Below are 60948 nucleotides of genomic sequence, written 5' to 3' on the forward strand. Positions count from 1 at the left end.
TTCCAATATCGGGAAATATCGGATCGGATTGGATCGGACCAATACCCAAAAAATATCAGATATCGCCGATTCCGATACCGGAAACCAATGCACGTCAATGGGACACAAGTATCGGAATGAAAATAAACCCTTTATTTCCTTGTAGGTTAATTCAACTAAGGAAAACAACTAAGAAAAATGTAGAATGTATTGGGGGAGGTGGAGGAAACATTAAAGGCATAGAGGTTTAGCCCAATCAAATGGAATAGCAGGAATTAATTTTGTTTTTAAGACGTACGGAGTTACAAAGATATTGACTATGTTAAGCTTTTATATATTTTGTCAATTATTTATGTTTCACTACTTCCATGCTCTTCACCTTCTTTTTTACTTCTCCCACACTTTCTCCTTCATCATCCTCAGCAGCAGCATCTTTTTCATGAACTTCTTCTTCACCTTATTCATCTTCTTCTTCTTCTTCTTCACCTTCTTCCTATTATTCTTTTTTTTTACATTCTTCATATTCCTCTTATTCAACTATTATTCTTCTTCATATTCTACTTCTTCATCTTCTTCATATTCTTCTTCTTCACCATATTCTTATTTGTGACAGGCATTCCTATAGTTGTTATCTATAAAAGCTTGAAGATTACACCTTCCGTTCTGCCTGTCACAAAAGATTTACAACAGGATTTGTCTGCGTTCAGTTTGACCTGCAGCAGCAGGCATTTTCCAGGGGCACCACGAGGAGGAACGGACTCAACCCCATACACTGCTTAGGCTTCTTCTGCTTATAGTTTAGATAATATATTTTGCTCTGATTTTTAGTTTTATGCTTAATGTTCTTCTGCTTTTTGTTCTGCAGCTTCTTGTTCTTCTGCTTCTTGGTCTTCTGTCTCTTGTTCTTCTGTATCTTGGTGGTTGTCTTCTTGTTCTTTGTCCTCTTGGTCATCTTCTTCAGGGTCATCTTCTTGGTCGTCATTGGGGTGGTCTTCAGGGTCGTCGTCTTCAGGATCATCTTCTTTTTTGGGTGGTCTTCAAGGTCGTCATCTTCAGGGTCGTCGTCTTCGGGGTCATCATCTTCTTCTGGGTCGTCGTCTTTGGGGGTCATCATCTTCGGGGTGGTCTTCAGGGTCGTCATCTTCAGGGTCGTCGTCAGGGAGATCCAGAGTGATTACCAAAAACTATTTCAAAAAGCTTGAACTTAGAAATGTGGCAGAAGGTACAAGAAGGCTGAGGAACTACCGGGAACCAGCGAACGGTACTGGAACCTGGATGGGTAGCCGAAGGTACAAGAGCCAATGGAACTACCGAGGACCAGCTGATGGTACTGGAACCCAGTTACTAAGCAGGAGGTACCTGTGCCAGAAAGCACTACCAAGGACAAGCAGACGTTGGTGGAACTCGTGCTGGAACCAGGCTGGGCAGGAGGGAGTACCCGTGCCAAAGACACTGCTGAGAAACAGCTGGCGGTGTTGGAGCCCAGGGTAAATACTAGAAACAGGGTGTAGCCAGAGGCCTAATTGGAGAAAGTTTAAAATCAGTAGTAGTGTGAATGTGGACAGAGCAGGAGAAATTGCCGGACACACAGCAGGGGATCAGCTGACGTTACTGAACCCCAATAATACTGGAGCATGTGTTGACTGTGCAGACGGCACTTCTGAGCAGCAACTGGCGATGTTGGAGCCCAGGGATTACAGTTCAGGTGGTAGAAACATGAACACAACAGGAGACCTGGATACTGTTGCCAACAAATTAATTAATCTGGAAGAGGACTGGCAAATTCCTGCGAGATCCAGGCCTTGTTTATTTTCAGAAAAGTAAGCCGGTCAATGTTATCGGAGGATAGTCAAATGCGATGGTCTGTTAGTACACCACCTGCGGCACTAAAGACGTGTTCCGATAATACACTAGCAGCAGGGCAAGCCAGCACCTCCAATGCATACTGGCTAAGCTCTGGCCATGTATCCAGCTTAGAGACCCAAAACTTGAAGGGGGAAGAGCCATCTGGGAGAACACTGAGAGGGCAAGACATGTAGTCTATCACCATCTGACGGAAACATTGTCTCCTGCTGACTGGAGCAGTCTGTGATGGTGCAGACATTTGTGGCGGGGACACGAAACTTTGCCACATTTGGGCCATACTGGTCTTGCCTTGTGCTGTGGCGCTGCTTCTGCTTGCTCTTCGTGCAGAGCTTCCTCCACTGCCTTGATGCACTGAGCTGCTTTGTAAAGCACTAGCAGCACTGCTCTCGGGTGGAATGGAGAACATGATGGAATTCACCAGTGTGTCTTGGTACTCCCACATTTTATGCTCCCAGTTCAACAGTGTTATGAGGCTTTGTTAACTGTCCTGGTAGCATGGATCTAGGAGGGTGGACACCCAATAATCAGCCGTGTTGAGAATTTGGGTGATGCGGCGGTCGTTTCTCAGGCACTGCAGCATGAAATCAACCATCTGCTGCAGACAGCCAACTGGCCAAGAAATGCTGTCCCCTGCTTGAGGCGTCATCTCTGCCTGCTCTGCATCACCCCACCCTCGCTCTACATACTGACTACTAGAGCATTGTGTATCTCCCTCCTCTGGACAGATGTCTTCCTCCTCCATTGACTCCTCCTCATCCTCCTCACAAAGTGTACCATGCCTAGGCCTTTGTGAGGAACCATGTTGCACAGACTGTCCAGAAGCAGATGGCAATTGTGACTCCTCATCCTCCACCTCTTCCAAAACCTCCTCCCTTAGTGCTTACAGTGTTTTTTCAAGCAGGCAGATAAGGGGGATAGTCATGCTGACTAGTGCATCATCTGCACTCGCCATCCGCATGGAATCATCGAAGGCACGCAAAACGTGGCAGATGTCCTTCATAGAGGCCCACTCAGTGGTGGTGAATTGTGAACGGCGTGCAGTGCGACTTGTTTGCGCCTGATGCAGCTGGTACTCCATTACTGCTGCCTGCTGCTCACACAACCTCTCCAACATATGTAACATTGAGTTCCACCTGGTGGGTAGGTCACATATGATGCAATGTTCCAGGAGGCGAAATCGGCGCTGCAGAGCTGCAATGCACGATCTTGCCATGCTGGAAGACTGCAAGTGATCGCACTCTATGCGGACCTTGTGCAGCAGTGCATCAACATCTGGATAGTCCCTCAAAAAACTGCACGACCAAGTTGAGCACATGTGCCAGACATGGGATGTGAGTGAGGTTGCCTAGGCCCAGAGCTGCCACCAGATTTCGGTCATTGTAACACACTACCATGCCTGGCTGGAGATTCGCTGGCACAAACCACACGTCGCTCTGCTGCTTGATGGCATTCCAGAGCTCCTGCGCTGTGTGGCTTCTATTTCCCAAAGAAATTAATTTCAATACGGCCTGTTGACGTTTGGCCACGGCTGTGCTCATATCGGTCATAACAGGTAAACGTTCACGGGTCCATGTGGAGGTAGACTGTGACGGCTCCTGCAGCACTGATTCAGAGGAGCTGGAGTATGAGGAGGAGTCAATGTGTACAGACTGGATTCTTGCAATCCTTGCAGTTGGCAGAACACATACAGCGCCACTCTCAAGATCTGTACCCGGCTCCACAACATTTACCCAATGGGCAGTGAGGGAAAGATATTGTCCCTGTCCATGGTTACTGGTCCACGCATTGGTGGTCAGGTGGAACTTGCTACTGATGGCGTTTAGTAGTGCATGTTTAATATTTCGTTCCACATGCTTTTGCAGGGCAGGGACGGCTTACCTGCTGAAATAAAAGTGGCTGGGAACGTTGTATTGTGGTACTGCTAATGCCATCAAGTTACGGAAGGTGTCAATCTCCACTAGCCTGAATGAGAGCATTTCAAGGGACAGTAGATTTGCAATGCCAGCATTAAGAGCCTGTGCTTGGGGGTGGTTTGCCGAGTATGGGTGCCTTTTCTCCCATGCCTGTGCTACCGATGGCTGTAGACTGGCCTGGGAGTGTGAGGATTACAGGGAATGTGGTGCTGTGGGTGGAATGACACTGTGTCTCTGTACAACAGTGCCAGAGGTTCCTCCATGCCGATCCTTTGAGGAAGCCGAACTAGCTGTGTGTGAGCTGGACGAAGAGGCTACAACACGAGCTGAAGAGGTGGTAGGTGGCGCTGTAGGTTGGCCTAGGTCTTCAGTGTGTCTTTGTGACTCCACCACGTGATTGGTCCACACATGTTTCCACATATTTGTGGTATTGAGGTTGCTGACACTTTTCCCTCTTTTCACTTTCTGTTTACACAGCTTGCATTTGACAAAGCAAATGTCATCTGCAACTGTGTCAAAAAAGGACCAGGCACTGCAAGTCTTGGGAGCGCCCGTTTTGGGTTTTGGAAGATGCATGCTCCTAATGGGTGCCAAAGTGGAGGTTGCAGGCAACCAAGTCTGCCCCTTCACTCTCCCTCCTTTTTGGGCCGTTCGGGGAATCTTTTCCTCAGAGCTGCTCCCACCACCTTCTTGTACCTCACGCCATGATGGATCAAGGACCTCATCATCTACACTACCCTCTTTAAACAACTGCTTCTCCTGTGTAATCTCGACAGCACAGTACGCACCAGAAAGTGGCACCTGAGTCTCATCATCTGATGCGTACTGAGGTGTGCTGACCATAGGCACTGGCCCACCCGCCTCTTCAGATTCAGAGAGACAAAGTGGTTGCGCATCACTGCATACTACCGTTTCTTCAAATTCTAGAATGCTGCTTGGCTGGCCCCCTCTCTCCAAGCCAAGAGATTCAGAGAACAGAAGTAGAGATGGCTCCTGTCCAGGGCTCTCTGACTGCCTGGGCAATTTGGCAGGTGATGAAGAGACAGATGTGTTCTCTTCAATGCTCTGGACCCGAGAGGATCTGGAACTAATTGAAGTTGATGCGTTAGCTGCCATCCATCCGACAACAGCTTCAATTTGTTCCTCCCGCAGCAGTGGGGTACGGCGAGCTCCTACAAAGCTGCGCATAAAGGACTGTTCCCTGGTAAAACTGGGGGATGCTGAGTCACTGGTGCCCGCAGCAGGCACAGAATCCCCACATCCTCTCCCTGCAGAAACTCCACGCCCACGACCACGTGCCTTACTCCCTGCCTTCTTCATCTTGGTAGACTGATAAAGATAGGCAGAAAAGTACTAAGGGCTTAGTATGCTTATTCCTGAAAAGCTGATAACAGGTATAAGAAACACTAATTTTATAAAGTGTGGACTAGACTTTAATATGAGCTAATATGGCCTACACAACTGTAAAGTGGAGTGTTTGGTGAACTTTATTAACTTTTTTTTTTCACAAAAAGACACTGGATGTGCCCAAAGATGTAAAACCGATAGTATCACAAACTTTTTGTAGCTATTACAATGCAGGAAGGTAACCTACAATGCAATAGATGAGGCTCCAAAAAATAGGCTAATACTAATCTGGCGGGGGCTGCAGGGCGCAAGGCTGCAGAAAGGCTCCTCTATCTACTCCTATATAGTTTTTTGCAAGCAATCTAGCTGGATACGGATGGAACCACACTGATAGGAGAAATTCAGGACAAATGAGCAGCACTAATGCAAAAAAGGACAATGTATGAGGAAGTGATGCACGCTGAGCAGACTACAACTAGAGGTGGCTGCAGAACACACTACAACATGAGCTGCACTCATACACAGAGACCTCGCAGACAGCAGTGAACAACAGTGCAGAGAACTGTGCACTAGCGCTGCAAGGCTGCAGAAAGGCTCCTCTATCTACTCCTATATAGTTTTTTGCAAGCAATCTAGCTGGATACGGATGGAACCACACTAATAGGAGAAATCAGGAAAAATGAGCGGCACTAATGCAAAAAAGGACAATGTATGAGGCAGTGACGCACGCTGAGCAGACTTCAACCGGAGGTGGCTGCAGAACACACTACAGCGTGAGCTGCACTCACACACGGAGACCTCACAGACAGCCGTGAATAGTTCAGAGAACTGTGCACTAGCGCTGCAAGGCTGCAGAAAGGCTCCTCTATCTACTCCTATATAGTGTTTGCATGCAATCTAGCTGGATACGGATGGAACCACACTAATAGGAGAAATCAGGACAAATGAGCAGCAATAATGCAAAAATGGACAATGTATGAGGCAGTGACGCACGCTGAGCGGACTATAACCGGAGGTGGCTGCAGAACACACTACAGCGTGAGCTGCACTCACATGCAGAGACCTCGCAGACAGCCGTGAACAGTGCAGAGAACTGTGCACTAGCGCTGTAAGGCTACAGAAAGGCTCCTCTATCTACTCCTATATAGTGTTTGCACGCAATCTAGCTGGATACGGATGAAACCACACTAATAGGAGAAATCAGGATAAATGAGCAGCACTAATGCAAAAATGGACAATGTATGAGGCAGTGACGCACGCTGAGCAGACTACAACCAGAGGTGGCTGCAGGACACACTACAGCATAAGCTGCACTCATACACAGAGACCTCGCAGACAGCCGTGAACAGCGCTGCAAGGCAAAAGAAAGCTTCTCGCACAGGTGTTGATAAAGTAGCCTGGGTAAAGCACAATAAAGCAAATCGCTAGCTCAAACTGTCCCTCAGAACAGCAGCGTCCTGTCCCTAACTGAATTCACAGCAGAGTGAACCCAAAATGGCGGCTTGCAGCTTTCATAGTGCATCATGACATCATTTCAGCAGCCAATCACAGCCATGCCATTAGTTAACATGCCTAACATGCCTCACAGGATGTGCCCACACTTCTTAAGATCCTCATTGGCTGAAAAAATCAAACTGGCTCATTGCATTATGGGAACTTCCGATTCCGGTATTCGATATTCTAAAAGTATCGGAACTCAGTATCGGATCTCTGATATCGCGAATATCGGTCGATACCCGATATTTCAGTATCGGAATGCTCAACACTACTTATCACCAAATAACTAAAAAAAATAGAAGAGATCTTTTTTACAGTCATATTGGCCCCTTGTTCCTGCTAACAAATAATGTTTGGAAGAGAGGTTGTAAGAAAAATGAAAATGAAATAAATGTTCAAGGACAAAGCTCCTTTTCTACCCCACTCCTCTTTTATACTCTTCTCTGTTCACTAGAAGCAGTAACTTAGGAACATGAAAACTGTGTTTATAGTATGCACTCAAATTCTGTAAAAGCTGGTGCACATTTGCAATAGCTGTGTGCCTGTTTCTTTAATGAACCCTGTACTCACTTCTCATATCTGGCATTAGTGTAAATGGTAGTAAGAAATGCAATTTTCACCAGGAAGTGGACACTAGTAGAATATATATTTGTACTTGTCTGTACAGCGTGAGCATTAACACTAAGAGCAGAACAGTACTAAGAACACCATTCATGAAAACGTGAGAAACAAAAATGAATATATATGTTTTGTAAATGTGTATCACTTGATTTGCTCTTTATACCCTTTTTAATATTTTAATTAGGTTTCATATTCTTTGAAAAAATACTAAGTTTCACGTGTCCTCTTTATTGTTTCTTCTGGTTATTGCTATATTGTCTAGTTAGCTGGTAGAGTGATACACATTTAGAAATTGACACAGTGGCTATATACTATATATTTCAACACACTCAACCCAAATTTTAAGTCAAATACGCAGTTTCCATAATTATAAACTTATTCACATGATAGCAGTACAAGGTCTCCTGTATAAGATGGTATATTCCTCATGCTGTGTCGTGATACTATTTTTCTGTGCTTTAAAATTAGGGCTTATGCACATTACCAATTTTCTCGTATGAGTGCTAGCCATGGTTTTGATGGATAGCAATCTTAGTTATGACATTCTATGGTGCTGTGCACATGTCCAATTTTTTTCCTCAGACAGAATGATCCACAGAAAAAATTGGAAACATGTCCGATTTGGATCCAAGTGTCAGATCAAAATCGGCATGTCTATGGGTTGTGAAAAATATTGGACTGCACTCCGAATGAGGTATGATTTTCGCTGATTTACAGAATGGACAAGATTAAGAAACTTTTTTTCTCTCCACGTGCAAGAATCAATGTCATTCTGATCAAACTGTTCAAAGTGTGATCAGAATAATCGGACTTTTTTTTTGATGTGCAGAAATCAGTCATGTGTACCTAGCCTTAAACTGTCACCAATATAAGTCTGCAGAACAATTTAGTATTCAGTGTCAGTTAACTGGCAGTTTATAATTATGAATCTGTGATAAGCTGGCACCTGTGCAAAAAAAAATGTAGTGGGTTTCCCTCTGTTTTTGATAACGAGTGCAGGTAAAGCTGAGAACTGTAAACTTTATGTTGCTGGTTATCAGAAATAGAGGGGTCCTCATGCCATTTTTTTAAATGCCGTTTAAACAAAACAGTGGGGTTCTCCCCATTTTTGAAAACCAGCCAAGCTAGAGCAAACAGCTGGGGGCTGGTATTCTGAGACTGGGAAGGGGCCATAGATATTGGCTCTGCCCAGCCTAAAAATAGCAGCCAGCGGTAGCCTTTAATAGGTGCATCTATCAATTCTGGTGCTTTGCACGGCTCTTCCCACGTGCCCTTGAGTGGTGGCAAGTGGGGTAATAGCTGTGGGGTGGATGCCAGCTGTTTTATGGCCACTGACACCAAGTCCAGAGGTTAGTAATGGAGAGGTGGCTATAAGATGCCCCCATTACTAACCCCATAGTAAGATTATTAAAAAGACTTTAATTTCACTTTTAATACATTTTTTTAGCCTAATTACCAGCAAATCATAACTGCTTTCTAAATGCTGATTTCTACATTCTAGATTATTGGCTATATTTTTTCATCCTTTACCCTGTCCACACAAAGGACCCAATAGATCAAGGAGATAAGGAGATGAGTTTGATAAGGAGATATGCTGGAGTTAAAATCTCTGGATTCATGAACAGGTGTACACTAATCCATGAATCAGAAGCGAAGGAGGAGTGGTGTTCACCTCTGTGTGCAACTCTCCAATAATCGTACCCCAGACATTGCTGGAGTAAGAATTAAGGCTTAGCAAATGCCAGAGATCGTCATGAATTGAGGAGCGGCGGTTGCCATGCCCGCATTCTGACCAAGTTTTGTCCACTTTGTTTGAGCTGGGTAAAAATAGCGTGAGAAAACCAAAAGTCGCATAATTTTAGCACAGCCTCCAGTTGCACCAGAATTATGCATTAGCATACCAAGACAAAAGCTTTAATAAATCAGCCCAAAAAATTTGAGATATCAACATTTGTATCCTTGCTTTGTAACTGACCGTGACAAGACTTTATTTTTTTCCTTTCATTTTTAGCAGCGCACTATTTATGATTTACGTGATATATCATATTCTGAATGTACTGTACTAATACCTAATAAATATATAATTTACAAAATACATGGTAAAATAGCATATAACATCCAGTGCATAATTTATATAATGGTTACTATTATATAGACATATATTTTTTATATTTTAGCCTAAATGGATTTTTCCAGAAAATTGTTCTATGTGACAGGAATTATTATAGGTGAGTAAAAACCTTTAGAAAATATTTACAATTGACTTGAGAGGATCCGGCAAAATTAAAATTCCCCAAATTAGTCGGATTTTACAGGAAATTTGATTAACTGCCGACTGGCTGCCCCATATTATGCTTTGGGGTCTTAGGCGATCCCAGAGCATAATAAAATTAGAGGTATAAAAAAACCCAACCAATACTCACATCACCGGGCGGTCACCTCCACTGCTCAGTGTTCCCTATATGGTCCTTGGCTCCTCTTTTTAATGTAGATGAGTGATCAAACCCTGGGCATATTCATGCTAAACCGAGACTTCCAAGAGCAACTAGGCTTAGGATGTTCCTGTGCCTGGAGTGCTTGGCGTAAGTTTGAAAAGCATGTACTAATGTCATGACATTGCCGGACGCATATATGCAGAGTACGGATTTAGTTCCAGCCGCAAGTACTGGCCAATTTACTTATCGTAAGGTAGCAGTGCACATCCTGATGTCACATCACCACAACTTTATAACGTGCATGAGAAAAAGAGAAAAGGAAAACCGACCATAAAAGTCCCAGTACATCAAGGTAAGTGAAACATAATCATATTTTATTTAAATCAGGTGACAACAAAATGATCACAAAAGAATGACATAGACATAAAATTAAGACAATCTAAAAACAAGGAGCGCACACTAAGGGAATAGAATTTACCAATGTCCAATATAGCATCCATTTTTAAATCCAGACTGCACAGACAAGAGTTCATAGGTGTAAACATGTTTGCAATGATCCAACCAACAAGCAAAATGCTGCTCATTCATCGAGTGATTGGATTGTTCATGGTGGAAAAAAAATCATTGTTCTCAGCAGCACGTCATCGGGTGTAAACTGTAGATATGCTGCTGATAAAATGATACTGTATGGGGACAGATTGATCATTTAGTGATGATTCTGTGCCCATCATTCTTTATCAACCGTTGTAAAGAGGCCAGGAAGCAAGCACCAAATGACTTCAATATTGTCAATTGTGCTCATTTAACAGGGTGAACTCGAAATGTTTGAGTGTGATGATCAAATATGTTAATATTTAGGACATTACTTTAAACTTTTGCCCAGGGCCCCACTTTGTCTAAAACTGACCCTGTCCAAGGGTCATGTAAAGTTAGATAAGGTGGCAAAACCTGGCACAATGGAAGTTGAGTTAAGGTACCGTCACACTAAACGATATCGCTAGCGATCCGTGACGTTGCAGCGTCCTGGATAGCGATATCGTTGTGTTTGACACGCAGCAGCGATCAGGATCCCGCTGTGAGATCGCTGGTCGTTGATTAAAGTTCAGAACTTTATTTGGTCGTCAGATCGCCGTGTATCGTTGTGTTTGACAGCAAAAGCAACGATACCAGCGATGTTTTACAATGGTAACCAGGGTAAATATCGGGTTACTAAGCGCAGGGCCGCGCTTAGTAACCCGATGTTTACCCTGGTTACCAGTGTAAAATGTAAAAAAACAAACAGTACATACTCACCTTCTGATGTCTGTCACACGTCCCTCGCTGTCCGCTTCCTGCACTGACTGAGCGCCGGCCGTAAGTGAAAGAACAGCACAGCGGTGACGTCACCGCTCTGCTGTTAGGGCCGGCACTCAGTCAGTGCAGGAAGCGGACGCCGGGGGACGCGAAGGTGAGTATGTAGTGTTTGTTTTTTTACATTTTACACTGGTAACCAGGGTAAACATCGGGTTACTAAGCGCGGCCCTGCGCTTAGCAACCCGATATTTACCCTGGTTACCCAGGGACCTCGGCATCGTTGGTCGCTGGAGAGCGGTCTGTGTGACAGCTCTCCAGCGACCAAACAGCGACGCTGCAGCGATCGGCATCGTTGTCTGTATCGCTGCAGCGTCGCTTAGTGTGACGGTACCTTTAGGTCTTAGGAACAACTCTTTTGTTTGAGCCATTGTTTTTAAAATTAGCATTTTGGGAAATCTATTCACTTCACTCAAAGTTAGGTAATTTGATGTAGGATAAATGATCTACTCCAAAACCCAGCACAAAGCAGATAGCATTGTGATAGGAGAGCTTGGATCAGCCGTTTTGGAGATTTGTTGTGTTCATTATGTTTGCTGTGATGGCTGAATCTCTAAAGACTATTTCTAAACAAAGAAAGAGCCACAAACTCCTCTAACACATCTCAAGAAGAATAACTCTGTTAATATGTGAATGTCCGTCTTTATTACCTCATAGGTTTCTACAGAACAATACAGAATGATATGGTGTGACTACAATGAAAAAATGAGAAAGGGAGTTGACGTACAATGTGGTCACAGATATAAATAACATGTCTCTCTCTGGTGAGAAGACTGTTCTGATAAAGTGGAAACACTGGCAATGTTTAAAGAATAGCATGTCAAAGACACATTTGTGTATTACATCAGGGGTAATGCAAGGATCTAAAAACACAGAGAGGAGATAGCAAAGCTATGGAAGAACATCTATCTGCATCACATCTTCTGTGCAAATGGATCGTCCCCCTAAGGGTTATGGGGTACTCGGTACCGGGTCCTTCGGTTCTCGACAGTGGATGTCACGGTGGCTCACCTGGTCCGTGGCCCTAGGGATGTCCGTTATGAATGGGGGAAGGTCTTTAAAGGGAACCTGTCACCCCGTTTTTTCCGTATGAGATAAAAATACTGTTAAATAGGGCCTGAGCTGTGCATTGCAATAGTGTATTTTGTGGACCCCGATTCCCCACCTATGCTGCCGAAATACGTTACCAAAGTAGCCGTTTTCGCCTGTCAATCAGGCTGGTCTGGTCAAAAGGGCGTGGTGTCTTCCCCCAGATCTTGCTTAGTTTTCCGTGGCGTAGGGGTGTGCGCATGCCCAAGGTCCCAAATCCACGTCACAGGGGAGTGAAAAGATCGCAATGTGCTGTATTTCATTGGTGATCGGTGGGCGCGGCCATCTTCCTTTGGCCGCGCGTGCGCAGAAGCGGCGCTCTGCTGGCCGCGGCTTCAGGAAAATGGCCGCGGGATGCCGCGCGTGCGCAGATGGAGATCGCGGCGGCCATTTTCCTGAAGCCGAGAGCGCGAAGTCTGCTTCAGGAAAATGGCCGCCGCGATCTCCATCTGCGCATGCGCGGCATCCCGCGGCCATTTTCCTGAAGCCGCGGCCAGCAGAGCGCCGCTTCTGCACACGCGCGGCCAAAGGAAGATGGCCGCGCCCACCGATCACCAATGAAATACAGCACATCGCGATCTTTTCACTCCCCTGTGACGTGGATTTGGGACCTTGGGCATGCGCACACCACTACGCCACCAACGGAAAACTAAGCAAGATCTGGGGGAAGACACCACGCCCTTTTGACCAGACCAGCCTGATTGACAGGCGAAAACGGCTACTTTGGTAACGTATTTCGGCAGCATAGGTGGGGAATCGGGGTCCACAAAATACACTATTGCAATGCACAGCTCAGGCCCTATTTAACAGTATTTTTATCTCATACGGAAAAAAACGGGGTGACAGGTTCCCTTTAAAGGGATAATGTTCGTGACGCCACCTGTGGTATTCGGTCAGGGTGACCGACGCTGCTTAGGGGTCCGTCTGTGGTGATGTTATGGCAGCTAGATCGTGTACCTTCCCAGAGGTGAAGTGTATCCCCAGGGCTTCCCAGAGTGTAGATGGTGAATGATGTAAGGTGCAGTGAAGAACGAGGACACAAGATTGCTGTCTTTTTACCTTTACTGAAGGCTTCAGCATCCACAGTCCAGAGCACCAGATCACAGGGTAGGCAGAGTCCGGCCGGTCCGTAGGCAAATCCAGAGTCCCCTTATCCAGGTGGAAATCAGTAGCCTTCCTCTAGCGCCTGAGTGTTGTAGTACCTCCCTGCTGAGCTTCTCGGTAAGGTCCTCACAACAGATGTTGGTGTTATGGATGTTATGTCTCTTTCTCTCTGTCCCCCTGATGGTAAGGATAGGACAAACCCATATGACTAATGGCCTGAGGCTTTTTACAGGGACTCTATCATGCCCCAGCCCCCACAAGTTGCCACCGTGCCGCCTGGATGTAGGGTCGGGCAACTAATATGGAACTAGCTGTCCTGCCGGTCTCTGGAGCCAGGCTTGGAGACGATGACTCCCTTGGTGTTCCGGCTACCGGCTTCTGCACCTCAGAACGAGGCAGCCTTTTACAGGGCAGAACTCCTTCTGGTTTCCTCTCCTTTTGCTATGACTTCGTTTCTCACTGTCAGCAATGCAATTCCCTTTGTGTCCTTCCTTAGGATGTTGCCACACGTGGGGCAGGCGCAGCTCTGTGGCCTTCCATCTAGGCCTCTGACAGGATCCCATCCCTGTCAGGGACCCACTACCTGAGCGGAGCTCAGATAGCAGCTTACTAGGTCCAGCCAAGCCAGCGTCCGCCAGACTGGTGCTGCCTGGGTGAAACCCAACTCGCTTTTCCCAACTTCCTATCCAGACCACCAGTTTTACTTAATTGTGAAGAGTGCCCTACTAAATAGAAGCATAGCTCCCTCTGGCAGCCTGGAGTGTGAAGTGTGTTGTGTGGTTTGTGATACCTGGTAAAGAGATCTCCTTTATTGCCTTCAGACGTAATATCACTCCCCCTGGTGGAAAAATAACATTACTGCAATGACCAGGACTCTGGGGCGCTGCACATAGGCCCTGGATGTTACATTATACTGAAAATCAACATTGTGGGGTTTTAAATGTCAGACTTGATTCACATTAGTTTGCCCCATAAGCACTCTCGTATTTATAACAATTTATCTATGAATAATACAGTAATTCACATATAGAAGTGAGACCACTATATACAGAACAAATAATACCTTCACAATGACTACATATAGGCATCACTATCATTTCATCTTGAGGGCCTATGCAAGGTTTCTAGTATCTTATAGTCTGTGGCCTCTGGGTCTAAAGTGACTTTTAAGTGTGAATGGGGGTGGGTGGTTAACAAAAAAATGATAGTGGAGGTTCTCCAGGAATCCTGGGTTTGCACCCCAGATGCCAAGTTCTAGAGATGCCACCTAATGAACCTCCACCTAACTAAGCATGCTGCATGCTTGCCAGTAGTACAATTATAAGCTGCTGACAAAGTAAGATAGATCTCCTGAAAAATCTGATATCAGACTTGGAGAGATACCAGCACACTAGCATGCAAAGATATTGAGTTTTGATCCTATAAAATTGAATAGAACCTGAGGGCAGAGCCGGGCTGGGACTAAAATTCAGCCCTGGCATTTGAAGGTGCACAGGCCCACTTGTCGCATGGTGAATGTGTAATATGTTTGTACACTTGTAGGTTACAAGAAGTGAGGTCTGTGTAACACGACTATATAACATAGTAACAGCTGTGCCCAGTATTACAGCTCAACCCTATTTATTGCTCTTAAGGTACCGTCACACTCAGCAACGCTGCAGCGATATAGACAACGAGCCGATCGCTGCGGCGTCGCTGTTTAGGTCGCTATAGAGACGTCAAACACAGCAGCTCCAGAACGATGCAGGAGCGATCCTGTGACGTAACGGTGACTCACTTATCGTTCTCACAGGTCATTAGCTCCATGTAAAACATCGCTGGCATCGTTGCTTTTGCTGTCAAACACGATGATACACGCCGACCTGACGACCAAATAAAGTTTTGGACTTCTAGCTCCGACCAGCGATATCACAGCAGGATCCAGATCGCTGCTGCGTGTCAAACACAACGAGATCACTAACCAGGACGCTGCAACGTCACGGATCGTTGTCGTTCTCGTTGTAAAGTTGCTGAGTGTGAAGGTACCTTTAGGTGTAGGACTGGGCAAAGCTGCTATTTTACATGCAGAGCTGGGTCTCCTAGACAATGAAGATGATGCTGCGCTCTCCATAGTGCTGCTGCGGCGTCTTCATATAGCTGATGCAAGGCCGGACTGGGACTAAAATTCAGACCTGGCATTTGAAGTTACACAAGCCCACTTGTCACATGATGAATGCAAATATCTTTGTACACTTGTAGGCAGGGCCGGTTTTAGGCAAAGTGGGGCTCTAGGCAAAGTTTAAAATGTGACCCCAAATGCTAACATATTGCACATCACACAAAAGCATTTTGGTTTACAAGCGCTGAGTTCAGGCCGCTAAATGAGTTTCATCGACAATACTGAAGTTGTTCAACACTTGTTTCCCGGCCTCTTTCCACCAGCTGAGGAATAATTGCAGCGCCCCCACCGCCGCAGGGCCGAGGGGTACCCGGAGCCGGGCCTCTGAGTCTCTGCTCTGGGGTTGTCATGGCGGCTAGGCCCGGTCCGTGACCCTGCTGCTGAGGGGCGCCCAATAAAAGGATGACAGTTCGGTGTGTGGTGCAGGACGCAATCAATTACAAGGACACAGGGGTTGCAGTCTCTTTACCTCTTTATTGAAGGTCTCAAAGTCCTCAATCCGGAATACGGTTAACCAGGCTGCGCAAGTCCGGCCGGTCCGATGGCACCTCCAGAGTTCCCTTTGCAGGTGGAAATCTGTGCCTTCCTACTAGCGCTATGTGTTGTGGTCCTCCCCTGCTGAGCTTACGGGATAGTCCCCACAACTGTTGTGTCTGTTTCTCATGTTCCCTCACAACTCGATTACATGATCTTCTGCTAATCCTCCGTCCCTCCCTGGTGTTATGGTTGGGACGCACCCGTATGACGGGTAGGCTCGGAGCTCTTCCGGGACCCTAGAGTCGCCCCTCTCCAAAGGTTGCCCCCTATGTCTGCGTAGGTGATTTAGGTGAGAAAGCCCGCCTGTGACTGACTGTCCTGCCGTTGGTTTGAAGTATGGCTTAGAGCTCTGTACCTTTCGGCGTTCCGGCCGCCGGTTGTTTGCACCTCAGTAGGATGTTGCCTCGATCTTACAGCACGACTCCTACTGGTATTCTCCTTCTTGCTTTGATCTCGTTTCTCACTCAGCACAATAAATCTCGCTTCATGTCCTTTCTTAGGGCACCGCCGCTATCAAGTGCAGGCGCGGTCCCGTAGCTTTCTCTCTGTTTGCCAGGCCTCTGTCAGGATCCCACCCCTGACAGGGACCCTACCGAATCTGCCACAAGGTGTTGCCTGGTTCCAACCCAGTCAGCGTTCTCTCTAACTTCCTGCCTAACCCCCAGTTTTACCAGACTGTGAGGAGTGGCCTAATGAATAGTACCCTTAGCTCCCCCTGGAGGCCAGACTGTGAAATGTATTGGTGTCTGTGATACCTGGTCAGATGAACTCCTTCAGTGCCATCAGACGTACCATAGCCCCCCTTAGCGGCGGAGCCACAGTACTGCAACGACCAGGACTCTGGGGCGCTGCATTCCCCCCGGTTAAATCCAGTACTCCTGGACTGGGAAGAAAACAACAATACATGTCAGCAAAAAGACATACAATTTTGAAAATGCAAGTACAAGTCAACTTTTTAACAGAGCTTCCCTTTATGGGAGGTGAGGACACTTGAACGTTACAAACATGGTTAAATACCTTTTAAATAACTTTACTATAAATAACTTTTCTTACCCAACCGGGTATTCTACTAAGTGCAAATTTCGGAACAATAATTTAACTTTGCCTTTAAGGACGTACTCGCTGAATCCACTAAAGACCTTCTTATAACACATTATAAGGCTTAAGCAACTGTGCTACATTCTCCTACTTTACGTCTGCAGGACCGCCTGTCCTAACCGCTCCAGGCCTACTGCCTCTCCTTTCTGTTACAGGACCGCTCCTTTCCGCCCGAGCCTACTGTCCTTCCACTACTATACACAGTATAGAACCTGTTTTTCTTTCAGTTCAAGATCACTGAGCCATCTCTGTATGGCTCCTGGGAGGACTCACTAACTAACCCCATACGGGTTCACTTCTCTGTCCTCATTCTTCTATCAACATTATCAAACATTTCTTACAATTAACTAGTTAGTTACATTTAACTCTTACATATCAGCATTTTTACTTTCTCTTTTAACACATTATTACCGTCTAACTGTCTTAAGGCAATACTTTTCTTAATTGCAACATGTGAACATCCCCTTTAAGAAGGGACCAAGTCTCTATGAGGTAGCGCAACTTCTCAAGCTGCAAGTCTGTTCGCAGTAAGGACTCCAATGCTGTTTCCAGGAACAGTTTCTTCGCAGAGTCCATCTTTTATGTAAAACCAGTAGGGAGCACCTTTAAGAAGGTGCAAACTATATACAAGGAGTTTGTATCATGCATTGTTCATGATTCGGCAGTTCTGGATAACTTGTGCAAAAAAGTAGAAAACAAACAAAAACAATAGGGATCCCGGGTCAACAAAGGGATCCCTTTAAAAGTTAACCCTAGACGGGTTTTAGCAGCAAAATAGCAGAGAAACAGTTAACTATGTACATTCATTAAAGCATTTTTGCTTACTCTGATGGTGGCTGTGCAGGGGGTGGTCTTCTTCCAGGCCTCACCCGGCCAACGGGTCGCCTTGGTGTAGCAAGGGCCGGTCCTGGCTCCAGCAGCGACAGGATCCCTCGCCGGGATGCCCTCCTTGCTTGTGGGCGAGCACGACCCAGAGGCACGCGGTGGACCCGGACCTCCTGAGGTTCCGCGGGGATGGACTCCGGCACCTTCCCTGCAGAAGGCTCGTCCTCCGGCGCTCCGGCAGCAGCCTGGAGGGCGACGCACCGCTGGACGCCTCGAGCTATCCAGCCAGCTTCGCCAGCTTCCCTCCTCCACCGGGTGTAGGTCACTGCATCGCCAGGCTCCAGATCGGAATCATACCTTCCCTCGCAGGGCTCCACTTCTTCCCGATCCACACGGACCTGCAGTGGCTCTCCGATCTCCTGTATAACTCCCCTTCCTTTCCGGGAGTTAAAGGATATTACTACACCCCAGTGTGACGGTGGAACCTCCTCAACGCTCCTCAGATCGACCTGGGCTGCCGGTTGGGGCCTGTTCCGCCACGCTGTCATCAGGCGCTGCAGGTGCTCCGCCTCTGGCAGGATCCTCAGGCCCTGTGCCTGCAGCTCACACTCCGCCGTGGCCGGGATAAAAGAAGCGGGGGACACCGGAGACAGGCGGACCTCCGTGGGTTGGCCCAGCCGAGCGATTACACGGGCATCGGCTTCCAGGCGGTAGGCTACCTGCCGGGCCTCGGCTGCAGCCACACACTCCTCGGACATCGGCCATGGGGGTTGGCCTATCGGTAGCTCCGCAAGGGTCAGTTCCCGCAACGATGGCGTGTCCGGGGCTGTGTCGGGTTGTGCAACCTCGTGCCGAGCTGGGTCATTCGCACGCGGTGCTTCCGGCGTCGCCATTTTCGCTTCTTCTCTGGTGTCCTCTTCCCGCGGTCTCTTTCATGGGCGGCCCCGTCTCCATGGTCTCCATCCTCCAAAGAGAATGAGGAGGCGGACCTCGGCTGCTGACGGACACGTCCTCAGGACACAGAAATATTTAGACTGGGCGGCCATTGTCCTTCGCGCTTTCCAGCTTGTCTACGCCCACTCCACGCCCCTCTTCTTCTCCTGCGCTCTCCTCAGTGCTGTAATGGCGGCGGATTTTGGCAGCAAGTACAGTCCAAGCACAGTAAATCACAGTTCCAAGGCACACATGACCCGATTCCTCAGGCTTAAGTAGATCCTGTTCGTGATGCCAAGTTTTTGCAGCGCCCCCACCGCCGCAGGGCCGAGGGGTACCCGGAGCCGGGCCTCTGAGTCTCTGCTCTGGGGTTGTCACGGCGGCTAGGCCTGGACCGTGACCCTGCTGCTGAAGGGCGCCCAATAAAAGGATGACAGTTCGGTGTGTGGTGCAGGACGCAATCAATCACAAGAACACATGGGTTGCAGTCTCTTTACTTCTTTACTGAAGGTCTCAAAGTCCTCAATCCGGAATACGGTTGACCAGGCTGCGCAAGTCCGGCCGGTCCGATGGCACCTCCAGAGTTCCCTTTGCAGGTGGAAATCTGTGCCTTCCTACTAGCGCTATGTGTTGTGGTCCTCCCCTGCTGAGCTTACGGGATAGTCCCCACAACTGTTGTGTCTGTTTCTCGTGTTCCCTCACAACTCGATTAGATGATCTTCTGCTAATCCTCCGTCCCTCCCTGGTGTTATGGTTGGGACGCACCCATATGACGGGTAGGCTCGGAGCTCTTCCGGGACCCTAGAGTCGCCCCTCTCCAAAGTTTGCCCCCTAAGTCTGCGTAGGTGATTTAGGTGAGACAGCCCGCCTGTGACTGACTGTCCTGCCGTTGGTTTGAAGTATGGCTTAGAGCTCTGTACCTCCTCGGCGTTCCGGCCGCCGGTTGTTTGCACCTCAGTAGGATGTTGCCTCGATCTTACAGCACGACTCCTACTGGTATTCTCCTTCTTGCTTTGATCTCGTTTTTCACTCAGCACAATAAATCTCGCTTCATGTCCTTTCTTAGGGCACCGCCGCTATCAAGTGCAGGCGCGGTCCCGTAGCTTTCTCTCTGTTTGCCAGGCCTCTGTCAGGATCCCACCCCTGACAGGGACCCTACCGAATCTTCCCCTACAACACCCTCTGCCACAAGGTGTTGCCTGGTTCCAACCCAGTCAGCGTTCTCTCTAACTTCCTGCCTAACCCCCAGTTTTACCAGACTGTGAGGAGTGGCCTAATGAATAGTACCCTTAGCTCCCCCTGGAGGCCAGACTGTGAAATGTATTGGTGTCTGTGATACCTGGTCAGATGAACTCCTTCAGTGCCATCATACATACCATAGCCCCCCTTAGCTGCGGAGCCACAGTACTGCAACGACCAGGACTCTGGGGCGCTGCAGTTCTCCTCCAGGTTTCCTTGTCTGAGCTTCAACCTTCAGGCTCTCATTAAGTATTTTTAAATGTAACACTACAGTTGCCATACTACTTGGGTTGGGGCCTAGTAATGGTGTTCTCCTTCTCCTTGGTGTTCTCCTCCTCTTTGGTGTTCTCCTCCAGGTTTCTTTGTCTGAGCTTCAACCTTCTGGCTCTCATTAAGTATTTGTTGGTAAAAATTGGTGGTCGTGGCCTACTAACGGTGTGTGCCGCTCCCTGATGTTGTCCTCCACTGTATAATTCTGAGCTTCAACCTTCAGGCTCTTATTAAGTAGTTGTTTTTAAAAATTGGTGGTTGGTGCCTACTAACGGTGTGTGCCGCTCCATGGTGTTGTCCTCCACTGTATAAAGCTGAGCTTCAATCTTAAAGCTCTCGTTAAGTAGTTGTTTTTAAAATGTGTGGTTGGGCCCTTAAAACAGTGTCTGACGCTACTGGGTTTTCTCCTGTTTTGTTGTCCCGACCTTCAATGTTCAGGCTTTCGGCTTACATTTTAAATAATTAAACTGCAGTTGGCCTACTACTTTGGTTGGGCCTAGTAACAGTGTGTGCCGCACCTTGGTATTGTCCTGTGTTATTTTCCTGACCTTTAATTTTCAGGCTTTCGGCCTTCATTTGTAATATTAAACTGCATAGGACCTACTAGTGTGGTTCGGCCCTACTAATGGTGTCTGTCTGCCGCTCCTGGGTTTTCTACTCCACTGAACTAAGCAATGCCACCTGGTTAGTCCTGTTACCAATTTTGACCTGCATTTTACCCACTTTATTATTTGGACCTATATCAGTGTTTCCGCTTCATCCTGCCCTTTGCCCAGCCGGTGCTAGATGAGTCTTGTGGTACTTTGACCCAGACCACTACATTCCCCTTGCACGGTACACAGCCACAATCTGACCCTGCTGAAAGTCAGGTTCCCCTTCCAGCATACTATACCACCTTACACAGGGACAAAGAGGAAGGTGCAGATGAAAGTGCAGGTTTCTTCAACAGGTAGGGGGGCATACTCATTGGCGACGTCACAGGCACAGGGCCCCTCAGAGTACGCAAAAGTGTTGCTGCCGGTGGGAGGCGCCCCCGCCGTGCAAACACACCACCATACTTTGAGGGGCCCTGTGCCAGTGCCAATGCGAACGAGTGGGCCTCCCTGCTTGCTCAGGATCACAGCACTTGCAAAGTTGAAATACTTACCTCTCACTGCTCCACCGCCGTGACGTAGTCCACGTTTCCTGGGCCCACTAAAACCTTGAACCAGCCCTACCCCCACAACTTTTGCCAAATGACCCCCAATTTCCAATGCCCAACTATTATTATAAAGTTAATTAAGATTGACAAGCTTCAGAAACAAGAATAGATGTTTTTGGCATTAAAATGGGCACTGTAGGTGTTTTCCTGGCCTCCACTCACTGCTGACTATGCTTCCCCATTGACTTGCATTGGGTTTCATGTTTCGGTCGATCCCCGACTTTTTGCGATAATCGGCCGACTTCACTAGACTTGACTTTGGACAAAGTCGGGTTTCGCAAAACCCGACTCGATCTTAAAAAAATGAAAGTCGCTCAACCCTACTCATTATCAATTTGTTCTGTACATATCCCCTCCTGCCATGGCCAATTTTCATTGCTTCACTTTCCTTATTCCAAGAGCAATAACTTTTTACTTTCTCTTAAAATAGCCATGTAAGGGTTGTTTTTTTTGGAAGACAAGTTGTAGTTTTGAATGACACCATTCAATTTACCATACAATATACTGTAAAACAGAAAAAAAATTCAAAGTGAGGTGAAGTAATTTTCTGCATCAAATCGTGAATGTGTACACCTCTACTGTGTCCCCTATACATTATAAGTCCTTGATAGCATCATAATGAATTGTGGGGTTGGTGAAGACGCTATCAGGGTCTTATAGTGAATTGGCAGTAGGGGAGGATGCTATCAAGTGCTTGGCATCCTCCACCACCTCCCTATTCATTACAAGTTCCTGATAGTGTCTACTCCGATTCCACAATTCAGTATGACTCTTTAAATCCATGTTAAATGTCCTCCTTCCCTTCCATTTATTTATTAAGAGACCCTGAAGTCCCTCTAACACCCCTTAATCCCATCCCAACCCTTTCCTCCTTGTCCTCTCTCCAGTGTATTGAGAAAAAAAACACTCTCACCTTTCCGCCCATTCCCCCTCGACATCGCTGCTTTTTTGTTTTTGCCAGGAAATGTATAAATTACACAGGCACACTCTGCATGCTGGTGTCATCAAGCCGCGCGCTCCTATGTCATAGAGAAGGCACCGAGCAGGAAGCTGAGAATGAGATCCTGCAGCAGCAGAGCTGCAGAATTGTTGCCTACCCGGCATGCTATCTTTTATGAAGGCAATCTGTTAATGGGCCCCCCGGAGCCTCAGGTTCTGAATGACTAGCCAGATTGCCTTCATTATTAACCGCTCTGCAAGCTCCACCTTCACCGCCGGTCCCTGGTACAGCTGCATCGGCTACTTGTCCACCCCTTCCAGAAGGTCAGACCCCCGGAACATTTTGAAATTAATAAGAACAGAATTTTGGATATAAAACAAAATAAATCATAATTAACTTTTATTTGTGAATTTTGTCTTTCTTTCAACATGTAAAATTTTCTGTTATTTTTTTTAAATGTTGTTTAAATACATTCTGCAATAAATTTAAGTATTAACATATACTTTTATACAGTCAATTATTTGTTCTATAGATTCAAGCACTGATAATGGTACCACATCATCTTGGATACATTATATCACAAAAGGAATTGTCTTTTTCTGTGTGTCCTTAATATCATGCCTACTTTACCAGAGAGCACAGAGAAGTAAGTTTATTCAAATAACCAAGTAGGGTTTTTACTTGAGCAGCTTGATGGACCATTTCCACCATTGTAATAATTTAGAGTTCTTTATCTTTGAACAGTAAGAAACGTACAAGATTGAAGACTACTTATACATTAATATATATATAAATAATTAAAATAATGTGTCATTAATGTAGTTTTAGCAATGCTTTCTAGTTAGAGGGGTTTTCCCACGAACAAAAGTACATTTTAATCAATAGATCTTGGAATGATAATAATTTCCACAATTGGATGTGTTCAAATAAAATGTTTCTGTGCTGAGATAATCTGTGTTCATGCTGTGTGCTGTGTAATGGCTGTGTCTGACTGTACAGGGACATGGTCTGATCATACGACATCTCCTGGGCAGGGGAAGAAGGAAAAGAGAGTATACAGACAGGACAGCACGGGATTGCAAATGTTGTATATACACAAACAAAAGAATACAGCAGAACCTTGCATGCGCCAAGATGTACAAGATGTATGCAAACATTGAATATATTAAATTTGGACTGAATTAGCTATAAAAAATAGGCGAATTTGTGAGAACCCAACAGCCATGAAAAGGCGTACCTCTCATTAATGAGATCCTAAACCTAATATTTATCACCGATGCCACTCCCTGGTTAGGCCTCTTTCACACTTCCGTCTTTCATCTCCCATCATAATGCGTTGTTTTGTGAAAAAAAAAACATATCCTGCGATTTTGCCCGCAGGATGCATTTTTTTTCTCATAGACTTGTATGAGCGACGGATTGTGACGGATAGCCACATGTTTCATCCGTCGTGCACTGGATCCGTCGTAAAATTGCTGTCCGTCAGGCAGAGAAAACGCATGGAGGAACGTTTTTCTGCACGTCAGAAAATTGCTCGCTGACTGTGAAAAGCAGGAATCCAGCAACGTATGCCGTCTTTTCAAACTGAGCTTGTGCGAAAGAATTTCCCGTCAGGGAAATTCTCTCTCGCTCTCTCTCTCTTTTTACTATTGATGCTGCATAGGCAGCAAGATATAAAAAGATATAATGTTAAAAATTAAAAAAAATTCGCAATATTCTCACCTTCCGGCATCTCCCGCAGCATAACCGATGCTCGCAATGCTCCTGGCAGCTGCCGTTCCCAGTAATGCCTTGCGAAATGACCCGATGATGTTGCGGTCTCGCGAGACCGCTATGTCATCAGAGGTGATGGTAACACAAGGCATTACTGGGAACGCCAGCTGCCGGGAGCATCGCAAGCATCGGTAACGCTGCACGGGACGCCGAAAGGTGAGAATATTGCGATTTTTTATTTTGTTTTTTATTTTTAACATCGGTTGTGTTGTGTATGCGTTTTCACAGCGGAAAACCGCTGGGAAGACACATACACAACAGTTGCACATTGCCTCGACAGGTCTGTCAGAAAAACGGGCCCAGTGCACCCATTTATTATAATCTGCACCGGATCCGTCATTTCAACCTTTTGACAGATCCTGAGCAGATTGTAAAAATGGAAGTGTGAAAGAGGCTTTAAAAGTCTACAAATTTAAGGGACAGGCCAGACCCAGCACCAATTAGAAACAGCCTCAGTCTGATGGGAGGAGTGATAGAACAGAAAAATAGGCAGTCTAAGCCTTCAATAGTGTACCAGGAAAAAAAACTGACCAACATCTCTGAACAGAATAAAGCAAATATGAACAGGTGCAAGCCGCTATGACTGCAAAATATGAAAGTAAAAAATGATGGTAGTGGGCACCACCAAAAGTATTTGATGGGATCTACCTAAAGCATGCTGTATTGGAAATGCAAGCGAACTAGAGAAAAGAGTATGTATAATAATAAGAGTCAAGTAACTGTACTAATTTCAACATGCACAGATAGACCAAATATTAAAAATATTTAAAAGAGCCCAATGGCTGTGAAAGTACACAACCCAAAACAACCTGTATATGGCTGAAACAGACCCTCCCTGTGACCAAAATATGTACAAATAGTTGATTAATAATGTGTACAAATTATTAATTAAATGCAAAGGCAAACCAAAAAGTTAGCGTTATAACAGAACCTATGCAATAACAAGTACCATATCATATTGGATAGTTTCTGTCATGATCCGTTCCAGGGTTTAATCCTGTCTGCCCTTTTTACGGGCAGATCATGTCAAGGGTTAACTTTGCTCTGCCTCATTCTGGGTTCAGGTTTGCTATTTAGCTCCTATTCATCCTGCTATCGGTGTCAGCTATAGTTCTGCCTTCGGCATGTTAACCTGACTCTGGTAGCTCTTGATTTGTCCTGCTGTGATCCCTGACTTGCCCCGTGTCTGTTGACTCCCTCTGTCTGCCCGTTTCCCAATGTTTCCCTTTTGTTGGTTTGATTTTCTGGTTTCTGACTTGGCTTGTATTTGTTACCTAACAAACACCATACTTGTAGTAGGTGAAAAAGAGGCATAGGCAAATATAAAAACATATCTACTTTATTGACAATTAATAAAACAAACAAGACAAGGATATTCATGCAAGACTGATTACAGGCAGAACTGGACAATATATCAGCATACTAATGGGTAATTAAAGCCGTTGGAATAAATTACTATACAATATCAAATCAGCCGATTAAGAGGTAGATATGCACAAATTTATTGCACTCTGTATGGATTATTACAAAAAAAAAAAAAAAGGAGATTTCTATATAAAGCTTCCCATAAAAAGAATTATTACTTGTTTCTAATGGGGGCCACAGAATCTCCAGAGTAAATCTCCAACATCACAATTTTAGAAAGTGTCTTGTGCATTTGAGGTAAGGTGCTTTATCATATCCTCATTCCTAATGATAAGAATAAACTCTCCCAAGCAGCATAACAATATTGAAAAGTGGCTGGTGCATCTGAGGTAAAATGCTATGACCTATCGTTATTACCAATGGCAGGTAGCAATAATATAATTAACTATATCCTAAACGGCATATTACTTACATAGGTATGTTTTCCAGCCTGCGTGCTCCTCAGTCACCCCGACAGCGCCGTTTCGCCTCTGTGGCTTCCTCAAAATAGGGGTATGTGTGTACGCTGTGAAAGGCATATGCCTTTATACCCCCACCCACAGCTGAATCTCATGTCGGCGTGCCCGGCACGTAATTGCGCATGCGCCGATGACGGACTTCCCTAGAGACAATTCGTGACCTCCTATCCTCCACGCCTGGAACGCAAAGCGTGACACGCTCTGCGTCGCCTGATTTGAGCGGAGGAGGAGAGCACAGGGTCGTCCCCAATAGCGCATGCGTCAGCCGGGCAGCGAGATCTTTGAATATGCTTCAGGTAATACTAAAAACGCATGGACAGTGGGCATTTTGTAATATTAACAGACAATACATAAATCCCTAGCATGGAAATAAACAAATAAACAAAAAATATGTATATAATAATAAGAATAAATAGTGAACTGTGCTTAATCCAATAATTTACAAACTACATCAATGTTATGAATAAAACACACAATTAAATAACAGTGATAGAGTAATAAATATATATAATATATAAACAGTAAAGTGATACAGTGCCTATAATTCATGTCAGTTATATACCTAATACAAGGTACCATAATCTGACATCCATAATAATATAATACAATAAAATGCATCCGTGAAATATAAATTAAGTCAATAAAGTGATATTATAATATATTATAAATACCTAGATTATACACCCAAAAACAAAAATGCCATAATATGACAATAAATAATATTTAAAAACAACATGTCCCACTGGATTTATAACGCACAAAATTCATAATAAAAATGTCTTCTTATGCAAATAGGATATTGATTCAGGGAAGAATTAATTTCAATTAATCTTCACATTATTATTTCTTTATTTTACAGAAATCCCTTTCATCTATACGTATTACTTCCTTCCGATACGAATCCTCCTAAAGCTAGGAATAAAATCAATACAATAGTTAAAAACAACATACACACAAACAATTTAAAAACAGGAAAGACAGGGGAGAAAAGAAAAATAACAAATAAAGTTACCTATAATACATTAAGGATCTCTCTTTACAGGAATGCGTTGAACCCTAAACTCTCATTCAAACCATTAGGGGCCATAGTACCTAGTAGGTAGATCCACCTACTCTCCTTTTGAGCCAGGATCCTTCCCAGATTACCTCCCCTAGGGCCGAGGCATACTTGATCAATGGCCCGAATCTCGAGCCCTGTTGGATCACTATTGTGATACACTCTAAAGTGCTTTGGCAGTGTTTTAAGGGACTTAATATCCTCTATTGCTGCTGACTTCTCAATGTCCCTTATGTGCTCTCTTGTCCTCACTCTTAATTCTCGTGTAGTCAATCCTATATAAATTTTCTTACAAGGACAGCGTGCGTGATATATCACGCCCTTTGATGCACATGTAAGGGACTTCCAAATTTTATACACTCTAGATCCATCAAAATTCTCAAAAATAGTGCTTTTAACATGATTCCTACAGGCTCTACATGAGTAGCATGGAAAGAAGCCCTTTACTTCACTCCTCGTGTTGAAAGCTGCTGGACCTGAATAATGACTGTGTACCAACATGTCATTCAGGTTCCTTGACCGTTTTGGTGTCATTAATGGATAATTTGACAGCACCTTTTTTAATATTGGGTCTGATTGTAATACTCCCCAGTATTTATTCATGATAGTGACAAGCTCAGGCCATTGCTTATTATACTCCGTGATAAATCTCACCTGATTGGCTGTCCCTGTTGTGTTTTTCCTCTTTTGATGATATAACAAATCTTCTCTGGTGCATTTTGACGCTTTTTTGAAGCCTCTTTTTATTTGTCTATTGCTATATCCTCGGTCCTGCAGTCTGCGAGTAAGGTCCTCCGCTTGTTCAAGGAAGGCTTCTTCAGTAGTGCAAATCCTTTTTATCCTCATAAATTGTCCAGTGGGGATCCCATTCAAAGTGGACCTATGATGAGCAGAGGATGCAGATAACAACGTATTCGTGGCTGTTGGCTTTCTGAAAACATTTGTAATTATTTTTCCATTAGGGAGTGCCTCTATCCTTAAGTCTAAAAATTCCACCTTCCTCCCAAAATTATATGTCAATTTTATATTTTTATCATTACTATTTAGTAATGCCATTAGTCCACGCAGATTTTCTATGGAGTCCTCCCAGATGAAACAGACATCATCTATGAAGCGACTCCATCCCTGAATAGCTTCATTACCTGGGATACCATCACCCTGAAATATCTCTCGCTCCCAGAAGCCCATAAATAAATTTGCGTATGCGAGGGCACATTTGGCCCCCATTGCTGTACCCTGTACTTGCACAAAAATGTCCCCATTAAACATGAAGACATTATGTTCTAACGCAAATTTTAATAAAGCTAATAACAGCTCAATCAACGGTGGATCTAGATTGCTCTCATACAAGTAATGTGAGACTGCATTCAGGCCATCTTCGTGCCTAATTGAGGAGTATAACGCCTCAACGTCGGCTGTAACTAACAGCGCCCCCTCCTCTAATTGCAGGGAATCCAACCTCTGCAGCATCATTGAGGTGTCCTTAATGTAAGAAGGCAAAGTTAAAACCAGGGGCTGCAGGTAATGGTCAATAACAGCACAGACAGTTTCACATAATCCTCCTATCCCTGACACTATCGGTCTTCCGGGCGGGTCTAACTGATCTTTATGCAGTTTTGGTAAAATGTAGAAAGTAGCCAACTTCGGTTGTAATTTGCTTACTACTTCCACAAACTTTTTCGGAATAATCCCATCCTCATATGCCGTTTCTAGGATGTTTACTAGCTCTTGCTGAAATTGTGTCAGGGGATTAAAGCATAATTTCTTATAACATCCTTTTTTCTGCAGGATCTTATTTGCTTGTTTTTCATATAAAACCTTTGGCCATACTATTATATTTCCCCCCTTGTCTGCCCTTTTTATCACAATATCCTCCATGGACTGTAGTTCTCTTAGTGCTTTTTCATCAGATATACTCATGTTAGAAACCCATCAGGCGACGCAGAGCGTGTCACGCTTTGCGTTCCAGGCGCGGAGGATAGGAGGTCACGAATTGTCTCTAGGGAAGTCCGTCATCGGCGCATGCGCAATTACGTGCCGGGCACGCCGACATGAGATTCAGCTGTGGGTGGGGGTATAAAGGCATATGCCTTTCACAGCGTACACACATACCCCTATTTTGAGGAAGCCACAGAGGCGAAACGGCGCTGTCGGGGTGACTGAGGAGCACGCAGGCTGGAAAACATACCTATGTAAGTAATATGCCGTTTAGGATATAGTTAATTATATTATTGCTACCTGCCATTGGTAATAACGATAGGTCATAGCATTTTACCTCAGATGCACCAGCCACTTTTCAATATTGTTATGCTGCTTGGGAGAGTTTATTCTTATCATTAGGAATGAGGATATGATAAAGCACCTTACCTCAAATGCACAAGACACTTTCTAAAATTGTGATGTTGGAGATTTACTCTGGAGATTCTGTGGCCCCCATTAGAAACAAGTAATAATTCTTTTTATGGGAAGCTTTATATAGAAATCTCCTTTTTTTTTTTTTGTAATAATCCATACAGAGTGCAATAAATTTGTGCATATCTACCTCTTAATCGGCTGATTTGATATTGTATAGTAATTTATTCCAACGGCTTTAATTACCCATTAGTATGCTGATATATTGTCCAGTTCTGCCTGTAATCAGTCTTGCATGAATATCCTTGTCTTGTTTGTTTTATTAATTGTCAATAAAGTATATATGTTTTTATATTTGCCTATGCCTCTTTTTCACCTACTACAAGTATGGTGTTTGTTAGGTAATGTTGTCTTTTGAGGTGGTGAATCCACTATTGGATTGTGTTTATGTATAATTGGCTTGTATTTGGACTCAGGTCTGCTTTCTGTCTTTGTCTTATCCGCTTCTGACCATTGCTGAACCTCCTGGCTTGTTCCTGACCACGTGTACTGCTGATACCTTTGGTACTTCTGCCTCTGATTGTTTTTTGACTCGGCTTGTCTGACCACTCTCTTGCCACTTGGTGGTGCCTGTGCTGCTGATCTGTGGTGCTACTCTGTGTACAGTCTCACTTCCCTCTCAAGCTCCCTCTGGTGGAGGTTGCGCTATACTGCACTGCAGCAGCATGTTAGTTTCTATGTAAAACCAATACAAGAAATGGACAATACAATGAAATACGATGTGCATTGCAGATACAACATAAATGTTGAATTTAATAAATTTACTTGTTTTTTATTATGGTGATCTTTGTATATGCAAACTCATTTTTCTAGTTTGCTTGGACTGCATAACATGCAAACACATCCCTAACACATCTATCGATCTTATGATTTCCATAATTCCACGACTCTTCCTTTTTGGTACTGCAATTTCAATGTTGAGGTGTTAGATACATCATAAAATTAAACAAATCTTTTCTATTTTTTGTAGCCTATACTTGATCTTTCTGAAGAAAATACTTGCTTCGTGAAGTCTTGATGACCATATATCACTACTGTGTAATCTTTCCTTCGGTTGTAAGCATTTAATCTTACAATCATAGTGTCTATTTTTCTGTGACAATAAAGCAATAGAAATGTACAGGACTTCACAGATAGTGAACAATCTAACATGGGAAAGGTAGTTTTTACAACATTTTTCAAAATGTACCATAATCCAAATTTAGAAAAATTAATGGTCATGATATCTGGAAAACATAAGCATTCTACAATGCAAGCTGCTCACTCACAAGAAGAGCGTCATCTGCTTTTGATTTGAATGTACCATATTTTTCAGTGTATAAGACGACTGGGCATATAAGACGACCCCCAACTTTTTGGGGGTCATCTTATACACCGGGTGTCGTCTTATACGGCGTTTGCAGGGAACGGTCCTGGATGGTTCCCAGGGTCTGGAGGAGATGAGACTCTCCTTCAGGCCCTGGGATCCATATTTGTGTAAAAAAAAGAATAAAAATAAAAAATATGGATATACTTACCTTCCGACGGCCCCCGGAGTTCTCCCGACACTCTGCGATGCATGCGGCGGCTTCCGTTCCCAGGGATGCATTGCGTGCCGCGGAGGACCTTTGTGACGTTGCGGTGGTGTGACTGCAACGTCACAAAGGTCCTTCGCGACGCGCAATGCATCCCTGGGAATGGAAGGCGCCGCATGCATTGTGGACAGCCGGGAGAACTCCGGGGGCCGTCGGAAGGTAAGTATATCCATATTTTTTATTTTTATTCTTTTTTTACATGAATATGGATCCCAGGGCCTGAAGGAGAGTCTCCTCTCCTCTCCTCTAGACCCTGGGAACCATCCGGGACCGCTCCCTGCACCATATGCAGCGACTTCAGAGCTCCGCACATGCCATTCCCGCCGTATAAGACGACCCCCAACTTTTTAGAAGATTTTCAGGGGTTAAAAAGTCATCTTATACTCCAGAAAATACGGTAGTTATTAACATTGCCGCATCATATAATTTATGTTTCATGTTACTGTTCTCTCTCCCAAGGAAGAAGTCCAAACAGAGCCTCTGAAAATCATGTAAGTACCTTAAAGGATTTGTCCTTTTTCATCTAATATCCCTGTTTGCAGTTTGGTGTAAAAAATCCCACACTTTACTCACCTTCCACGAGTCCACCAGCGAGTTTCTGCCATTGCTCCAGGTGTCTGATATTGACTGTGACGTTGGCATCCCATTGACAACACGGCAGTGAATCAGTGAGCTCAGTGACCCTGAATGGCGCATTCCATCTACACTGACAGAGACACTGAGCTGAATAATTGGCTGTCCAGATAGTGTCAGGGCCAAAGCCAATGACAGACACTGGCAGTAGAGGCAGAGAATCACCGTTGAACCTCAGGAAAGTGAGTACAGTGCAGTTTGTTTTTGTGAATTTGTAATATCAATGAGGTTAATGAAGTGAAAATGTATTTCCTCTTCATCTACATGGTGATAGATAGGCCACTCACATCTATAAATTACAGAGTTGACTATTTGCACTTGTAACGTCATTTGACTCAATACAACTAACCTTATCTTGGACTAGATTATGCATGCCGCAATTTTATCTCCACATCCCAACAGTGTGCAGAGAATTCTTCATGTGCATTAGCATATTGACTTACATTGGTCTTTGTGTAGACCATATGCGATCTGCTGTGCATATGGATGATATACAGACAGATAACTGACCATAATTGCATTCATCAGAACTAGCTCTTTTATTTAGGATAGTCCAAGGTTTAGGCCTGAGTTACACTACAGCGAGATACGGCCGAGTCTCGCAGGTTAAAACCAAGCTCTGGCACTGGCACTCCGGAGCGGAGCGTGCAGCTCCATGTATTGTAATGCGGCTGCACGCTCCGCTCTGGAGTGCCGGTGCCAGAGCTTGGTTTTAACCTGCAAGACTCGTCCGTATCTCGCTGTAGTGTGACTCCGGCCTAAAGCTGCCTAATAAGCCTAAAAATAATGAAGCTTGTAACAAAAACTGGAACGATAATGAGCGCAATAGTCTTATCTGGGTTAAAATGAGGAACAGAGCAGAGAAAATGCTCACTTGAGAAGGTTGAGAAAGTCACCCCTATGTTAGTGAGTGGCCCGCCAGGACCGTGGGATACTCGGTACTGGGTCTGGTCAGCTTAAAGAGGATGTCACGGTGGCGACAACCCGGTCCGTGGCCCTGAGCACCCGATGTCCTTAAAGGGGTTTTGAGAATAAAGTTTGTTTGTGACGCAGCTGTTCTCCCCAGTTGTCACTCGCCTGTGCTTCGCTCTCCTGCACGCTCACTAAACGATGTCCTTCCTTCTGTATCTCACTATCCAGGAGCTGCAGCAACTCAGGCTGCATGGCCCCTGACACGTCCTTCTGCCTCAGACTGCTCCAGTCTGCTGTCCGGCACTAACTGGCTAACTTTCCCTCCAGACCAGAATTTATATATAGGGGAGCCACCCATAAGCAGGATCAGAGCTGCCCCTTCTGGCCTGGAGTGTGAACATGTTGTGTGCAATGTGATTACCTGATAAAAGGAATCCTTCATCGCTTCCAAGCATAACATCACTCTCCCCATGAAGAAAGCAATGCCACCGTGATGATCAGGGCCCTGAGGCGTCACATTAGCCTGAAGAAATTAGGCTGCAGCAGATCCACAAGACAGTATACCATATGGAGGTAAATCCACACTGCTGAAGGTATCTGATTTACCTTTAGCTTTCTCCAGTTTTCATATAAATATAGTGAAGATGAAATAGCTTTTTAAATAAGCTCTGAATCAGCTCTCGTGCAGATATCTGACAATCACATACCAGTTCTGTGTTTTTCACTAATGCAATACGTACCCATTACAGCTTAGAGGGTTGTACATATGTTTTTTTTTTTGCCCATACAAATCTATGGGTCCATTAGAATCACAGAAAGCTTCAAGCCGTGGGCTGTCCAATATTAACATTGTATTGGATAGGAGAAGCTTTGCTTCTATTTATTTTCTTCATTAATTAAAATTGATGAAATACTGATAGTAAAAACTGACACTGACCAAAAACTGATGAAACTCTAATCCAAAACACTGATGAGCAACAATCCGCATTTTCACATACTTTAAAAATCACTGACTGAGGCTTGAGGCCAAGTGCACATTGCATTTGTAGCCATTGTTGGGCATAGTCATTCATGAGGGGTATTTCCAACAGGATCTGCTATCTAGATGAATGGATTGTTATTTTTACTCCTTAAGGATCCATGGCAAAAGTATGGAACAGTATACAATTTTTCTGGCTCTCTGCACATGAAAACTCCATGTACTAGAGTTAAGTAACCAGTAGTGTTGAGCGATACCGTCCGATACTTGAAAGTATCGGTATCGGAAAGTATCGGCCGATACCGGCAAAATATCGGATCCAATCCGATACCGATACCCGATACCAATACAAGTCAATGGGACTCATGTATCGGACGGTATTCCTGATGGTTCCCAGGGTCTGAAGGAGAGGAAACTCTCCTTCAGGCCCTGGGATCCATATAAATGTGTAAAAGAAAGAATTAAAATAAAAAATATCGCTATACTCACCTGTCCGACGCAGCCGGGACTTCAGCGAGGGAACCGGCAGCGTTGTTTGTTTAAAATTCGCGCTATTACTTGGTTACGTGAATTCCCGGCTTGTGATTGGTCAGGTCGGCCATGTTGCCGGGACGCGGACCAATCACAGCAAGCCGTGACGAAATTACGTCACGGCTTGCTGTGATTGGTCCGCGTCCCGGCAATATGGCCGCCCTGACCAATCACAAGCCGTGACGTCACGGGAGGCTGGACACGCGCTCATTTTAAAATGGGCGCGTGTCCAGCCTCCCGTGACGTCACGGCTTGTGATTGGTTGCGCCGCGGTCAACCAATCACAAGCCGGGAGGCTGGACGCGCTCATTTTAAAATGGGCGCGTGTCCAGCCTCCCGTGACGTCACGGCTTGTGATTGGTTGCGCCGCGGTCAACCAATCACAAGCCGGGAGGCTGGACGCGCTCATTTTAAAATGGGCGCGTGTCCAGCCTCCCGTGACGTCACGGCTTGTGATTGGTTGCGCCGCGGTCAACCAATCACAAGCCGGGAGGCTGGACGCGCTCATTTTAAAAAGCCATTTTTTATTTTAATTCTCTCTTTTACACATTTTAACATTAATGTTGTTGCGATACCCGATACCCGATACCACAAGAGTATCGGAATCCCGGTATTGGAATTCCGATACAGCAAGTATCGGCCGATACCCGATACTTGCAGCATCGGAATGCTCAACACTAGTAACCAGTTAAATAACCAAAGTGCATATGCATGCCGGTCAGCCTGAAGCTACAAAAAACAACTTTTGATCTGTTTCTAGTCAATGAGGACCTATGTAAACATTGAAATATACGCTGGGAGGTTTTCACCGTATGTACTTCCGGCTAATTGCATGAACATGGTGTGCAAATTTCATGAACCACATGCACCATTTTAATTAATTTGGAGCAAAAAAACATCAACGAATACCAAAAAAAAACCCCCAAAAATAGTGACCTAATAAAAATCTGCAAATGATGAAGCAAGCCTTATGACTAGAGTTGAGCGACTTTCATTTTTTTAAGATCGAGTAGGGTTTTGGGAAACCCGATTTTGTCCAGAGTCGAGTCGAGTGCAGTCGGCCGATTGTCGCTAAAAGTCGGGGATCGACCGAAACACGAAACCCAATGCAAGTCAATGGGGAAGCATAGTCGGCAGTGAGTGGAGGCCAGGAAAACACCTACAGTGCCCATTTTAATGCCAAAAACATCCATTCTTGTTTCTGAAGCTTGTCAATCTTAATTAACTTTATAATAATAGTTGGGCATAGGAAATTGGGGGTCATTTGGCAAAAGTTGTGGGGGGAGTAGGGCTGGCTCAAGTTTTTCGTGGGCCCAGGAAATGCGGACTACGTCACGGCGGTGTTGCAGGGAGAGGTAAGTATTTCAACGTTGCAAGTGCTGTGATCCTAAGCAAGCAGGGGGGGCCCACTCGTTCGCATTGGCACTGGCACAGGGCCCCTCAAAGTACAGCGGTGTGTTTGCATGGCGGGGGCGCCTCCCACCAGCAGCGACACTTTTGCGTACTCTGAGTGGCCCTGTGCCAGTGACGTCGCCAACGAGTATGCCCCCCGCACCTGATGAAGGAACCTGCGCTTTCATCTGCACCTTCCTCTTTGTCCCTGTGTAAGGTGGTATAACATGCGGGAAGGGGAACCTTACTTTCAGCAGGGTCAGATTCTGGCTGTGTAGAGTACAAGGGGAATGTAGTGGTCTAGGTCAATGTACCAGCAGACTCATCTAGCAGTGGCTGGGCAATGGGCAGGATGAGGAGGAAACAGATATAGGGCCAAAGAATAAAGTAGGCTAAATGCAGATCAAAATTGGTAACAGGACTAAACAGGCGGCATTGCTTTGTTCAGTGGAGTAGCAAACCCAAGAGCAGCAGACACTGTTTCAAGGGCCTAACCACACTAGTAGGCCAAATGCAGTTTAATATCTGATAGTATAGGCCGAAAGCCAGAATGTGGAAGCTCAGCTTTGTTCAGTTGAGGACAACACCAGGGAGGGGCAGACACCGTTAGTAGGCCGGAACAGCCAATTTTTTTAAAAAACAGCAGTTAATAAGAGGCAGAAGGTAGAAGCTCAGCTTTATTCAGTTGAGGACAACACCAGGCAGGGGCAGACACCTTTAGTAGGCCGGAACAGCCAATTTTTTTAAAAAACAGCAGTTAATAAGAGGCAGAAGGTAGAACCTCAGCTTTATTCAGTTGAGGACAACACCAGGCAGGGGCAGACACCTTTAGTAGGCCGGAACAGCCAATTTCATTTTTAAAAATCGTAATTTGGAACAGAAGGTTGAAGCACAGCTTTATTCAGTTGAGGACAACACCAGGCAGGGGCAGACACCTTTAGTAGGCCGGAACAGCCAATTTCATTTTTAAAAATCGTAATTTGGAACAGAAGGTTGAAGCACAGCTTTATTCAGTTGAGGACAACACCAGGCAGGGGCAGACACCTTTAGTAGGCCGGAACAGCCAATTTCATTTTTAAAAATCGTAATTTGGAACAGAAGGTTGAAGCACAGCTTTATTCAGTTGAGGACAACACCAGGCAGGGGCAGACACCTTTAGTAGGCCGGAACAGCCAATTTCATTTTTAAAAATCGTAATTTGGAACAGAAGGTTGAAGCACAGCTTTATTCAGTTGAGGACAACACCAGGCAGGGGCAGACACCTTTAGTAGGCCGGAACAGCCAATTTTTTTAAAAAACAGCAGTTAATAAGAGGCAGAAGGTAGAAGCTCAGCTTTATTCAGTTGCAGCTTCTTGGCAATAATATAAAGAAGACGCGACAGGACAACACTCGGTGGATGCCATATCTGTGTTTTCAATGGAAAAAAACCTTTCAGTTAACTACTTGCAGGAGAAAGTTTTTGTAGCTGGTGGCCAATTTTTTTTAAAAAAAGCAGTTAATAAGAGGCAGAAGGTAGAAGCTCAGCTTTATTCAGTTGAGGACAACACCAGGCAGGGGCAGACACCTTTAGTAGGCCGGAACAGCCAATTTTTTTAAAAAAAGCAGTTAATAAGAGGCAGAAGGTAGAAGTTCAGCTTTATTCAGTTGCAGCTTCTTGGCAATAATATAAAGAAGACACGACAGGACAACACTCGGTGGATGCCATATCTGTGTTTTCAATGGAAAAAAACCTTTCAGTTAACTACTTGCAGGAGAAAGTTTTTGTAGCTGGTGGCCAATTTTTTTTTAAAAAAGCAGTTAATAAGAGGCAGAAGGTAGAAGCTCAGCTTTATTCAGTTGCAGCTTCTTGGCAATAATATAAAGAAGACGCGACAGGACAACACTCGGTGGATGCCATATCTGTGTTTTCAATGGAAAAAAACCTTTCAGTTAACTACTTGCAGGAGAAAGTTTTTGTAGCTGGTGGCCAATTTTTGTACTGTACCAGTTTTTTGTTGTATGTGTTTTTGTTTTTAATGTTAAAATGTCTGCATTTGATATCTCTCCAGTATTTTCTTTTTTATAAGCAAAATACTGCAGTTTTACATCGGTTACATGGATACACAGGCAGGCAGCTTGGTGGTCAGTGGAGGAGTATTTAAAGTAGGGACCGCAGACAGGCTATCAAAGGCCTAAAATAACAAACAATAGGCTCATGGCAGTTTTACATCGGTTACATGGATACACAGGCAGCTTGGTGGTCAGTGGCGGAGTATTTAAAGTAGGGACCGCAGACAGGCTATCAAAGGCCTAAAATAACAAACAATAGGCTCATGGCAGTTCAGAACAAACACATGAGATTTTTAGCACAAGATTTGCAAACGTTGTGAGCCCATTCACCAAAACGTCAAGGTAATCTCAGATCGAATGGGTAACTACACTGACTGCCTGGTGTGAACACTTATCTATGGTATCTGAGCTGGCTTTATCCTGTTATTAGCCATAGGTAAGTGTTCACATTAGGCAGTCAGCTCAGATACCATAGATAAGTGTTCATACCAGGCAGTCAGTGTAGTTACCCATTCGATCTGAGATTACCTTGACGTTTTGGTGAATGGGCTCACAACGTTTGCAAATCTTGTGCTAAAAATCTCATGTGTTTGTTCATATAGTTCATAAGCCAGTATGCTATTCACATTTCACATATTTCACATTTCCTTAGTTTTTAGCACAGACAAATGTGGCCATTGATCTATTTTTGTATTTGACTTTTTTTGGCTACAAATTATTTATATATATATTGTTCGGTCAGTTGATCTATTTACTATATACTATTTTCTGACTTGAACGTCCCGCCCTTCTCCAGGTTTTAATTACATCTCAACACAGTGGTTCTGAGCCTCCTATATAAATAGGCTTTATCCTGTTATTAGCCATAGGTAAGTGTTCACATTAGGCAGTCAGCTCAGATACCATAGATAAGTGTTCACACCAGGCAGTCAGTGTAGTTACCCATTCGATTTGAGATTACCTTGACGTTTTGGTGAATGGGCTCACAACGTTTGCAAATCTTGTGCTAAAAATCTCATGTGTTTGTTCATATAGTTCATAAGCCAGTATGCTATTCACATTTCACATATTTCACATTTCCTTAGTTTTTAGCACAGACAAATGTGGCCATTGATCTATTTTTGAGTTTTACATCGGTTACATGGATACACAGGCAGCTTGGTGGTCAGTGGAGGTGTATTTAAAGTAGGGACCGCAGACAGGCTATCAAAAGCCTAAAATAACAAACAATAGGCTCAAGGCAGTTTTACATCGGTTACATGGATACACAGGCAGCTTGGTGGTCAGTGGAGGAGTATTTAAAGTAGGGACCGCAGACAGGCTATCAATGGCCTAAAATAACAAACAATAGGCTCATGGCAGTTTTACATCGGTTACATGGATACACAGGCAGGCAGCTTGGTGGTCAGTGGAGGAGTATTTAAAGTAGGGACCGCAGACAGGCTATCAAAGGCCTAAAATAACAAACAATAGGCTCATGGCAGTTTTACATCGGTAAATAGATCAACTGACCGAACAATATATATATAAATAATTTGTAGCCAAAAAAAGTCAAATACAAAAATAGATCAATGGCCACATTTGTCTGTGCTAAAAACTAAGGAAATGTGAAATATGTGAAATGTGAATAGCATACTGGCTTATGAACTATATGAACAAACACATGAGATTTTTAGCACAAGATTTGCAAACGTTGTGAGCCCATTCACCAAAACGTCAAGGTAATCTCAGATCGAATGGGTAACTACACTGACTGCCTGGTGTGAACACTTATCTATGGTATCTGAGCTGACTGCCTAATGTGAACACTTACCTATGGCTAATAACAGGATAAAGCCTATTTATATAGGAGGCTCAGAACCACTGTGTTGAGATGTAATTAAAACCTGGAGAAGGGCGGGACGTTCAAGTCAGAAAATAGTATATAGTAAATAGATCAACTGACCGAACAATATATATATAAATAATTTGTAGCCAAAAAAAGTCAAATACAAAAATAGATCAATGGCCACATTTGTCTGTGCTAAAAACTAAGGAAATGTGAAATATGTGAAATGTGAATAGCATACTGGCTTATGAACTATATGAACAAACACATGAGATTTTTAGCACAAGATTTGCAAACGTTGTGAGCCCATTCACCAAAACGTCAAGGTAATCTCAGATCGAATGGGTAACTACACTGACTGCCTGGTGTGAACACTTATCTATGGTATCTGAGCTGACTGCCTAATGTGAACACTTACCTATGGCTAATAACAGGATAAAGCCTATTTATATAGGAGGCTCAGAACCACTGTGTTGAGATGTAATTAAAACCTGGAGAAGGGCGGGACGTTCAAGTCAGAAAATAGTATATAGTAAATAGATCAACTGACCGAACAATATATATATAAATAATTTGTAGCCAAAAAAAGTCAAATACAAAAATAGATCAATGGCCACATTTGTCTGTGCTAAAAACTAAGGAAATGTGAAATATGTGAAATGTGAATTACATGGATACACAGGCAGCTTGGTGGTCAGTGGAGGAGTATTTAAAGTAGGGACTGCAGACAGGCTATCAAAGGCCTAAAATAACAAACAATAGGCTCAAGGCAGTTTTACATCGGTTACATGGATACACAGGCAGCTTGGTGGTCAGTGGAGGAGTATTTAAAGTAGGGACCGCAGACAGGCTATCAAAGGCCTAAAATAACAAACAATAGGCTCATGGCAGTTTTACATCGGTTACATGGATACACAGGCAGGCAGCTTGGTGGTCAGTGGAGGAGTATTGCAAGGAGTGTCTGTCCCAGTACTCCCAAAATATAAATAGATGTTAATGTCTCGCAAAACAACCAAAAAAAAAAAAAAAAAAAAGGTGGCATACTTAGGTACAGGGGTGGGCTCATCTGCTGAGTTTCTGACATAGTAATTTGGCAGTAACTATTTAATGGTGCCAATATAGGACACAGACACAGACATCTTTAAGTTGCATCATAGATGTCTACAAATTTGTATTGTCAGTGCCAGACATTGAATGATGTCAGCGAATAGACTAAAGATTGGTGGAGCTGTGCGACATAATTTTGCACGTGGTAGAGCACAGTTTGAGCTGGGGGAGGGGGGAACTCTCTTGAGGCCGGCGGGACCGCCCCAGGGCCCCTCATGTTACAACGGTGTGTCTGACGTTGGGTGCGCACCACCACCGCCAGAGACACTACATTGTACTATGAGGGACCCAGTGGCAGTGCCGTCGACCAAAAGCGGCCACACCCACCTCTTCAGACAAACAGCAGTCTCACGGGTGCTTGCGCCAAGTCGCGATACCACGGCCCCGTGTGGGGAGTTTGGCCATTTAGGGAGGTGTAAACATGTCGTATGCTGGACAGTCAGCTGCAGCAAATTATACATTAGAAAAGTAATTCACAGTAGTCCACAGGCAAGAGCTTTTCATAGGAAAGCTAGGTGTCGGCCGGGCAAGGTGGGGCAAAAGATTTCGAAATCCAGTTGTGGTTCATTTTAATGAATGTTAGATCGTCAACATTTTGGGTAGCCAGACGAGTCCTTTTTTCGGTTAATATTGAAACTGCAGCACTGAATACTCTTTCTGATAGGACACTTGCTGCCGGGCAAGCAAGCTCCTGCAATGCATATTCTGCCAATTCTGGCCAGGTGTCTAATTTTGATGCCCAGTAATCAAATGGGAATGACGGTTGAGGGAGAACATCGATAAGGGATGAAAAATAGTTAGTAACCATACTGGACAAATGTTGTCTCCTGTCACTTTCAATTGATGCAGCAGTACCTGTCCTGTCTGCGGTCATAGCAAAATCACTCCACAACCTGGTCAGAAAACCCCTTTGTCCAACGCCACATCTGATGTGTGCACCCCTAACACTCCTAGTCTGCTGCCCCCTGGAGCTCGTGTGAGAACGATCACTTGCGCTGTGTGCTGGGAATGCCTGAAGCAAACGGTCAACAAGAGTTGATTGTTTGGTTGCTAATATTAGTTTCAAGTTCTCATGTGGCATAATATTTTGCAATTTGCCTTTATAGCGTGGATCAAGGAGGCAGGCCAACCAGTAATCGTCATCGTTCATCATTTTCGTAATGCGTGTGTCCCTTTTTAGGATACGTAAGGCATAATCCGCCATGTGGGCCAAAGTTCCAGTTGTCAAATCTCCGGTTGTGATTGGTTGAGGGGCAGTTTCAGGCAAATCTACGTCACTTGTGTCCCTCAAAAAACCAGAACCCGGCCTTGCCACGCAACCAATTTCCAGTGCCCCCGGGAAAGCTTCCGCATTAAAAATATACTCATCCCCATCATCCTCCTCGTCCTTCACCTCCTCTTCGCCCGCTACCTCGTCCTGTACACTGCCCTGACCAGACAATGGCTGACTGTCATCAAGGCTTTCCTCTTCCTCTGGTGCAGACGCCTGCTCCTTTATGTGCGTCAAACTTTGCATCAGCAGACGCATTAGGGGGATGCTCATGCTTATTACGGCGTTGTCTGCACTAACCAGCCGTGTGCATTCCTCAAAACACTGAAGGACTTGACACGTCTTGTATCTTGGACCACTGCACACCTGACAACTCCATGTCTGCCATCCTACTGCCTGCCCGTGTATGTGTATCCTCCCACAAAAACATAACAGCCCGCCTCTGTTGGCACAGTCTCTGAAGCATGTGCAGTGTTGAGTTCCACCTTGTTGCAACGTCTATGATTAGGCGATGCTGGGGAAGGTTCAAAGACCGCTGATAGGTCTGCATACGGCTGGCGTGTACAGGCGAACGTCGGATATGTGAGCAAAGTCCACGCACTTTGAGGAGCAGGTCGGAGAACCCAGGATAAGTTTTCAATAAGCACTGCACCACCAGGTTTAAGGTGTGAGCCAGGCAAGGAATGTGTTTCAGTTGGGAAAGGGAGATGGCAGCCATGAAATTCCTTCCGTTATCACTCACTACCTTGCCTGCCTCAAGATCTACTGTGCCCAGCCACGACTGCATTTCTTGTTGCAAGAACTCGGACAGAACTTCCGCGGTGTGTCTGTTGTCGCCCAAACACTTCATAGCCAATACAGCCTGCTGACGCTTGCCAGTAGCTGGCCCATAATGGGACAACTGGTGTGCAACAGTGTCATCTGCCGATGGAGTGGTTGGCCGACTGCGGTCTGTGGAAGAGCTGTAGCTTCTGCAGGAGGACGAGGAGGAGGAGGAGGAGGGGGTGCGAACGCCTACAGCCAACTGTTTCCTAGACCGTGGGCTAGGCACAACTGTCCCGAAATTGATGTCCCCTGTGGACCCTGCATCCACCACATTCACCCAGTGTGCCGTGATGGACACATAACATCCCTGGCCATGCCTACTGGTCCATGCATCTGTAGTCAGGTGCACCTTTGTACTCACAGATTGCCTGAGTGCATGGACGATGCGCTGTTTAACATGCTGGTGCAGGGCTGGGATGGCTTTTCTTGAAAAAAAGTGTCGACTGGGTAGCTCGTATCGTGGTTCAGCGTACTCCATCAGGGATTTGAAAGCTTCGCTTTCAACTAACCGGTAGGGCATCATCTCTAACGAGATTAGTCTAGCTATGTGGGCGTTAAAACCCTGTGTACGCGGATGCGAGGATAAGTACTTCCTTTTTCTAACCAGAGACTCATGTAGTGTGAGCTGAACTGGAGAGATGGAGATCGTGGAACTTGCGGGTGTGCCGGTGGACATGGCAGACTGAGAGACGGTTGGAGACGGTATTGTTTCCGCCGGTGCCCTAGATGCAATATTTCCTCCTACAAAACTGGTGATTCCCTGACCCTGACTGCTTTTGGCTGTCAAAGAAACCTGCACAGATACTGCCGGTGGTGCGGAAAATGGTGGCCTTACAGTGACGGAAGGGATGTTGCGTTGCTGACTAGCTTCATTGGCCGAGGGTGCTACAACCTTAAGGGACGTTTGGTAGTTAGTCCAGGCTTGAAAATGCATGGTGGTTAAGTGTCTATGCATGCAACTAGTATTGAGACTTTTCAGATTCTGACCTCTGCTTAAGCTAGTTAAACATTTTTGACAGATGACTTTGCGCTGATCAATTGAATGTTGTTTAAAAAAATGCCAGACTGCACTCTTCCTAGCATCGGATCCCTTTTCAGGGATTGCAGACTGAGCTTTAACCGGATGGCCACGCTATCCTCCAACAGGTTTTGGCTTTGACACGCGTTTTGGGCCAGATACGGGCCCGGCAGATGGAACCTGTTGCGATGTTGATGCCTGCTGCGGCCCCTCCTCCACCTCCGCTTCTGAACTACTGCCGCCTGCACCCTGTTCCTCCAATGGCTGCCAATCGGGGTCAACAACTGGGTCATCTATTACCTCCTCTTCGAGCTCGTGTGCAACTTCGTCTGTGTCACTGTGTCGGTCGGTGGTATAGCGTTCGTGGCGGGGCAACATAGTCTCATCAGGGTCTGATTGCGGATCAGTACCCTGAGAGAGCAATGTTGTGGTCTCAGTCAAAGGAGCAGCATAGTACTCTGGCTGTGGCTGTGCATCAGTGCACTCCATGTCAGAATCTACTTGTAATGGGCATGGCCTGTTAAGTGTTTCACTTTCTAAGCCAGGGACGGTATGTGTAAAGAGCTCCATGGAGTAACCCGTTGTGTCGCCTGCTGCATCCTTCTCTCTTGTTGTTGTTTTTGCTGAGGAGGACAAGGAAGCGACTTGTCCCTGACCGTGAACATCCACAAGCGACGCGCTGCTTTTACATTTACCAGTTTCAGAAGAGGAGGCAAAAGAGCTAGAGGCTGAGTCTGCAATGTAAGCCAAAACTTGCAGTTGCTGCTCCGGCTTTAAAAGCGGTTTTCCTACTCCCAGAAAAGAAAGCTTTCGAGGCCTTGTGTAGCCAGACGACGAAACAGGCTCCACAGCTCCAGACTTAGGTGGAATATTTTTATCCCCACGACCACCTGATGCTCCACTACCACTACCATCATTACCAGCTGACAATGAATGCCCACGGCCACGACCTCTTGCACCAGACTTCCTCATTGTTTGAAAAACTTAACCAAATTAACTTTATTTGTTGCTGTCAAACAACTTACACGGTGAGCTATAACTTCAGTATGATTTCAATATCCCTTAACAGGTTGGTGAGACCACAAGGAAAATCAGGCACAATGTTACACACTCTGTTTTCTGTGGCACCAAATCACAGAGATGACACACACGCAGGACTGTCACTCAAGCACAAATGTCAATATTAATCTCCCACCTATTTTTTTTTTTTCTCAGGGAGACTTTAGAAACCAAATAAGATAAAATGTTTTTTTCAGGGACAATTTAGAAACCAAATAATAAAAGAAAAAAAAGGCTTTCTATGGCCCACTGAATGAGAGATGGCACACACAGGAGTGGCACACAAGCCCTGACTGAGGCCAATATTTTTCTCCCACTGATTGATGGAGTTTTTTTTTTAAGGTAGATTTTAGAACCCAAATCAAGCAAAAAAATAAATAGGCTTTCTATGGCCCACTGAGTGAGAGATGGCACACACAGGAGTGGCACACAAGCCCTGACTGAGGCCAATATTTTTCTCCCACTGATTGATGTAGTGTTTTTTTTAAGGTAGATTTTAGAACCCAAATCAAGGAAAAAAATAAATAGGCTTTCTATGGCCCACTGAGTGAGAGATGGCACACACAGGAGTGGCACACAAGCCCTGACTGAGGCCAATATTTTTCTCCCACTGATTGATGGAGTTTTTTTTTTTTAAGGTAGATTTTAGAACCCAAATCAAGCAAAAAAATAAATAGGCTTTCTATGGCCCACTGAGTGAGAGATGGCACACACAGGAGTGGCACACAAGCCCTGACTGAGGCCAATATTTTTCTCCCACTGATTGATGTAGTGTTTTTTTTTAAGGTAGATTTTAGAACCCAAATCAAGCAAAAAAATAAATAGGCTTTCTATGGCCCACTGAGTGAGAGATGGCACATACAGGAGTGGCACACAAGCCCTGACTGAGGCCAATATTTTTCTCCCACTGATTGATGGAGTTTTTTTTTTTTAAGGTAGATTTTCGAACCCAAATCAAGGAAAAAAATAAATAGGCTTTCTATGGCCCACAATTTGAGAGAGAGAGGTGGCACACCCAGGAGTCAAGACTGGCACACAAGCTGAAAGGGCAATATTAATCTCCCACTGTTTTTTTTTTTATTTTTTATTTTTTCAGGGAGACTTTAGAAACCAAATAATAAAATTAAAAAAAAAAAAAAGGCTTTCTATGGCCCACTGAATGAGAGATGGCACACACAGGAGTGGCACACAAGCCCTGACTGAGGCCAATATTTTTCTCCCACTGATTGATGTAGTGTTTTTTTGTTAAGGTAGATTTTAAAACCCAAATCAAGGAAAAAAATAAATAGGCTTTCTATGGCCCACTCAGTGAGAGATGGCACACACAGGGATGGCACTCTAGCAGAAATGCCAATCTTAATCTCCCACAAAAAAAAAAACAGGGACTGTCCTACAATTACTATCTCCCTGCAGTAATCTCAGCCAGGTATGGCAGGCAGCAATAGGAGTGGACTGATGCACAAATTAAATAAAAAGTGTGGACAAACAAAAAAGATAGCTGTGCAGAAAGGAAGGAACAAGAGGATATGTGCTTTGAAAAAAGCAGTTGGTTTCCACAGTGGCGTACACACAGCAATACAGCTATCACGGAGCCTTCTAGGGCAGCCCAATGAGCTACAGCGCTGAGAGAAAAAAAAAAAATGTAGCTTCCACTGTCCCTGCACACCGAAGGTGGTGTTGGACAGTGGAAATCGCTACAGCACAAGCGGTTTGGTGGTTTATGGACCCTGCCTAACGCTCTCCCTGCTTGTGACGAAGCGGCAGCAACCTCTCCCTAAGCTCAGATCAGCAGCAGTGAGATGGCGGTCGGCGGGAACGCCCCTTCATAGCCCCTGTGACGCCGCAGACAGCAAGCCAATCACTGCAATGCCCTTCTCTAAGATGGTGGGGACCAGGACCTATGTCATCACGCTGCCCACACTCTGCGTTCACCTTCATTGGCTGAGAAATGGCGCTTTTTGCGTCATTGAAACGCGACTTTGGCGCGAAAGTCGCGTACCGCATGGCCGATGCAACGCTGGGATCGGCTCGGTTTCATGAGACGTCGACTTTGCCAAAAGTCGGCGACTTTTGAAAATGAACGACCCGTTTCGTTCAACCCTACTTATGACCCCTATTCTTCAAGAGGAGAAGTTTCATGTATACTGGAGACAGACACTCCTAATTCATTGATTCGGACAAGCGGCGTGTGCCTCCATGTGTAGCAGAGTGAATGCCGTCACTCGTCATGTCCCACACCAGCTCTCCCACTTTGTCTGAACTAGGCAAAAATGACAGTGGAACACCAAAAGTCTCAAAATTTTAGCACAGCGTCAAGTTTCACAAAACTTGCAACTTTTCAAAGCTTTTTACTGGCATAACATCTTTATTGAATCATGCCCTTTGAGTTTTGTTTGTGTCTAGACAGGCTATACATTTTTTGACACTCACATGTGAAATGTGAAGGAATATAAAGTTTGTTGAGGTCAGTTTTGGACAAAAAAACACTGCTGATTATTTTTAACTAGAAAAAGGATTGATGCTATCGCATCAGAGTGTGGTGAAATTAACATCCGCTATTCCCCACGCAGGCGCAGTAACAGCCGCATCATTAGTGCACATGCGCAGGTAGAGCGCAGAGTTGTGGCTGTTACTGCGCATGCGCGGGAATAGTGGAGACATGTATGTCACTTGTGCAGGCGCAGTTCGTGGCCTTACGACCACGAACTGCGCCTGCGCAAGTGACACTGTCACAGTGCCTTATAGGATACGAGGACAGTGGCCGGAAGTACCAACTGGCAATTATTGTATAGGATATGTTAAAAAAATAGTTAGTAGTTTGTGTTTCTGAAACAGACTACTTAATTCACTGCATATACAGAATTTGAGACATATCATATTGAGTTCTTGCAGCCATCCCTAGAGGTCACAAAAGGATGTGTTCAAAAGTATTTTTTCATGCATTTTTTTCTATATGAAAAATGTAGTCCATTGTCAGAAAATCACAGTACAAATTATGTGCTATGTTTGTGCATTTGTATGTGTATTTTTGGTGCTAATTCATTTTGACCTTAACTAGGAAAAACTGTCATAAAAACACTGAAATAATTGACACGTTGCATTTTTTAAACACTCACTAAAAAAAATGCAGGAAAAAAATGAACTGTGTGAATGAAAATTTAGAAATCGTATTAATTTTTCTGTTAACCTATTTTCCCAGGATGAGTATTTGCATACCACCAAATTTTTACAAAATAGAAAGAGGTTGTCCAAACATGTGGCAAGTGCAAAATTTGACTACGTCCCTAGCCACACCCCATGCCACACCTATTTACCATTTCTTTCTACCATGGCAAGAGACATGACAACATGTGAGCCACCAGCTGTGACCAGTGGTGAAAAGGATACCACCTGTCACAAGCAATGCATAAGCTGATAAGAGTACTACTCTCTCATCATCTTATCAGAAAAAAGGAGGAAAAGGAGCCAGAAGTATAAATATATAAATGGAAAAATCTTTATTTGTACACAAAATTAAAATCAGGACATAAATAACCATGACAGGTATACCACAACAGTACATGGAGGGGGAAGAAAAGCAAACCCTAACCCTCAAAACCCCAGCGCTATAGGAAATGGTTGTATAAATAATTATGGACAATATCGACCATACAGCAGCCGCTATTGGGAGTAATCCAAGGTAAATAGTGAGCACCATATAGCACAAGATAATAGTTGCATAGGAAGCAGAAAAAGAAATAGCCGTTGTGTCAGTATGCAGCAGACAGTCTGAGGCACGTGCACCAATTAATTATAGGCAATGACCCAAGGCACAGCAATAGTAAAATCAAAAATATGCTTACCCATGCAACAAGGAGGGGAGGAGAAGGGATCCCACCGGTGGAAAGACCCCGACGCACGTTTCGCAGCGCTCACACGCCGCTTCCTCAAGGGGATATGGTATATGGTAGAGCAGGACCTGCCTATAACCCCCCTGACCCAGATCACATGTCCGGCAGCCACCAATCGTAGTGGCGCTGTCGGCGCATGCGCACTGCGGCGAGAAAGCTCCGCACAAGGACCTGGCGTCAGGCCGAGCACGCAGGCCAGGAAAGAGGTTCCGGACCTGCGCACAATGCACATAAGACGCCCGTCCATATGCGGCAGCCGCCCGCACATAGGGCGATGCGCACAGCCACACGGGGGCGCACGCTGTAATGGGATGATGGTAAAGAAATGAATAATAAATGGAGCGCAAAAGCCCACATAAAGAAGAGACCACTCAAGACTATGGTATTAGGTAAATCTGAATGTCTGCAGAATACCTGTGTACATAATGCTAATAACGACTCATAATATAGTCTATCCGGACATGAGCAAATAATAATACAGATTTAAAACAGGGATAATGCAGAAATCTTCATATATGGGCCAAATATTCAATGATCAAAGCGCTTCAAGAGTCCACAGATGCAGCAGATTCGGCGACTCCCAAACAGTGGATGACGTAGAACAGGGAAAGGAGGACCAAGGCAGGGCCCACACGAAAATAATTACTAATAAAAAGAGAAAAAGGAAAAAGTCAGAAATTAAAAACAATTAAAAACACCAAAACTGAACCACCGGGGGGAAGATGGTACAAATCAAGGATGGGACACACCACTGAGAGAGACAGGAATACGGCAAACCGGACTAGAGGTAGGGAGCAAAACTAAGGGACTCATTAAGACCTTTAGGGGTCATGGTGTCAAGCATGACAATCCACTTCGTTTCGATCTGTGCTAATCGCTTTTTATTATCCCCACCCCTAATGCCCAAATGAAGCACGTCAATCCCCCTCACCTTAAGCAATCTCTCGTTGCAACAATGATGTGACCTGAAGTGACGGGGGATTGTTTTGAGATCCACCCCCGGGGACACCGTCCTGGCCGCGCCAATGTCCCGCACATGCTCCTTAACGCGAATTCTAAGTTCGCGGGTAGTGAGGCCGACGTATATCCTGGGGCACGGACAAGTGGCATAATATATCACATTAGTAGTCCCACAGGATATACGCTCTTTGATCTGAAATGTTTTTGCGCCATCACTAGAAACAAACTCGGAGCAGCGCAGGACATTGGCGCAGGCGAAACAGTGCCCACATGGGGTGCATCCCGCGCGAGGGCCACCTGTGCCGAAGAAATTCCTTTCCGGAGCAGAAATATAGTGGCTCCTTACCAACAGATTGCTGAGGTTAGTGCCTCTTCTGGGAGTCATAAGGGGAGAGGTGCCCAGGGTGGCACACAGGGAAGGCTCAGCCTGAAGAACAGGCCAATGTTTTTTCAAGATGGACCGCATACTGTCATGATCTCCATGGCCAGAGAACTAGCATAAGCCTCTATAGGAACAAGCTCTTGGAAGATGTAACTATACTGACCATGAACTAAACCTACCGCATCATCTAGAAGTAGCCAGGTAGCATGTCCTACTTTTTATCCCTATATGCCCAGCGCCGGCCGGAGAACTAAATAATGCTAGCAGAGGGGAATATAAGACCTGACTCACCTCTAGAGAAATGCCCAAAAAAAGGAGACAGAGGCCCCCCACATATATTGGCGGTGATATGAGATGAAACAACAAACGCAGCAGGAAAATAGTTTTAGCAAATTTGAGGTCCGCTTTCTAGATAGCAGAAGACAGAAAGCATACTTTCATGGTCAGTAGAAAACCCTAACAAAACACATCCAGAAATTACTTTAGGACTCTGGCATTAACTCATAATACCAGAGTGGCAATTCCTGATCAACAAGAGCTTTCCAGACACAGTAACGAAACTGCAGCTGTGAACTGGAACCAAAATACAAAAACAAAACATGGACGAATGTCCAACTTATCTAGTAGATGTCTGGGAGCAGGAACAAGCACAGAGAGGCTTCTGATAACATTGTTGACCGGCAAGCATCTAACAGAGAAGCCAGGTTATATAGCGACACCCAGATCTAATCAGAACAGGTGAACAGGGAAGATGATGTCACAAGTTCAATTCCACCAGTAGCCACCGGGGGAGCCCAGAATCCAAATTCACAACAGTACCCCCCCCTCAAGGAGGGGGCACCGAACCCTCACCAGAACCACCAGGGCGATCAGGATGGGCCCTATGAAAGGCACGAACCAGATCAGAGGCATGAACATCAGATGCAGTGACCCAAGAATTATCCTCCTGGCCATATCCCTTCCACTTGACCAGATACTGGAGTCTCCATCTGGAAACACGGGAGTCTAGGATTTTTTCCACAACGTACTCCAACTCACCCTCAACCAACACCGGAGCAGGAGGCTCAACGGAAGGCACAACCGGTGCCTCATACCTGCGCAATAACGACCGATGAAAAACGTTATGAATAGAAAAGGATGCAGGGAGGTCCAAACGGAAGGAAACAGGGTTAAGAATCTCCAATATTTTATACGGACCGATGAACCGAGGCTTAAACTTAGGAGATGAGACCCTCATAGGGACAAAACGAGAAGACAACCACACCAAATCTCCAACACAAAGCCGAGGACCAACACGACGGTGACGGTTGGCAAAAAGCTGAGTCTTCTCCTGGGACAACTTTAAATTGTCCATCACCTGCCCCCAGATATGATGCAATCTCTCCACCACCGCATCCACTCCAGGACAATCCGAGGATTCCATCTGACCGGAGGAAAATCGAGGATGGAACCCCGAATTACAGAAAAACGGGGAAACCAAGGTGGCAGAGCTGGCCCGATTATTGAGGGCGAACTCCGCCAATGGCAAAAAAGCAACCCAATCATCCTGGTCAGCAGACACAAAACACCTCAGATATGTCTCCAGGGTCTGATTAGTCCGCTCGGTCTGGCCATTAGTCTGAGGGTGAAAAGCAGACGAAAAAGACAAATCTATGCCCATCCTAGCACAAAATGCCCGCCAAAATCTAGACACAAATTGGGTTCCTCTGTCAGAAACGATATTCTCAGGAATACCATGCAAACGAACAACATTTTGAAAAAACAGGGGCACCAACTCGGAAGAAGAAGGCAATTTGGGCAGGGGAACCAAATGAACCATCTTAGAAAAACGGTCACACACCACCCAGATGACAGACATCTTCTGAGAAACAGGCAGATCTGAAATAAAATCCATCGAGATGTGTGTCCAAGGCCTCTTAGGAATAGGCAAGGGCAACAATAATCCACTAGCCCGAGAACAACAAGGCTTGGCCCGAGCACAAACGTCACAAGACTGCACAAAGCCTCGCACATCTCGTGACAGGGAAGGCCACCAGAAGGATCTTGCCACCAAATCCCTGGTACCAAAAATTCCAGGATGACCTGCCAACGCAGAAGAATGCACCTCAGAGATGACTTTACTGGTCCAATCATCAGGAACAAACAGCCTATCAGGCGGACAACGATCCGGTCTATCCGCCTGAAACTCCTGCAAGGCCCGCCGCAGGTCTGGAGAAACGGCTGACAAGATAACTCCCTCCTTAAGAATACCTGTGGGGTCAGAGTTGCCAGGTGAATCAGGCTCAAAACTCCTAGAAAGGGCATCCGCCTTAACATTCTTAGAACCTGGTAGGTACGATACCACAAAATTAAACCGAGAAAAAAATAATGACCAGCGCGCCTGTCTAGGATTCAGGCGCCTGGCGGTCTCAAGATAAATCAAATTTTTGTGGTCAGTCAATACCACCACCTGATGTCTGGCCCCCTCGAGCCAATGGCGCCACTCCTCAAACGCCCACTTCATGGCCAAAAGCTCCCGATTCCCAACATCATAATTCCGCTCAGCGGGCGAAAATTTACGGGAAAAGAAGGCACAAGGCCTCATCACGGCGCAGTCAGAACTTTTCTGCGACAACACTGCCCCAGCTCCGATCTCAGAAGCGTCGACCTCAACCTGAAAAGGAAGAGTCACATCAGGCTGACGCAACACAGGGGCAGAAGAAAAACAGCGCTTAAGCTCCTGAAAGGCCTCCACAGCATCAGGGGACCAATTAGCAACATCAGCACCCTGTCTAGTCAAATCGGTCAATGGCTTAACGACATCCGAAAAACCAGAAATAAATCGACGATAAAAGTTGGCAAAGCCCAAAAATTTCTGAAGACTTTTAAGAGAAGAGGGCTGCGTCCAATCACAAATAGCTTGAACCTTGACAGGATCCATCTCAATGGAAGAGGGAGAAAAAATATATCCCAAAAAGGAAATTCTCTGAACCCCAAAAACGCACTTAGAACCCTTGACACACAGAGAATTAGACCGCAAAACCTGAAAAACCCTCTTAACTTGCCGGACATGAGAGTCCCAGTCATCCGAAAAAATCAGAATATCATCCAGATACACTATCATAAATTTATCCAAAAAATCGCGGAAAATATCATGCATAAAGGACTGGAAGACTGAAGGGGCATTAGAAAGACCAAAAGGCATCACCAAATACTCAAAGTGGCCCTCGGGCGTATTAAATGCGGTTTTCCACTCATCCCCCTGCCTGATCCGCACCAAATTATACGCCCCACGGAGATCAATCTTAGAGAACCACTTGGCCCCCTTTATGCGAGCAAACAAATCAGTCAGCAACGGCAATGGGTATTGATATTTAACCGTGATTTTATTCAAAAGCCGATAATCAATACATGGTCTCAAAGAGCCGTCTTTTTTTGACACAAAGAAAAAACCGGCTCCTAAGGGAGATGACGATGGACGAATATGTCCCTTTTCCAAGGACTCCTTTATATATTCTCGCATAGCAGTATGTTCAGGCACAGACAGATTAAATAAACGACCCTTTGGGTATTTACTACCCGGAATTAAATCTATAGCACAATCGCACTCACGGTGCGGAGGTAGTGAACCCAGCTTGGGTTCTTCAAAGACGTCACGATAATCAGACAGGAACTCAGGGATTTCAGAGGGAATAGATGATGAAATGGACACCAAAGGTACGTCCCCATGAGTCCCCTTACATCCCCAGCTCAACACAGACATAGCTCTCCAGTCAAGGACTGGGTTGTGAGACTGCAGCCATGGCAATCCCAGCACCAAATCATCATGTAGATTATACAGCACCAGAAAACGAATAGTCTCCTGGTGATCCGGATTAATACACATAGTCACTTGTGTCCAGTATTGTGGTTTATTATTAGCCAATGGGGTGGAGTCAATCCCCTTCAGAGGAATAAGAGTTTCCAAAGGCTCTAAATCATACCCACAACGATTGGCAAAGGACCAATCCATAAGACTCAAAGCGGCGCCAGAGTCGATATAGGCGTCAGTAGTAATAGATGACAAAGAGCAAATCAGGGTCACAGACAAAATAAATTTAGACTGTAAAGTGCCAATGGAAACGGATTTATCAAGCTTTTTAGTACGCTTAGAGCATGCTGATATAACATGAGTAGAATCCCCACAATAGAAACACAACCCATTTTTCCGTCTAAAATTCTGCCGCTCGCTTCTGGACAGAATTCTATCACACTGCATGCTTTCTGGCGTCTTCTCAGTGGACACCGCCAGATGGTGCACTGGTTTGCGCTCCCGCAGACGCCTATCGATCTGAATGGCCATTGTCATGGACTCATTCAGACCCGCAGGCACAGGGAACCCCACCATAACATCCTTAATGGCATCAGAGAGACCCTCTCTGAAAGTAGCCGCCAAGGCACACTCATTCCACTGAGTAAGCACAGACCATTTACGGAATCTTTGGCAGTAAATTTCAGCTTCATCTTGCCCCTGCGATAGGGACATCAAAGTTTTTTCTGCCTGAAGTTCCAAATGAGGTTCCTCATACAGCAACCCCAAGGCCAAAAAAAACGCATCCACATTGCGCAACGCAGGATCCCCTGGTGCCAATGCAAAAGCCCAGTCTTGAGGGTCGCCGCGGAGCAAGGAAATCACAATCCCAACCTGCTGTGCAGGGTCTCCAGCAGAACGAGATTTCAGGGACAAAAATAGCTTACAATTATTTCTAAAATTCTGAAAGCTAGATCTATTCCCTGAGAAGAATTCCGGCAAAGGAATTCTCGGCTCAGATACCGGAGCATGAATAATAAAATCTTGCAAATTTTGTACTTTCGTGGTGAGATTATTCAAACCTGCAGTTACACTCTGAAGATCCATTATTAACAGGTGAACACAAAGCCATTCAAAGATTATAAGGAGAGAGAAAAAAAAGAAAGACTGCAGCATAGACAGACTGGCAAGTGATCCAATTAAGAGCACAGAGAAAAAAAAAAAAAAAAAAAAAAAAAAAACTCTCAGCAGACTTCTTATTTCTCTCCTTTCTCAGCCAAGGATTTTAACCCTTTAGTGGGCCGGTCAAACTATCATGATCTCCATGGCCAGAGAACTAGCATAAGCCTCTATAGGAACAAGCTCTTGGAAGATGTAACTATACTGACCATGAACTAAACCTACCGCATCATCTAGAAGTAGCCAGGTAGCATGTCCTACTTTTTATCCCTATATGCCCAGCGCCGGCCGGAGAACTAAATAATGCTAGCAGAGGGGAATATAAGACCTGACTCACCTCTAGAGAAATGCCCAAAAAAAGGAGACAGAGGCCCCCCACATATATTGGCGGTGATATGAGATGAAACAACAAACGCAGCAGGAAAATAGTTTTAGCAAATTTGAGGTCCGCTTTCTAGATAGCAGAAGACAGAAAGCATACTTTCATGGTCAGTAGAAAACCCTAACAAAACACATCCAGAAATTACTTTAGGACTCTGGCATTAACTCATAATACCAGAGTGGCAATTCCTGATCAACAAGAGCTTTCCAGACACAGTAACGAAACTGCAGCTGTGAACTGGAACCAAAATACAAAAACAAAACATGGACGAATGTCCAACTTATCTAGTAGATGTCTGGGAGCAGGAACAAGCACAGAGAGGCTTCTGATAACATTGTTGACCGGCAAGCATCTAACAGAGAAGCCAGGTTATATAGCGACACCCAGATCTAATCAGAACAGGTGAACAGGGAAGATGATGTCACAAGTTCAATTCCACCAGTAGCCACCGGGGGAGCCCAGAATCCAAATTCACAACAGCATACTCTCCCATTCATGATTGTAGGTGGAGATGAATCTGATATGTCCATCTCCACCCACTGTACGGCGTCGGATCCTAGAGTGCAAAAGATCACTACGTGGTGTAGAACGTGCCCGATCATATCCGGCCTTTATAGATCTGCGGCTATATCCGCGAGCCGCGAATCTATCCTTCAGATCAAGGGCCTGTGACTCAAATCTGGCCTCGGTGGAGCAAATCCGCCGCACCCTGAGGAACTGTCCGACCGGGACGGCCCTAATGGTGGCCAGATAGTGAGCAGAAGATGCGTGTAACAACGAGTTAACAGCGGTCAGCTTCCTGTACACATCCGTCTGGATGCGCCGGTCAGAATCGACCTCCAGACGGATATCCAAGAAGTCGACCGCAATCTCACTACACTGATGTGTGAGTCGAATGTTGAGTGGGTTTTCATTAAGACACATCATGAAGTCCCCGAGCTGGTGGACAGACCCCCCCACAAAAACAAGATGTCGTCAATATAGCGATACCAGCACAGCACATGGGCAGCAAGCGGTGGGCCCCCATCTCCAAAAATCTCCCTCTCCCAGGCGCCAAGGAAGAGGTTGGCGTACGAGGGCGCACACGCCGCGCCCATGGCCGTGCCGCGCTTCTGGAGGTAGAAATTGTCTTTGAAAACAAAGAAATTGTGGGTAAGGATGTACCCCACCAGCTCGAGGATCAGCTCACATAAAGGGCCGTCCAGGTCGGAGGCCCCCAGGAAGTGACGGACAGCTGCCAAACCCTGGGAGTGATCTATGCACGTATACAGGCTCTCGACATCAGCCGTAACAAATATAGTGCCCTGGTCCACAAGGATGCCATCAACCCTAGACAGGACGTCCGTCGTGTCTTTGACAAAAGACGGTAAGGTCTCTACCAATGGTTTAAGGTAGTAATCAATGAATTGACACACTGGATCACATATGCTGTCGATCCCCGACACGATGGGGCGACCCGGAGGGTCGAGGGCATCCTTATGGACCTTTGGCAATAAGTAGAAAGTTGGGACCCTTGGTGACCTCACCAGCAGCCCATCAAATACCTGCTTGGTGACGACATTATCATCTAGGGCCCCAACTAAAATATTTTGTAATTCCTGTAGGAAGGGAGCCGTAGGGTTGGAGGACAGCTTGAGGTAAGTGTTTGAATCTTTGAGCTGCCGAAAGGCTTCTCGCTCATATTTGACACACGGCCAGATCACCACATTCCCCCCCTTGTCCGCCTGTTTGAAGACAACATCTTTCAAAGACTTAAGTTGTTGTATCGCCTGGCGGTGTTTAAAAGTCAAATTGTCATAAGTCCGCCGGGCTGACAATTTTTTAAAATCCTCACCAACCAATTTGGTGAAGACTTCTATTGCTGGTGATAGGGACAAGGGGGGAAATTTGGTTGATCTGGGACGAGTTGAAGAAGGAAATTTACTTACATCTGATGTCTGTGCTTGACACCATGACCCCTAAAGGTCTTAATGAGTCCCTCAGTTTCGCTCCCTACCTCTAGTCCGGTTTGCCGTATTCCTGTCTCTCTCAGTGGTGTGTCCCATCCTTGATTTGTACCATCTTCCCCCCGGTGGTTCAGTTTTGGTGTTTTTAATTGTTTTTAATTTCTGACTTTTTCCTTTTTCTCTTTTTATTAGTAATTATTTTCGTGTGGGCCCTGCCTTGGTCCTCCTTTCCCTGTTCTACGTCATCCACTGTTTGGGAGTCGCCGAATCTGCTGCATCTGTGGACTCTTGAAGCGCTTTGATCATTGAATATTTGGCCCATATATGAAGATTTCTGCATTATCCCTGTTTTAAATCTGTATTATTATTTGCTCATGTCCGGATAGACTATATTATGAGTCGTTATTAGCATTATGTACACAGGTATTCTGCAGACATTCAGATTTACCTAATACCATAGTCTTGAGTGGTCTCTTCTTTATGTGGGCTTTTGCGCTCCATTTATTATTCATTTCTTTACCATCATCCCATTACAGCGTGCGCCCCCGTGTGGCTGTGCGCATCGCCCTATGTGCGGGCGGCTGCCGCATATGGACGGGCGTCTTATGTGCCTTGTGCGCAGGTCCGGAACCTCTTTCCTGGCCTACGTGCTCGGCCTGACGCCAGGTCCTTGTGCGGAGCTTTCTCGCCGCAGTGCGCATGCGCCGACAGCGCCACTACGATTGGTGGCTGCCGGACATGTGATCTGGGTCAGGGGGGTTATAGGCAGGTCCTGCTCTACCATATACCATATCCCCTTGAGGAAGCGGCGTGTGAGCGCTGCGAAACGTGCGTCGAGGTCTTTCCACCGGCGGGATCCCTTCTCCTTCCCTGCTTGTTGCATGGGTAAGCATATTTTTGATTTTACTATTGCTGTGCCTTGGGTCATTGCCTATAATTAATTGGTGCACGTGCCTCAGACTGTCTGCTGCATACTGACACAGCGGCTATTTCTTTTTCTGCTTCCTATGCAACTATTATCTTGTGCTATATGGTGCTCACTATTTACCTTGGATTACTCCCTATAGCGGCTGCTGTATGGTCGATATTGTCCATAATTATTTATACAACTATTTCCTATAGCGCTGGGGTTTTGAGGGTTAGGGTTTGCTTTTCTTCCCCCTCCATGTACTGTTGTGGTATACCTGTCATGGTTATTTATGTCCTGATTTTAATTTTGTGTACAAATAAATATTTTTCCATTTATATATTTAGACTTCTGGCTCCTTTTCCTCCTTTTTTGTGATATTTAATGTTTGGAGCGGTGATTCGAATAATCCGGGTTATTACCCTATCTCGTACACTAGTGCTTTCTCCCGGATTAGCCTACTATGTATTCGGATTTCTGGTTATTTCTCATCATCTTATGCCTGGTCTCATTGATAGCAGTGAGAGCAAGCGAGGCTGATGATAGTATTCACCAGCCAACACCTGTCAATAGTAATAAAATTATCAGTGAGATAATTAGTGCAGTGAATGAGTAGGTTACTGTACATGTATTTATTGAATGAATAAATAAAAGAAAAAAATGGCATGGGGTCCCCTCTATTCTTGATAAACAGCTGGCTGACAATCAAAAATAGAGGTGTCCAGTGCCGTATTTTAAAATTATTTAAATAAATATTTTTTTAAAAAAATACATGGGTCCCCCCTATTTTTTATAACCAGCCAAGCTAAAGCAGACAGCTGGTATTATTAGACTGGGAAGGGACCATGGACATTGACTCTCCACAGCCTAAAAATTGCAGCCAGTAGCTGCCAGACAAAAGGTGTGTCTGTTAGATTCTGGTGCTTTGCCATGCCTAGACTACAAGTGTATAGAAATGCACTAGTATATAGAGAGGATTTGATAGACTTCTCTGGACTTAGTTGAAATACATCGGATTCGATGGACTATGGCATGCCTGATTTTTTTCTTTTTTGTAAATAAAGTGGTGAACCAGGGAAAGTGTTGTGAAGTGTTTATTTAAGTAAAATATTTTTTTTGTGTGTTTTTTTCTTCTGACTGGGTTAGTAATGGGGGAGTGATAAACACTGGAGATGGATGAACCAGAACGGTAAAGTTCGGTGTCCGTACATGGGCGCCGAACACAGACTTCTCCCAAAAATCAGTGTTATTGTTTGGATTTGGCAGCCCAAAAAAAGCTTGATGAAAGGCTGCAGTGCACCAATCAACAAGCTTTGCTTTTGGGGCACTTCCAGATCAACCACAGCCATGTCAAGTATTGGTATGGCTATAACTGGCAAGCACACTGTGTAAAAAAGAAAAGATGTGGGTTCTCTTCTATTTTTGGTAACCAGAGCAGGCAACACCGACAGCTGCAGGCTGCAGCCCCCAGCTGTCAGATTTATCTTGGCTGATTACCAAAACTAAAGGGGTCCCCATGCTTTTATTATTTTTTTAATTACTTAAATAAATAATTAAAAAATGGTGTGGGGTCCCCCCATTTTTGGTAACCAGTCAAGCTAAAGCAGGCAGTTGGGTCTTGTATTCTTAGACTGGGAACGGGCCATGGATATTCCCCTCCCAGCCTAAAAAGAGCAGTTTGCCGCTGCCCCAGAAAGAGCACATCTATTAGATACACCAATTCTGGTGCTTTCTCTATTAAATCAGTAGAACAGTGACTTTATGCTCATACCTTTAGCTTAATATGCCAGATACTGATAACAGGTTTTCTTTAACAAAAAAGCCAACTCCAGAAAGAACATAGCTGTAAGTGCAACTCTATCTTACAACACAACACAAATCACTGTATAAACTTTTGCATTATATTATAGGCATACAGAAAGTAGAAATCTCTCAGCAGATATAATGTATTTCGATAATCTCTTTTTAGCTAAATTGGCTAATTAAAATTATTCTAATTTTTTTCTTTTTTTTATTAACAGTCAATATACCATAATTCAGGACATGATATTTCCCAAGAGCCTGTGAGAAATCCCTCTAAATCAGCATTGGTGCATAATCAGTTAATCAATCCAATTTATTCAATAATATTCCAAAATCCAACACCAGCAAGTGAACAACTTTTATCTATGGAAGCAGACACCATGATGACTGATCCAAGAGGTCATGTAGCTGAAGGTTTCCAGACTTATTTGGAACCAGCCACTTTTTCCAAAGATCAAGAAACAGCTCACATCTATTCTGAAATTGGAACAGAAATGTACCCTAACAATAACAACCACCAACATCCAACCACAAACTCCATGGATTTTTCACTTAAGTTGTCGACTATCACCCTGTATAGCACTGCACACGTCATTCCTCTGTTATCTTCTACTTCCGAAAGTAATATGATGGAACAGCCAAATCATTAAGCACCTAAACTCAATGCAACATAACTTTGCTGGAATTTATGCTTTAAATCAGTAATTAAAGGATAACAACATTGGATAACGCTATTGACCTACAGATATAGAGTTAATTTGAAGATTAATAGCATACGGAAGGTGCCCTGCTGCAATACTGTAAGTGCGGCACGCGCAAGTACATGTGCTTTCCGTGCGGCAGCCGGGCTCCTTCCTATGCTAATAACCTGCACAATAACCCTAGATCTACAGGTTAATACCATTATCCGATGTGTAAAGTTCCCTGTAACCCAATATTAAAGCAAGTCTTGGCTTCTCCAAGTTTTTCTTTATTAACAGTATTGTATAATGTTAATTAGTTGCTTTAGTTGGATCAGATACCAG

The 60948-nt window shown here is 44.9% G+C and overlaps 1 long non-coding RNA gene across 1 annotated transcript; it reads left to right on the plus strand.

Moving 5' to 3' along the window:
- Positions 1-9398: 9398 nt before the first annotated feature.
- Positions 9399-60587, plus strand: LOC143793978 (uncharacterized). Its single transcript, XR_013220360.1, has 3 exons — positions 9399-9451; positions 31565-31592; positions 60142-60587. It is a non-coding gene; the product is annotated as an uncharacterized LOC143793978 (long non-coding RNA).
- The last annotated feature ends 361 nt before the right edge of the window (positions 60588-60948 follow it).

The sequence above is a fragment of the Ranitomeya variabilis genome, chromosome 1 (genome assembly GCF_051348905.1).
Source record: "Ranitomeya variabilis isolate aRanVar5 chromosome 1, aRanVar5.hap1, whole genome shotgun sequence".
NCBI lineage: Eukaryota > Metazoa > Chordata > Amphibia > Anura > Dendrobatidae > Ranitomeya > Ranitomeya variabilis.